This window comes from Cervus canadensis, chromosome 4 (genome assembly GCF_019320065.1).
Source record: "Cervus canadensis isolate Bull #8, Minnesota chromosome 4, ASM1932006v1, whole genome shotgun sequence".
NCBI lineage: Eukaryota > Metazoa > Chordata > Mammalia > Artiodactyla > Cervidae > Cervus > Cervus canadensis.
Genome location: NC_057389.1, coordinates 52,874,991 through 52,947,079, shown reverse-complemented (window position 1 = coordinate 52,947,079; position 72,089 = coordinate 52,874,991).

Genomic DNA, 72,089 nt, shown 5'->3' with positions numbered 1-72,089 from the left:
GTGTTTAAAGACCCAGACTTAGAAAGAGCAAAAGAATGAGAGAATTATGCCACTTTTTAGGATATATACTAATAGAATTATTGGACTAATGTTATGCGTCAGTGTTGACATAAATGTCCCTGATTATTTTTGTACTTAAGTAACTTCATTTAGGACTCAAGGTCTTAGATTACAGAATCCTGCCAAACTGACTTTAATGCTAGTCACTTATCCAGGGTTGCGGACGATGTCTTATGTATTAACTTGTTTAAAATTGCAGCCAGCAAATTTGAATTGTTTCAAAAGGACATCAGGATACTATTACTAAAATAATAGTAATTGATGATGGAGAAAAAGGCAACAAATATCTATTAGACCAAACATATTCTCAGCATATCCTTAAATTAGCCAGTGTATCTATAAGGAATACTAGGGTCACCATATAATTTGTTTACTCCAATTATCTTACAATTATCTTCCTCCAATTACTTACAGTTACTTTATTATATATTATATGTTTCATATATATACTTATGTTCATGGTCCAAGGTGGTCTACCAGCTTGGTTTTGGTCTGTGTTAGACATGATCCTTAGTTCTAATGTGTGGCTCTTTGGTGTCTCAGCTAGATGGCTAGGCTATTAACAAGATTTATTCAGTCAGGTTGGTTTGGAAATACAGTATCTTCTAACACTGTTTAACTCTTTTATCTCCATCCTGCCCTTAACCCTGTAACAGTACTTCCTGATAAGCTTCAAAAGTCTGACCCTATGTTTATGCAGCCCAATCTCAGCCAAATGATCTACTGGAGACTCAAACTTCTAGATTCTTGCCTCTGTGTAATTTTCTTCTAAGTGCCCCATGCTACAGTTTCCAGACATGTCAGATGTCTGCCCTCTCAGCTCAATGGGAATGCCATGGTGTGCTTATAATTCACCAACCTCTGTAACGTTTGGGAAATAGTCCCTGAACATAAAGCTGGAAAAAATGTAGAAATTACTGATGAGTTTCTCTTCTTTCAGGGGTTAACATCATGTATTTTTGCTGTTCAGTCTGAAAACAGTTACCTTAAATATTTTGACCAGTATATGTATATTTGTGTGTGTGTGCATGTGTGTTTATTTATTTAAGGCATAGTTGATTTACAGTACTATCTTAGTTTCTGGGGTACAATGTTGTTATTCAAAACTTTTATAGATTACAGTCCATTTAGAGTTACTATAAAATACTGGTTATATTCATTGTGCTGTACCAATTATCCTTGTTGCTTGTATTTTATACACAGTAGTTTGTACCTTTTAAACACCTATTTGCCCACCTCACGTCCCTCTCTCCACTGGCAGCTAGTAGTTTTCTGTGTCTGAGTCTGCTGCTTTTTTTCATTAGTTGTATTTGTTTAGAAGTACCCAGAGTGGCTTTTTTTTTTTTTCATTTATTTTTATTAGTTGGAGGCTAATTACTTTACAGTATTGTAGTGGGTTTTGTCATACATTGACATGAATCAGCCATGGTTTTACATGTATTCCCCATCCCGATCCCCCCTCCCACCTCCCTCTCTACCCGCTCCCTCTGGGTCTTCGGGAGAAGGCGAGGGTGGGATGTTTCGAGAGAACAGCAGCGAAACATGTATATTATCTATGGTGAAACAGATCACCAGCCCAGTTGTATTTGTTTAGATTCCACATGTAAGTGATATCATATAGTGTTTGTCTTGTTCCGTCTGACTTATTTCACTAAGTATAATAGTATAATACTCTCCATGTCTATTTATGTTGTTGCAAGTGGCAAAATTTCATTTTTTTTGATTGGGTAGTATTCCATTGTATTATTCATCTGTTGATGAACACGTATTTTGCTTCCATATCTTGGTTATTGTAAATAATACTGTTATGAACATTGGAGCATGTGTATTTTTTGAATTAGTGTTTTCATTTTCTTTGGACATATACCCCCATGAGTGAAATTTTTGGATTATATGGTAGGTCTGTTTTTGGTTTTTAGAGGAACCTCCATACTGTTTTCCATAGAGGCTGTACCAATTTACATCCCCACCAAGTGTATAAGGGTTCTCTTTTTTCCACTTCCTCATCAACATTCATTATTTGTAGTCTGTTTGATGATGGCTGCTCTGATAGGTGTGAGGTAATATCTCATTGTATTTTGAATTGCATTTCTCTGATGATTAGTGATGCTGAATATCTTTTAATGTGCTCATTGCCCATCTATATGTCTTCTTTGGAAAAGTGTCTGTTTATCTTCTGTCCATTTGTATTAGAGCTGTTTGTTTTTCTGATACTGATTTATATGGGCTATTTATACATTTTGGATATTAACTCCTAATCAGTTATCATTTGCAAATATTTTCTCTCATTCAATAGGTTGTCTTTTCATTTTTTAGGTGGTTTCCCTTGCTGTGCAAAACCTTTTAAGTTTAATTAGGTTCCATCTGTTTCATTTTGTTTTTGTTTCTTGTGCCTTAGAAAGAAATTATTACTATGATTTATATCAAAGATTGTTCTACCTATGCTTTCTTCTAGAGGTTTTATGACTTTCAGTCTTATATTTAGGTCTTTAATTTTAGTTAATTTTTGTATATGGTGTGAGCAAATGTTCTAATTTCATTCTTTTACACATGGCTGTCCAGTTTTCCTAACAACAGTTATTGATGAAGCTATCTTTTCTCCATTGGATATTGTAGCCTCTTTTGTGGTATATTAAATGGTTGTTGTTAAGTGTGTGCTTGTTTCTGGACTCAATTCTGTTCCATTGATCTATGTGTCTGTTTTTGTGTCAGGACCATTCTGTTTTTATTAACTGTATTTTTGTAGTATAGTCTGAAGTCAGGGAGAATGATATCTCCTTCTATGTTCTTACTCAAGATTATTTTGGCTAAAAAAAAAAAATATTATTTTGGCTATTGAGGATCTTTTGTGTTTCCATGCAAAGTTTAAAATTATTTGTTCTGGTTCTGTGAAAAAAGCCGCTAATATTTTGATAGCGATTGTTTTAGATATTTATAGCAAAGGGACTGATCTAATACCAGTTACTACATCATGGCCGTAGCAGAAGTCATGAAAATACTATTTAATGAAACTGTAAGTTCTGAAACAAAAATACAGTATGTATGTTTTTATAAAAATTTAGGAACATCTTTTTAAAAACACACTTTTGGAGCCCATATATAGATAAAATCACATGAAAAAGCAAAAGGTGAAAAATATAGGATTTAGACATTATTAAGAATTAGCTCAGATAGAAAAGGCAGGGCTTCAGTCTTCCTGCAGTAGGAGTTATAAGTAGATGTAAGTTATTGCCAATATTCTACCTTTTGTATTAAATAGTAGTTTCATAGGTGCTTACTATTGCTAAAGTAGAGAGCTGTGGATAGCTAAATAAATGAATAAATTAAAAATGGCCTTATGCTTATGAGTGATGAGATCGAATCATGAAAAAAGCAGTATGAGTTCTATAATTCTTTCCTCATGAGGCCAGATTTCTTTAATTACCTATAAACTAGACCATAAAGATCCTTTAATTCTTTTTGCCAACAAATTTAAAAAATAATGTGAAAAATCAGTACTTGGAAATTTTGAGAAGCTAAGGGCCTTTTCAAGGGACCCTGAGGTATAAACTGTTATATTCTTCCATAAATTGAGCCCCTCAAAATTCAACTTTATATGATTTGAAATATTTTTATCTTTGATCAGCATTCAGGGATTTAATTTATAACTGTTTAGGACAGGGATACTATTTATAAAAGCTCTTAATTAGAAAGAATCTATTTCCCGATAATTTAAAGTTGATACATAATTTGTGATATATTTATATAGTGAAATACTTAGAACAGTTTAAAAAATGAACTACTCCTAAATGAAACAACAGAGGTAAATCCTACCAACAGAGTATTTAGCAAAGAAGTCAAACACAAAGAACATATGTTATATGATTATATTTATTGTCAAACTAATCTATGATACTAAAAGTAGAGATAATAGTTAATTTTAAGGGAGTTGGTGGGTGATGGATGGGAAGGAGGATGACAGAAGCTTTTGGATCCTTGTAACATTTCTGTTTTGGTTTGAATGGTGGTTGAATTGATGGTTCTTTTTGTGATAATTCAAGAGCCTATTAAGATAATTCATAGCCTATTAAGCCTATGTCTATTGTACTTTTATATATACATTATATTTTTAAGACCACACTTATTTGTTTTAGTATTAAGTAGTGTTCAGAAATTAAGCATAGTGTTTTCTTAGCTGGTAAAAAAAACAATCCTTAAATTGTCACAAAATTGTGAGCAGTGGGATTCTTTCCCTTAGGATAGACAAAAATTGTTACATTTTACTGCTAAACCCTGTGTATGTGACCTGCTCATTATATTTTAGTGAAGACTGCCTTTTTAAAAAAATCCAAGATGATTTGACAATGACACTGAATTTCAAATATGCTTCTCTAGTGGGCATTCAGTAACAGGCTACCTGTGTTTCCTAACATCAACATTCAGTTCAGTTCAGTCGCTCAGTCATGTCTGACTCTTTGCGACCCCATGAATCGCAGCACGCCAGGCCTCCCTGTCCATCACCAACTCCCGGGGTTTACTCAAACTCATGTCCATAGAGATTGTGATGCCATCCAGCCATCTCATCCTCTGAGATCCCCTTCTCCTCTTTCCACCAATCCCTCCCAGCATCAGGGTCTTTTTCAATGAGTCAACTCTTCGCATGAGGTGCCTTAAGTATCGGAGTTTCAGCTTCAGATGAACCTTCCAATGAACACTCAGGACTGATCTCCTTTAGGATGGACTGGTTGGATCTCCTTGCAGTCCAAGGGACTCTCAAGAGTCTTCTCCAACACCACAGTTCAAAAGCATCAATTCTTCAAAACTCAGCTTTCTTTATAGTCCAACTCTCACATCCATACATGACCTCTGGAAAAACCATAGCATTGACCAGACAGACCTTTGCTGGCAAAGTAATGTCTCTGCTTTTTAACATGCTATCTAGGTTGGTCATAACTTTCCTTCCAAGGAGTAAGCGTCTTTTAATTTCATGGCTGCAATCAACACTGGCAGTGATTTTGGAGCCCCCCAAAATAAAGTCTGACACTGTTTCCACTGTTTCCCCATCTATTTCCCATAAAGTGATGGGACCAGATGCCGTGATCTTAGTTTCCTGAATGTTGAGCTTTAAGCCAACTTTTTCACTCTCCTCTTTCACTTTCATCAAGAGGCTTTTTAGTTCCTCTTCACTTTTTGCCATAGGGGTGGTGTCATCTGCATATCTGAGGTTGTTGATATTTCTCGTGGCAATCTTGATTCCAGTTTGTGCTTCTTCCAGCCCAGTGCTTCTCATGATGACTGTGCATATAAGTTAAATAAGCAGGGTGAAAATATACAGCCTTGACATACTCCTTTTCCTATTTGGAACCAGTCTATTGTTCTATGTCCAATTCTAACTGTTGCTTCCTGACCTGCATATAGGTTTCTCGAGAGGTAGGTCAGGTGGTCTGGTATTCCCATCTCTTTCAGAATTTTCCACAGTTTATTGTGATCCACACAGTCCAAGGCTTTGGCATAGTCAATAAAGCAGAAATAGATGCTTCTCTGGAACTCTCTTGCTTTTTTGATGATCCAGTGGATGTTGGCAATTTGATCTCTGGTTCATCTGCCTTTTCTAAAATCAAATTGAACATCTGGAAGTTCACGGTTCACTTATTGCTGAAGCCTGGCTTGCAGAATTTTGAGCATTACTTTACTAGCATGTGAGATGAGTGCAACTGTGCAGTAGTTTGAGCATTCTTTGGGATTGGAGTGAAAACTGAACTTTTCCAGTCCTGTGGCCACTGCTGAGTTTTCCAAATTTGCTGGCATACTGAGTGCAGCACCTTCACAGCATCATCTTTCAAGATTTGAAATAGCTCAACTGGAATTCCATCACTTCCACTAGCTTTGTTCCTAGTGATGCTTTCTAAGGCCCACTTGACTTCACATTCAAGGATGTCTGGCTCTAGGTGCGTGATCACACCATCATGATTATCTGGGTCATGAAGATCTTCTTTGTACAGTTCTGTGTTCTTGCCACCTCTTCTTAATATCTTCTGCTTCTGCGAGGTCCCTACCATTTCTGTCCTTTCTCGTGCCCCTCTTTGCATGAAGAGTTCCCTTGGTATCTCTAATTTTCTTGAAGAGATCTCTAGTCTTGCCCATTCTGTTGTTTTCCTCTATTTCTTTGAACTGATCGCTGAGGAAGGCTTTTTTATCTCTCCTTGCTATTCTTTGGAACTCTGCATTCAAATGGGAATATCTTTCCTTTTCTCCTTTGCTTTTTGCTTCTCTTCTTTTCAAAGCTATTTGTAAGGCCTCCTCAGACAACCATTTTGCCTTTTTGCATTTCTTTTCCTTGGGGATGGTCTTGATCCCTGTCTCCTGTACAGTGTCACAGACCTCTGTCCATAGTTCATCAGGCACTCTGTCTATCAGATCTAGTCCCTTAAATCTATTTCTCACTTCTACTGTTATAGTCATAAGGGATTTGATTTAGGTCATACCTGAATGGTCTAGTGGTTTTCCCTACTTTCTTCAGTTTCAGTCTGAATTTGGCAATAAGGAGTTCATGATCTGAGCCACAGTCAGCTCCTGGTCTTGTTTTTGCTGACTTCTCCATCTTTGGCTGCAAAAAATATAATCAATCTGATTTCTGTGTTGACCATCTGGTGATGTCCTTGTGTAGAATCTTTCCTTGTGTTGTTTCAAGAGGGTGTTTGCTACGAACAGTGCATTCTCTTGGCAAAACTCTATTAGCCTTTGCCCTGCTTCATTCTGTACTCCAAGGCCAAATTTGCCTGTTACTCCAGGTGTTTCTTGACTTCCTACTTTTGCATTCCAGTCCTCTATAATGAAAAGGACATCTTTTTTGGGTGTTAGTTCTAGAAGGTCTTGTAGGTCTTCATAGAACTGTTCAACTTTAGCTTCTTCTGCATTATTGGTTGGGGCATTGGCTTGGATTACTGTGATATTAAATGGTTTGCCTTGGAAACGAACAGAGATCATTCTGTCATTTTTGAGATTGCATCCAAGTACTCCATTTCGGACTCTTTTGTTGACCATCATGGCTACTCCATTTCTTCTAAGGGATTCCTGCCCCCAGTAGTAGATATAATGGTCATCTGAGTTAAATTCACCCATTCCGGTCCATTTTAGTTCGCTGATTCCTAAAATGTCGACATTCACTCTTGCCATCTCCTGTTTGACCACTTCCAATTTGCCTTGATTCATGGACCTAACATGCCAGGTTCCTATGCAATATTGCTCTTTACAGCATCAGACCTTGCTTATATCACCAGTTCCATCCACAACTGGGTATTGTTTTTGCTTTTGCTCCATTCCTTCATTCTTTCTGGAGTTATTTCTTCACTGATCTCCAGTAGCATATCGGGCACCTACCCACCTGGGGAGTTCCTCTTTCAGTATCCTATCATTTTGCCTTTTCATACTGTTCATGGGGTTCTCAAGGCAAGAATACTGAAGTGGTTTGCCATTCCCTTCTCCATTGGACCACATTCTGTCAGACCTCTCCACCACGACCCGTCCGTCTTAGGTGGCCCCACATGGCATGGCTTAGTTTCATTGAGTTAGACACGACTGTGGTCCTGTGATCAGATTGGCTAGTTTTCTGTGACTATGGTTTTAGTGTGTCTGCCCTCTGATGCCCTCTCACAACACCTACCCTCTTACTTGGGTTTCTCTTACTTTGGATGTGGAATATCTCTTCAAGGCTGCTCCAGCAAAGCATAGCCGCTCCTTACCTTGGACGAGGGCTATGTCCTCACTGCCGCCCCTCCTGACCTTGAATGTGGAGTAGCTCCCCTCGGCCCTCCTGCGCCAGTACAGCCACCGCTCCTTGGATGTGGGGTTGCTCCTCTGGGCTGCCACCCCTGACCTCCGCATGGGGTAGCTCGTCTCAACCACCGCCCCTGACCTCGGGCGTGGGGTAGCTCCTCTTGGCCACCATCCCTGACCTTGGATGTGGGGTAGCTCCTTTAATAAGCAGCAATAGTAATACTACCAATTTCAAAAAAAGTTAAGATATAAACATACCTCTTATTTTCTTTCTATTCCCTTGTTATAGTATATTTACATTATTTTCTGGCAATCAGATGGTAAAATTCATGCAATGTCCTGCCATTCAAGGATCAACTCACTGCGACTACCTTTAAATAAGTGTAGTAAGCACTGCCCTGTGACAAATATCAAAGGCCTTACCTGCTAGGAAGAATGTTCCAAGGATCCTTGATATACTTTATGAGTTGGTGATTTGCTTTCTGCGTCTGAGCTCTCTTTCTTTTGAGTTAACTTGTCTTGAATAAAATAAACGAGCACAAACTTTTCTCATGCTCCAAAGTAATTTGTCACACAAGAGAAACTTCAATTTGACAAATTTTCAGCCATCACTCAAAGTGTCCACTTTTTCTGGAGATGACATTCCATTATACTTATGCACAAAAATCATATTATCATGTAGAGAATTGAAGTCAAATTGTGACTTTCATTAATGATTTGGCCTCCTTGGCCTCTAATAGAAAAGAAAGCCAGGTTTTACTATGTGGTTTGGTGTCTTATTGAATAAAGTTAAGTGTTCTTAAGACAGACTTAAGGCAAGATGCACTTATTGATAAATATATGACCTTGAAATAGTAAAAATTAAAGCTGTTATGTTTACTATGTTTTACAAATTACACTACTCTGAAATTAATCAGCAAAATAGGCACACTACAAGTATTATGTGACTAAGGTATTTAATATGTGCATTAAAGCTCATGTAACTGTGGAAGTGTCTGAGAGAGTGAGGATCTGAAAGACTACCTCAGGAATATTGAGCATATGTTCACTACACAGCCTGAAACCCTAGATTTGGGAAATGAAGTGACCAATCATGAATCCATCTATACAGCACCATGACCATGAAGGGGTTGATCCAAACCTTTGAGAACTAAAACGATTAAGCCATTTAGAGACCAATGTTGCAGACATGAAAGTGAAGTGAAAGTGAAAGTCACTCAGTTGTGTTCGACTCTTTGTGACCCCATGGACTGTACAGTCCATGGAATTCTCCAGGCCAGAATACTGGAGTGGGTAGCCTTTCCTTCTCCAGAGGATCTTCCCAACCCAGGAATCGAACCCAGGTATCCCACATTGCAGGCAGATTCTTTACCAGCACAAGGGAAACCCAAGAATACTGGAGCAGGTAGCCTATCCCTTCTCTAGCGGACCTTCCCAACCCAGGAATTGAACTGGGGTCTCCTGCATTGCAGGTGGATTCTTTACCAACTGAGGTACCAGGGAACACCTATTGCAGACATAGTAAGGGAAAAAGGTTGCTACTAATTCATACTGGTTAATAAGGATGTGCATGTCTGCTCAGTCCTGTCTGACTCTTAGTGACCCCATGGACCATAGCATGCCAATCTTCTCTCGTGAGAGGAGGCTACTCTCTAGTTGCAGTGCAAGGGTTTTTCACTGTGGTGGCTTGTCTTGTTGTGGATCACAGGTTCTAGGCACGTGAGCATCAGTAGTTCTGGTGCGGGGGCTCAGTAGTTGTGGTTCTTGAGCTTAGTTGCCCCGCAGCAGGTGGGATCTGGACCAGGATTCCTGAACCAGGAATCAAATGACTATCTCTTGCATTGCAAGGTGGATTCTTAGCCACTAAGCCACCAGGGAAGCTGTATTTCTTTATTAATTGGAATTGGCTCTTGCAAAATTTTGAGGCTGGCAAGTTCAAAATCTCCAGTGTGGTGGCCCAGCATTCTGGAAACTGAGGAAAGCTGATGAGACAGTGAGATCTGAATGGATTCTGCTGGAGAATTTCCTCTTGATTGGGAAGACTGGTCTTTTGGTTTTACCGAGCCCTTCAACTAATTGCATAAGGCCCACCTACATTATGGAGGTCAATCTTCTTTACTCAGAGTTCACTGATCTAAATGTTAGTCTCATCTAAAAGTGCTCTCCAAGTTGACTCATGAAATTAACCATCACAGGTGTGTCCACTACTCCTAAAATTTTTTCATGAGACTAATGCCCTTTTATTGTTTCTTTACAAATGAGGATGTACAGATTTGATGGAAATCACCTATGAGTAAAAAGTGGAACCAATATTTGAATCCAGAAATTCTGACTCCAGAGTCTGTTATCTACTATACTACTTTGGTAGAAAATAGTGACCACTAAGGTAACCCTTCTTGCTTGTTTTAAAGGGATAGATCTTTAGACAGTAACAAAGTAAAAAAGGTAATAGATAAAACAGAAATTTAGAATAATAGTTAAAGATAGATTTGTAACAACAAATTCCTGCTGATTTTTCTGAAGGAATGTCAAAGTGATTGAGATTTATTGAGACTCTTTTCTATGCCAGGTATGGAGGCTTTTGTGAAGACTTTTTATCTACATGTCCAAATTTTAATCTTCTTGAACACCTAGCACGATAGCAACTGTTATTCTTCATTTAGGTGGACTCAGTGGTAGAGAATTCGCCTGGTGGTACAGGGGATGTGGATTCGATATCTGGGTTGGAGAAGGAAATGGCAATCCACTCCAGTATTCTTGCCTGGGACATTCCTTGGATGGAGGAGCCTAGTGGACTAAAGTCCATGGGGTTGCAGAAGAGTGAGGCACGACTTAGTGACTAAATGACCATGTGAGGAAAAAGATTGAGAAGGTGACTTGTGAAGTCATGTAGTTGCAAAGTGGACAAGCCAGAACTCAAAGCTAAGTTGCCCTCTCCCCAAAGCTTTAGAGCAGCAGACCCCGGTCTTCTTGGCACCAGGGACAAGTTTCGTGGAAGACATCATTCAAAGATATTGAATGATATCATTAGTATTTACCATGTCTTTATCTGAAATATTTTCTATTTTCTCTATAATTTTTTCACTCATCATATGTCTACTTCCAAATATTATGAGTACACTTTTGTTGTTAAAATTTGGTTTCAAATATTTACTTGAAAAGTAATTGTCTTGAAAGTGGCTAGGTATTAGACTTAAGCATCTAAAAGCTTCTGTTTATTTCTTCTCAGTTTTTTGACTAAGATTAAGTGTAAATCTAACAATATCAGAAGATATTAAGAAGAGGTGGCAAGAATACACAGAGGAACTGTATAAAAAAAAAAGATCTTCATGACCCAGATAATCATGATGGTGTGGTCACTCAACTAGAGCCAGACATCCTGAAATGTGAAGTGAAGTGGGCCTTAGGAAGCATCACTATGAACAAAGCTAGTGGAGGTGATGGAATTCCAGTTGAGCTATTTCAAATCCTAAAAGATGATGCTATGAAAGTGCTGCACCCAATATGCCAGCAAATTTGGAAAAGTCAGCAGTGGCCACAGGACTGGAAAAGGTCAGTTTTCATTCCAGTCCCTAAGAAAGGCAATGCAAAGAATGCTCAGACTACTGCACAATTACACTCATCTCACACACTAGTAAAGTAATGCTCAAAATTCTCCAAGCCAGGCTTCAAAAGTATGCAAGCCATGAACTTCCAGATATTCAAGCTGGTTTAGGTAAGGCAGAGGAACCACAGATCAAATTGCCAACATCCGCTGGATCATGGAAAAAAGCAAGAGAGTTCCAGAAAAACATCTATTTCTGCTTTATTGACTATGCCAAAGCCTTTGAGTGTGCAGATCACAGTAAACTGTGCTAAGGTCTGAAAGAAATGGGAATACCAGACCACCTTACTTGCCTCTGGAGAGAAACCTTTGCCTGTCAGGAAGCAACAGTTGGAATTGGTGATGGTAGGGAGGCCTGGCGTGCTGCAGTCAATGGAGTCGCAAAGAGTCAGACATGACTGAGTGATTGGACTGAACTGAACTGAAGGTTTATATAACAATGTATCCTCCTTCCTGAAAAGCATCTGGCTAATCCTTTTATTTTAAAATGTAAATTATCAGAATGGGTTAGTAAGATCTTTACAAGCTTGAGACATTCTTTTGATTTATTGTAATAACTACTTAAAAAAGTATATAACTCCCTTGCTTAGACTAGCAAAGGGGGCACTCTCTGTCCCCCTTCTGATGTCTATGTCAGAAGCTTTCTCTATGCCCTTTTATACTTTAATAAAACTCTGCTATACAAAAGCTCTTGAGTGATCAGGCCGGGTCTCTGGTCCCGAAGCTAAATCTCCTTCGGAGATCACGAATCTGACACCATTCACCGTAAGCTATCACTTTCTTCTTTTCTGCTCTTCCCTGTGGTTTCATGATTTTCTTTCATTTTATATATGGGTTACTTTTTCTTTGTGTGTGTGTGTACCTATTTTAAGTTTTAATTTGTAGTTACAATGAGATGTGTATGGGAAAGTGTGTATCAGTTGTTTTAAGCTTATCGTCACTTAAGTTCAAACACTTTATAAATCACTACATTTTTATAGCCCCCCTTCCAATATTTTAAGTTTTTGACATCCTATTTTACATCATTTTATTTTGTGTATCCCTTAACTATTTATTGTGGCTACAGTTGCTTTTACTACTTTTATATTTTAATCTCTATACTTTCCCATTGCCTTTCATTTACATTTACCTTTACTAGTAAGATACATACATACATAGACACACATACCTTTGAACTCTGGTGCTGGAGAAGACTCTTGAGAGTCCCTTGGACAGCAAGGAGATCAAATCAGTCTATCCTAAAGGAAATAAATCCTGAATATTCATTGGAAGTACTGATGCTGACCTGAAACTCCAATTCTTTGGCAACTTGATGTAAAGGGCTGACTCATTAGAAAACACCCTGATGGTGGGAAAGATTGAAGGCAGAAGTAGAAGGCAATGACAGAGGATAAGATGGTTGGATGGCATCACCGACTCGATGGACATGAGTTTGAGCAAGCTCTGGGAGATGGTGAAAGAGAACAAAGTCTGGTGTGCTGCACTCCACTGGGTCACAAAAAGTCAGACACGACTGAGCAACTCAGCAACAAATACATACACATACACTTCTGCTTGAAGAAGACCCTTTTACATTTCCTGTAAGGATGATTTATTTAGTGGTGAGAACTCCTTCAGGTTTTGCTTCTCTGGGAAACTCTCTCTCCTTCAGAACCTTATTCATTTAGAGTATTCTTGGTTGTAACTGTTTTTTCTCCAGCAGCGAGAATATATCATTCTACTCCCATCCTGGTCTACATCATTTCTGTGGCCAGTCTTATGCGGGACAGACCTTATATGTGACTCTTCATTTTTCTCTTGATATCTTTAAAATTATGTATATCTTTAACTTCTGCCATTTTTAATTATGATTTATCTTCTTGTGAATCTCTTTGGGTTCATCTTGTTTGGAACTCTTCTATGCTTTCTGCATTTGAATATTTGTTTCTTTTTCCAGGTTAGGGACAACTATTATTTCTTCAAATAAGTTATTGCCCCTTCACTCTTTCCTCTTTGGACCCCCATAATGCAAATGTTAGTATTCTTGATGTTGTCTTAGAGGTCCCTTAGACTATCCTAATGTTTTAAATTCTTTTTTCCTACTGGGTGAATTCCATTATTCCCCTTCCAGATGACTGATCTGTTCTTCCCTATTATTTAATCTGCTCTTGTTTCCCTCTAGTGTATTTTCCTTTCAGTTATTGTTTTCTTCAGCTATTAACTGGTTCTTTCTTATATTTTCTAAACCCTTCATTGAAGTTCTCACTATGTTTTTCCATGCTTCTCTAGAGTTTGTTGAACATTTTAATGATCATTGTTTTGAGTACGTCTAGTACATTACTAGGTCTGTTTCATTAGGTTCTTTTTCCTGTGGGGTTTTATCTTATTCTTTCATTTGGAACAAAATATATCGCTTTCTCATTTGTTTGACTTTCTGTGTTTATTTCTTTTTTTAAATTAATTTTTAATTGGGGTATAATTGCTTTACAGTGTTGGTTTTTGCTGTACAACCTGCTATATGTGGATCAGCTATACACACACACACACACACAAATATACATATATCCCCTCCCTCTTAAGCCTCCCATCCCTCTAGGTCATCACAGAGCACTGAGCTGAGCTCCCTGTGCTATAAAGCAGGTCCCCCTTGGCTCTCTGTTTTATACATTGTAGTGTGTATATGTCAGTGCTACTGCCTCAATTCATCCTACCCTTCCCCACCCCCCCACCACACACCATGTTTATTTCTATGGGTTAGCCACAAGAGCTACCTCTCTCAGATTTAAATGGGTGACCTTATGCAGGAGCATATCCTGTGTAGAATCCTTATATTGACTGGCTTTGGTTTGCTACCTGGACCTAGAGTGGGCAGAGGTTGGGCTAGGGGGATATCCTAGAGCATGCTTTGTCAGAGCCACAAAAACAATAAAACTTTTGAATTCATGAATTAAAGTATTATCACTGGAATGGGTCACATAAACACTCAATTTTAATGTGTGATTTTATTATATTACTGTTGATGTACCAAGTCACATTATTTTGTAAACAAGTCAAGTGAGATTCTTTCTGGATTCAGTTTCATCATTATAATCTTTCATGGTTTCATGATTAATGTTTCAGAAGTAAGGTCCCATACAAGGTTCCCATGTATCAGTGGGAACCAATTTGCTGGACCCTACATACCCTAGTCCTGGCTTCCAAAACTGACTTTGGAGCTTACTGCTATAGATACATTCCCAAGACACAGGACTATTACAATGTTCACTATTGCTTGAATGTGCTGCTACAAATGAAAGCATTGTCTTTGTTTCAAATAGAATGACCATGAATTTCATTCCGTTATTTTGAATTAAAATCTTAACCTTTAATGAGTATTGATGGCACTTCACCATTAACTTAGTTTATATTTCAGAACTTCTTAATTTTTCTGTGTGAATACAGTGGACAGGTGTGAAGGCCCAACCTGACATCCATTGCCAGTTCAGTTCAGTCCAGTCGCTCAGTCATGTATGACTCTCTGTGACCCCATGGGGTGCAGCACTCCAGAATTCCCTGTCCATCACCAATTCCCGGAGCTTGCTCAAACTCTTGTCCATAAAGTCAGTGATGCCATCCAACCATCTCATCCTCTGTCTTCCCCTTCTCCTCCTGCCTTCAATTTTTGCCGGCATCAGGGTCTTTTCCAATGAGTCAGCCCTTTGCATCAGGTGACCAAAGTATTGAGCTTCAACTTCAGCATCAGTCCTTCCAATGAATATTCAGGATTGATTTCTTTTAGGATTGACTGATTTGATCTTATTACTGTGCAAGGGACTCTCAAGAGTCTGCTCCAACACCACAGTTCAGAAGCATCAATTCTTTGGTGCTCAGCTATCTTTATAGTCCAGCTCACACATCCACACATGACTACTGGAAAAACCATAGCTTTGACTATATGAACCTTTGTCGGCAAAGTAATGTCTCTGCTTTTTAATATGCTATCTAAGTTTGTCATAGTTTTTCTTCCAAGGGGCAAACGTCTTTTAATTTCATGGCTGTAATCACCATCTGCAGTGATTTTGGAGCCCTAGAAAATTCTCAAACCCATTTCTTTTAACCATCTCTAACACAGAAGCTCAAAGAATTAAAAAGGCACCCTCCCAGCCTAACGTGGAGGCCATGCACCATAGTTTCATCAAGGAAACAAGTGCATGCCTTATGAGAATGCTGGGATGGCTTTTGAAAAAAAAAAATGACTTTTTTTTTTTTTTCCGAGCTAAAAGTACCTTATAATCTTCTAAAAGCAGTGTCAAATTATATTTGATAATTGCATCATTAAATTGAATGTTCTCAAAGAAACAGACTCAGAGTTTTAGAGTTAACCAATTGTTTTTAACAGAATATGTCCTTAAAAAGAAAAAAAAAAAGCAATGAATGATTTAGGTACAAAATTGCATTATGTAATCATACCTAATTTTTTTTTCACTATTTTCATTTTAATGTATTTTGTTCAGGGCTCTTTAAATACATATTTTAACATATTTATGTCCATTCTCTGTATACAATTTTTATCTTTTTTTTTCCAGTGACTATTATATAACAAGCACCTCCTGTCATATACAGACTGTAAACATTGCATTTTACAACTCCATAATGTTCGGTGCTAGAATTATAGCATGGATTATTTAACCAAACATTTAGATTAGAAAAAAAACTTATCACACTATTACTTATGCTCTTTTGACAATAATCTTGTTGTATAAACTCACACCCTCATGGCCCCCAGCCCACCACCACCATTTTGAACCCCTAAAAAATTCACTTTTCTGATAAAAGGGGTAGTCATTGCTTATACTACTTCTCTGGTCCCTTTCTCTTTCTTTCTGAATTGAATGTTAACTGTGAATCTTGGATGTCTGGCAACTATTCTGAGGCAATGAAAATAAAAAAGCATTATGGTTAGCATAGTTGAGGAAAAAGAAACAGTTTTGTCTTTTGTGGGTATTATTGGACCACAGAACCAAGGCCCAGCCCTGCACATATCCAGGCCTCTAATTACATGAGGAAGAACTTTATCACTATTTGCCTACATCGCTTAAAGTTGGATCCCTATCACTCATTATATGCTTTAAGTAATGGTAATAATATTATTAATGACAACAGGAGAACACTAGTAAGAATAAACTTGTGCATATAATACCTGTTTACTACATGACAGCTAGGTTCTAAGTACTTTAGGCTTATTCATGTATTTAATCATCTTAACCTTATTGAGCAGTTATTAGTGTTACCATGATGCTCATTTTACATTTGAGAAAAGAAAAGTTAAATATGAAAGGTCACATGGTTATCATTTGACAACAGAATATGCTTACTTTAAGCAAAGGTGCCAGGATATAAGACAAATACATAGATTGAGGACTTTTCATTTATTGTAAGAGGTTCACTCACTTTCCCAATATAAATGAGACCATGGCAAAAATACGGCAGACGAACCAAGCACATGGGCTGAAAAGTCAGATAGATCTTGGTCTAAATATAAAAGTTATTTTACTTATAAGATATCTGATCTTGATTAAAACAGTAAAAATCTCTTAGCCTTAGCTTATACATAGGCTTAATGTATACCTTCTTATTTATTTATTTATTTTATTTTTTTTTTTTTTTAATTTTTTTATTAGTTGGAGGCTAATTACTTCACAACATTTCAGTGGGTTTTGTCATACATTGATATGAATCAGCCATAGATTTACACTTATTCCCCATCCCGATCCCCCCTCCCACCTCCCTCTTCACCCGACTCCTCTGGGTCTTCCCAGTGCACCAGGCCCGAGCACTTGTCTCATGCATCCCACCTGGGCTGGTGATCTGTTTCACCATAGATAGTATACATGCTGTTCTTTTGAAACATCCCACCCTCACATTCTCCCACAGAGTTCAAAAGTCTGTTCTGTATTTCTGTGTCTCTTTTTCTGTTTTGCATATAGGGTTATCATTACCATCTTTCTAAATTCCATATATATGTGTTAGTATGCTGTAATGTTCTTTATCTTTCTGGCTTACTTCACTCTGTATAAGGGGCTCCAGTTTCATCCATCTCATTAGGACTGATTCAAATGAATTCTTTTTAATGGCTGAGTAATATTCCATGGTGTATATGTACCACAGCTTCCTTATCCATTCATCTGCTGATGGGCATCTAGGTTGCTTCCATGTCCTGGCTATTATAAACAGTGCTGCGATGAACATTGGGGTGCACGTGTCTCTTTCAGATCTGGTTTCCTCAGTGTGTATGCCCAGAAGTGGGATTGCTGGGTCATATGGCAGTTCTATTTCCAGTTTTTTAAGAAATCTCCACACTGTTTTCCATAGCGGCTGTACTAGTTTGCATTCCCACCAACAGTGTAAGAGGGTTCCCTTTTCTCCACACCCTCTCCAGCATTTATTGCTTGTAGACTTTTGGATAGCAGCCATCCTGACTGGCGTGTAATGGTACCTCATTGTGGTTTTGATTTGCATTTCTCTGATAATGAGTGATGTTGAGCATCTTTTCATGTGTTTGTTAGCCATCTGTATGTCTTCTTTGGAGAAATGTCTGTTTAGATCTTTGGCCCATTTTTTGATTGGGTCATTTATTTTTCTGGAATTGAGCTTCAGGAGTTGCTTGTATATTTTTGAGATTAATCCTTTGTCTGTTTCTTCATTTGCTATTATTTTCTCCCAATCTGAGGGCTGTCTTTTCACCTTACTTATAGTTTCCTTTGTAGTGCAAAAGCTTTTAAGTTTCATTAGATCCCATTTGTTTAGTTTTGCTTTTATTTCCAATATTCTGGGAGGTGGGTCATAGAGGATCTTGCTGTGATTTATGTCGGAGAGTGTTTTGCCTATGTTCTCCTCTAGGAGTTTTATAGTTTCTGGTCTTACATTTAGATCTTTAATCCATTTTGAGTTTATTTTTGTGTATGGTGTTAGAAAGTGTTCTAGTTTCATTCTTTTACAAGTGGTTGACCAGTTTTCCCAGCACCAGAAAGCCTTTGACAAAATTCAACACTCATTTATGATTAAAACTCTCCAAAAAGCAGGAATAGAAGGAACATACCTCAACATTATAAAAGCCATATATGACAAACCCACAGCAAGCATCACCCTCAATGGTGAAAAATTGAAAGCATTCCCCCTGAAATCAGGAACAAGACAAGGGTGCCCACTGTCACCACTACTGTTCAACATAGTGTTGGAAGTTTTGGCCACAGCAATCAGAGCAGAAAAAGAAGTAAAAGGAATCCAGATAGGAAAAGAAGAAGTGAAACTCTCACTGTTTGCAGATGACATGATCCTCTACATAGAAAACCCTAAAGACTCTACCAGAAAATTACTAGAGCTAATCAATGAATATAGTAAAGTTGCAGGATATAAAATTAACACACAGAAATCCCTTGCATTCCTATATACTAACAATGAAAAAACAGAAAGAGAAATTAAGGAAACAATACCATTCACCATTGCAACAAAAAGAATAAAATACTTAGGAGTATATCTACCTAAAGAAACAAAAGACCTATACATAGAAAACTATAAAACACTGATGAAAGAAATCAAAGAGGACACAAACAGATGGAGAAACATACCGTGTTCATGGATTGGAAGAATCAATATTGTCAAAATGGCTATTCTACCCAAAGCAATCTATAGATTCAATGCAATCCCTATCAAGCTACCAACGGTATTTTTCACAGAACTAGACCAAAGAATTTCACAATTTGTATGGAAATACAAAAAACCTCGAATAGCCAAAGTAATCTTGAGAAAGAAGAATGGAACTGGAGGAATCAACCTGCCTGACTTCAGACTCTACTACAAAGCCACAGTCATCAAGACAGTATGGTACTGGCACAAAGACAGAAATATAGATCAATGGAACAGAATAGAAAGCCCAGAGATAAATCCACGAACCTATGGACACCTTATCTTTGACAAAGGAGGCAAGGATATACAATGGAAAAAAGACTACCTTCTTATTTAGAATAGAGAAAATATAAAACTATCTTGTAGCATTTACCAGTGTATTCAATTCCTTTTGCTAATGTGGAAAATTGCAATCACACGGCTAATAAGCAGTGTAGCCAGGGTTTGTATCCAAGTATGTCTGATTCCAAAGTTCATGTTGTTCATCACTATGCCTTTCTGTCCCCAGGAGGCATGAGCAATATAAGTAGTAACCGAAGTTCCTATTCCCTGAGGAAAGTCTACAAACGGACACTAATATGGAAACAGTATTTCTAACACTGTAATCAGTCAATGCAAGATTAAGGTGGTGCCAATTTGATATTTCATGTGTCCTCTGATCTCATGTTTTGCCACAAGGATATTGTAAATTTGTGTGTCGTGTGTGTGTTTGTGTGCATTCCTGTCACTGTATGTGTGTGTGTGTGAGAGAGAGAGAGAGAACAAGAGAATGCTTTTTGTCTTCTGCTGTTGCTTCTCATCATATGCTGCTCTATGATTTTCCTAGATCACAAAAATCACGTTTGTCATAGATGACTGGGTGCTACATCTTCAGAACAATAGCATGAAGGGGTACAGGCAGGCTGGTGTGGGGAGGAGGGCGATAAAATCCTTCTCTCCCATTTGGTCCCTTCCTCTTTGAGTTCTGGAGTCAAGACTGGTTGTGTCCTTGAAGAAAACAAAAGAATTAAGCCCTTAATATTAAAACTTTCACTAGGGACATATGCTATCCTTTCCAGAAACTGTGGAATGAGTATTGTTCAAGTGATTTAAATTCCCTAAAAGATCACTCTGCTGTGTTATTTCAAGACTGATGAGCTGAATATGAATAGTATGACAGTGAAAAGAAAAAAAAAATCTTTTGAAGTCTTGTTTCTGGATTTCAGTCCCAACTCCTTCTGCTATAGAGTGACAATTGTCATCTGTATCTTACTATGGTATCCTAACTCAGGTGACGATATTTTCATTATTTTGACTGTACGATTCAGTCACAAAATAGCAGCTTCTAGCTGCAAAATTTAACAATTACTTTAAAAATCTCTTGGCAATTTGGAACATTTTAGACAAATAGAAATGAACATTATGCCCAGGCAAAATATTAATAGGAGACTGTGGAACAATCAGTCTTTGCACAGCAATTTGAGAGCATATGGTCATACATTCAAACAAAAGGCCACGTTTAAGGTTGAAACAGCTCTTGTGCAGTGGGCCAGGTAGGAACTTATGGCATCGATTACATGAAATGCAGCTCCTGGTTTCTTTCGTGGCTCCCTGTTTCACAGGTACACATTGGATAGATAATGAGGAAAACTGGATGTGTGCTAGAGATTTACAAGGCAAACTGTCCATCTCTTGGTTATTTATTTACTTCTTTGTCAACCCCTTTTTATGATCTGATCATATAAGACATAACATATAGTGATTTAATGGTAACCCGAGGTATGAGAGTTCAAAACAACCTTGTTTTCATTACCCCATTTCACTAACTGCTAAACGAAGAAATGCAATGATTTGGAGACATTACAGCCTCTAGTATTGAAAATAATAGTTGTTTCTGTGTAAACCTTTTAAAATTATTGTTAAAGAAACCGTGCACATGTGTGCTCAGTCATTTCCAACTCTTTGCAACCCCATGAACTGTAGCCTGCCAGTGTCCTCAATCCATGGGGTTCTCCAGGCAAGAATACAGGAGTGGGTTGCCATTTCATTTTCCAGGGAATCTTCCCAAACCAGGGATCAAACCCGCATCTCTTGCATCTCTTGCATTGGCGGGTGGGTTCTTCACCAGCTGAGCCACCAGGGAAGCCTTCAAGAAACTACATCATGTTATAAAAACACATCCCATAATTTAATCATAAATCAAGACTTAGAGAGTCCACTAGCAAAGATAAAATAGAATAACTACCTCTGTGCCAAGAACTGTCAAAATTAATTAAAAAAATGCAGACCTTAATTATAATAACCTAATAGCTTAATTAGCTAGAAATGTTTTTTCTGTTATCGTTTTTTGGTTGTTGGAAACTGTCCAAAACATACTAGTTTATTTTCAGCTTTATTAGGTAGAATATTCTAAAAATAATTTTATTGTTCTTGGATAAGTGGACTTGCATAGGCTTATATTAACTATTCATACTAGCTCATTTAATTATTTACATATCTAAAAAGTATTTATCAGAAGTTGAACTGTTTTTTCAGACGTTATAATAGAATCAAAGGCTGAAATAATGAATGAGTTTGTACAGTTGTTGCTTTCATGTAGCTTACAATTCTTGTGAGTAATGCATAATATGCAAAAGTGTTTTTTACTGGGAGGCTTCCCTGGTGGCTCAGTGGTAAAAAAAAAAAAAAAAAAAAAAAACACTTGCAGGAGATGCAGGAGACATGGGTTCAATTCCTGGGTCAGGAAACCCCCTGGAGAAGGAAATGGCAACCCACTCCAGTATTCTTGCCTGGGAAATCCCATAGACAGAGGATTCTGGTGGGCTGCAGTCCCTGGGGTTGCAAAACAGTCGGACACAACTGAGAGATTAAATAACAGTATTAATGGGATTGTAGGATGCCATGAGACCTTGTGGGAGAGCCATCAGATCCAAATTTGGAAAGTCAGGGAAGGCTTTCTGAGAGGTATTTGACATAGAATGAGAATTATGAATTATTATGCATAGCAAAAAGATGTGAAAGAATGTTTTTGACAAAGAGAACGATAAGAATCTCAGGAGGTAAAATGAAAAGAGAAAGTATCATAGTTTCCAAGTATTTTTCTTTATTTTATTTAGTTTTTTATTGGAATATAATTGCTTTACAATGTTGTGTTAGTTTCTGCTTTACAATGAAGTGAATCAGGTGTAAGTATATATACACATATCCCCTCTCTCTTGGACCTCCCTCTCACCTCCTCATCCCACTGCCTGCATCCCCCCCAACCAGGTCACTACAGAGGACTGAGCTGAACCTTTGGTGCTATATAGCAGATTCCCACTAGCTATCTTTTTTAGGGTAGTGTATATATGTTAATTCTAGTCTCCCAGTTTGTCCCACCCTCCCCTTCATTCCACCTGTCTGGATGTTCATTCTCTATGTTTTTGTCTATAATTCTGCCCTGGAAATAGGCCCAAGTATTGAAATGCATTTAGTTGTAAATGGATCACTGATTTTCAGGTGAGCATGAGAATCAAAGAAACTAGAGAGGTAGCAGGAGGCCAGAGTATGTGGGTCTTTAAAAACCATGTAAAAAGTTTAGATATTATCCTAAGATAAATCCTTTGAAGGATTTTATAGAGAAGAGTGACATGATTAACTTTCTGTTTATCTTTCCTGCTGGGGGTATACAGGGATGAGGTTTTGGGAGGAGATATAGGCATATCACAGAATATACTCAAGGACGTTGATTATTTAACTTACAATTTGATTTCTACTTTTTTATGCTTCTTCTCCCTTTATTCACAGTCTAAAGATAGCATTTCATATTATTATAAGAGGGAGGTGGGAGGGAGGTTCAAGAAGGAGGGGACATATGTATACCTATGGCTGATACATATTGATGTATGGCAAAAATGTCGGTCATGCAGTCATGTCCAACTCTTTGTGACCTCATGGACTATAGCCCAGCAGGCTCCTCTGTCCTTGGGATTTCCCAGGCAAGAATACTGGAGTGGGTTTTCATGCCCTTCCTTCTCCAGGAGATCTTCCTGACCCAGGGATTGAACTCAGGTCTCCCATATTCCTGGCAGATTTTTTATTATCTGAGCCACCAGGGAAGCTCCATATTGCAGAAACAACATTATATTGTAAAATAATTATCCTTCCATTAAAAATAAATAAACTAAAAGAAAGATAAATAAGGCTTATTTCTTGTCATCTTTTTTTTCCCCATTTATTTGTATTCGTTGGAGGCTAATTACTTTACAATATCTTGTCATCTTAAAATGAAAAACTAAGGCCAAGTTAGAGGAAGAAAAATTTCACCTCAATCATGATAAATAATGATCTCATGTTATAACTGTTTGAGGATGTAATATATGATCTCAAGAAGTAAGTCTCCATCCCTGGCAATATATTTACAGAGATAAAGGGCAACTGATAAAAGGATATTGAAGAAGAGATTATTGTGTTTCCAGGTGGTTGGACTAAATGACCCCTAGACTTTATTTTAGTTCATAGCTTATTTTAGGGTTCTATTTGCTTGAATTCTAATTAACCAAGGTTCTAATGTAATTTTAGTTTGCTGTAGTGTCTTTAATTTTTGAATCATTCTTAGTCTTCCTTACTAGGCATACAGGGAAGCTTTCCCCTCCCCACCCCCAAATGTTAAGACTCTCTGGAGTGCTTATTGCAGGATATGCAGTGAAATGACTTAGGAAATGAATCATTTGTTTGCTGCCTTGAATTTTTATAGATCTTGATGCCTGACACTGGATTATTTTCTTGGTTGCAGGTAGTTACATCTTTCAAAATTGCTGCTCCATTTTGAAAACATCTTGAAGGAGTAAAATGAGCAACATTACTCAAAGATACAATCCAAAATGTAATATTTCCAAAGGCCTTATTATACACATTTGGACACAGTAGTGCTTATCCAATTAACCACATTTGCAGCCAAGACACACTCCTCTTTTCTTTTCTCACTCCTCCAAATGCATTCACATATGAATAAATGAACAAATGTACTGGAGATTCATGGTTGATGTAACAGACAGTTTTAGAAGATTCTTTCAAGTGCTAAAAAGGAATATATAGGGGAAAAAAGTTTAGCAGTCTCTGAATTGTCACTGGTATTTAGCACTTTGGTCTTGTTTTAACTCTGTACCTTTCAGTACTTTCAAATTCACCAGGTGAACTTAAGGTGCTACTTGCTATACATGAGACTCAAGGTAAAGTGAGTGAGAGTAACTTCACTTCTATCTGTATCATGCTACATAATTTTATTTTAAAAGTTTTTTTTTAATCCTTACGATTTTTTTTAGCATAATTTGCTATAATTTTACTTTGTTTTAGACTTTAGAATAATAAACACAGAGGTTATGAACAAACTTGAATATTTTAGGATAAGACTTTTAGATTCAGCTAACAGTTACTTCCTTCTGAGGTGACTGATTGTTATGTCAAATCTTGGGGGTGAGTTAATATTTATTATGCTCAAAAGACCAAATAACTTAATTATATTTTATTCTAAAGGGAGTTTTTTATTTTGAAGTAATCTGTGTAGAAAATACGTTCTGTTTTGTTTGTTAGTAAATGTTTGGGAGGATGACAGTATGAGACAAATTATAATGAAAAATGTAGAAACAGTCACTGCAGAGATAACCCCCATAGTTTACTGCTATTCATACTAGTAGTGAATCCAGTAAAGCGAATTGGACTTCCTCAGTTCCTTGGAATTAATTATGTGGATATTTCTCACCTATGCCTTGAATAGATTAAAAAATAAGTTAGATAAAAGCTTATGAATAAAAAGTGAATTTCGGTTCAATCCAGTCACTCAATCATGTCTGACTCTTTGCAACTCCATGGACTGTAATGTGCAAGGCTTCCCTGTCCATTACCAACTGCTGAAGCTTGCTCAAATTCATGTCCATGGAGTTGGTGATGCCATTCAACCATCTCATCCTGTGTCATACTCTACTTTTTTAGTAAAAAAGTGAATTCACTAGTACTCTTTTATTCTTTCTACCCTATCTCTTATTCCAAAAGAGAAAGAGGGAATCATATAAACACAGTGTGATGATAATTTTCTACTGTGAATGGTCCAGCTGAGATGATAGTAAGTGTGCAGAAAGAGATTTTTCCTGTCTGTTTAAGAAGATATACTAGCAAGCACCCTCTTAAACCCAGTGGTGAAAGGAAAAATTACATTGACTTGTGGATGGGAAATTTTTTTCATCATATCTAACAAAATCTTATTGTTCTCAGGCTTTTATATATCCTTGCACATGCCAGGAGACAGTGGAATTTGTATTCGGAAGCTAAGATCTAGGGGTTGGCTCATAGCAATAATCTCCCTTGATGATAATTGACTCAGGGATGGGCATTCATACCAATGAGTTGTAAGGAGAGGATCTAGGAGGTTCACATTAAGGTCATTCATGTTTTTTTTTTTTTTTCTGGGAGACCACTCAGGAACAGCTTCTCCTTTGTATTGGTCTGGATAGGTTGGATTATATGTGGATTAGAGTAGCAATGGTTTGTGTTCTTTTTATATTAATTTCCATCACAAGTGGGATGGGAGTCCTCCTTTGTCCCACCCTCTTCCATGGACCAGAATAGAACTCATCACTGTAGCAGAGGATATTTTGACCTTTAAAGCCCACACCCAGTAGTGACTTATACATAACTTTCAATCACATTTCACTGGCAAAAGTGAGCCACATGACCAAATCTAACATGGGTGCAGGGGCATGCAAATCAACAGGTGCCAGGGAAGCAACCAGAGATATCTGTTGGTAAATACTAATGAATATCACATTTTTTTCTTTGAGTATCATTCTTTGTCTTGCTCATGGGCAAAGTAGGACACCATGACACTGAAGAAGGGATAGCCAAAAGACTGGCAGGAGAAGTGGTCCAGAGATCAGAGATTAAGTTAGTTTGTAAGTCTATCCTATCTTTAAATTTCATGCCCCTTTTTTGGTAGCATATATCAATACTTTTGGAGAAGGAAATGGCAACTCAATCCAGTGTTCTTGCCTGAGAAATCCCATGGACAGAGGAGTCTGGAGGGCTGCAGTCCCTGGGGTCCCAAGAGTAGGACACAACTTAGTGACTAAACGATCAATACTTTATTCTTCTTTATTCTCTTTTTATTCTTTTAATATTTATTGCATGAATATATCACATTATACATTCTTTATCCATTCTTTTTATTGTTACTTTTGGAATATAATTGCTTTACAGTGTTGTGTGAGTTTCTGCCGTATAACAGCGTGAATCACCTGTATGTATACCTATGAACCCTCCCTCTTAAGCCTCCATCCCATCCCTCATCCCACACTAGGTCACCGCAGAGCACTGAGCTGAGCTCCCTGTGCGCACATAAGCTTCCTGCTAGCTATCCATGTTACTCACGGTGGTGTATATATGTCAGTGCCACTCTCCCAATTTGCCCACCCTCCCCTTCCCCCGTTGTGTCCACAGTCTGTTCTCTATGTCTGCATCTTTATTTCTGCCCTGCAAATAGGTTCATCTGTAACATTTTTCTAGATTCCATATAAATGGATTTACATATGATACTTATTTTTATCTTTCTGATTTACTTGACTCTGTATGCTTTTTGATCCAACCAATATACACAGGTTTTAAGCCAGTCTTAGTTAATTTTTCTCTTAATTTTCAGCCAGCATTCCCTAACTGTGTTTATTATCAAATGCTTTTTGAGTCCATATCATCATCCAGGACCCATTCTAAAGAAAGGAGACCCAGCAACTTATTTTTCAGGCCACAGCCTCCCTTTGGGATATTGCATTCCTGTGAGATTTATATTGGAAACTCTGTGTAGTAAAATGTAAACTGAAGCTCTGCATACAGGAAGTGTACTATTCTCTATGCTTCAGTAGAGCAGTTTCTCCCTTTATATCATATCTAAAATCCTTACAAATAAGCGAAGGTGAACTTGCTATATCTCACTGTAAAAACTGCACAGAAAGGCAGATGCTTGCTATTTATTTCCTGGCTCTGGGCTCTGACATGATTGGCAATTGGACACTGGAGACCTGGCCATCTCATCAAATTCTACTATTTTTGAAATGTCACAGAACAGCAACAAAGTTTTAGTGGAAAGCTTGTGCAATAGTGTAAGTTCTATCTAGGGTGCATTTTTGATCCATTCTGAATTATGTCTTACACCTAAAGGCCAAATAAAACCAAAATTAGAGGTTATTGTTTTCTTTATTTTTTTAAGGACATAAGAAATTCAGTACTGTGAGTTTTAGAGACAGGAAAGAGAAAGTGAGTCAGAAGTGGACCTTTAAGGTGGAGAACCGATGAAAGCTTTACATGTTAACAGTCTCTATTGATTCCGACTTTCCTTCATCTGCTTTATGAGTACCATCCTATCATTGTGCCCTAGAGATATCAGAATGCTCAGAAAAAAAATTAGCAATCTGTCTACACAAAAAAACTGACTAGCCCTGGACTTCCAACACTGCCTCAAGAACTATGTTGAGAAGAATTCTGATTCCACATTTCATGGGAAGTAGTGCCATGTCTGATTAGTAGCATCTCTGTGGGGTCAGAAAGGAGGATTAATTACACAGAATTTTCCATTATTTGTTATCCTTGATCAATATATTTGCTTACAGGTTAGTGAAAAATTTGAATTTCATCTTTTGGCAGAAGAGAGAAAACGTATTAGTTATGCAGATTTCAGGGTCCATACTAAAAAAATAAATATACATACCATTTAGGAATGCGATGTCAATTGGGCCTTAGGAAGCATCACTGTGAACAAAGCTAGTGGAAGTGATGGAATTCCAGTTGAACTATTTCAAATCCTAATAGATGATGCTGTTAAAGTGCTGCACTCAACATGCTAGCAAATTTGGGAAGCTCAGCAGTTGCCACAGGACTGGAAAAGATCAGTTTTCATTCCAATCCCAAAGAAGGGTAATGCCAAAGAATGTTCAAACTACCACACAATCGTACTCATCTCACACTAGCAAAGTAATGCTCAAAATTCTCCAAGCCAGGTTTCCACAGTATGTGAGCCATGAACTTCCAGATGTTCAAGCTGGATTTGGAAAAGGCAGAGGAACCAGAGATTGAATTGCCAACATCTGCTGGATCATCAAAAAAGCAAGAGATTTCCAGAAAAACATCTATTTCTGTTTTATTGACTATGCCAAAGTCTTTGACAGTGTGGATAACAACAAACTGTGGGAAATTTTTCAAGAGATGGGAATACCAGACCACCTTACTTGTCTCCTGAGAAATCTGCAGATCAAGAGGCAACAGTTAGAACTGGACATGGAACAACAGACTGGTTCCATATTGGGGAAGGAGTATGTCAAGGTTGTATACTGTCACTCTGCTTATTTAACTTATGTGCAGAGTATATCATGCAAAATGCCAGGCTGGATGAAGCACAAGCTGGAATCAAGATTGCCGGGAGAAATATCAATCACCTCAGATATGCAGATGACACCACTTTATGGTAGAAAGTGAAGAAGAACTAAAGAACCTCTTGATGAAAGTGAAAGAGGAGAGTAAAAAGTTGGCTTAAAACTCAACATTCAGAAAACTAAGATCATAGAATCCGGTCCCATCACTTCATGACAAATAGATGGGGAAATAATGGAAACAGTGAGAGGCTTTATTTTCTTGGGCTCCAAGATGGTGACTGCAGACATAGAATTAAAAGATGCTAGCTCCTTGGAAGAAAAGCTATGACCAATGTAGGTAGCATATTAAAAAACAGAGACATTACTTTGCTGACAAAGGTCCATGTAGTCAAAGCTATGGCTTTTCAAGTAGTCATGTATGGATGTGAGAGCTGGACTATAAAGAAAGCTGAGCACCAAAGAATTGATGCTTTTGAACTGTGGTATTGGGGAAGACTCTTGAGAGTCCTTTCAACAGCAAGAAGATCAAATCAGTCAATCTAAGGAAATCAATCCTGAATATTCATTGGAAGGACCAATGCTGGAGCTGAAACTTCAGTACTTTGGCCACCTGATGCAAAGAACTGACTCATTGGAAAAGACCCTGATTCTGGGAAAGATTGAAGGCAGGAAGAGAAGGGGATGACAGAGGATGAGATGGTTGGATGGCATCACTGACTCGATGGATATGAGTTTGAGCAAGCTCCAGGAGTTGGTGATGACAGCCTAGCGTGCTATAGTCCATGCAGTCGCAAAGAGTAGGCCATGACTGAGGGACCTTTTAGGAGAAGCCCAATTTTTCTTGGTAGTTAATAAGAGGAAATCTTTTCTGAAAATTATTATAAGATAGACAGTTGTATGGAGTGTCATATCTGACATTCTAAAAGAGGATACAATGACACAGTTTCTATTTAATTCTATTATATTTATTTTGGGGGCTTCCCAGGTGGCTCAGTGGTAAAGAATCTGCCTGCCAATGCAGGAGACACAGATTTGATCCCTGGGTTGGGAAGATCCCCTGGAGGAGGTGATGGCAACCCATTCTAGTATTCTTGCCTGGAGAATTCTATGGACAGAGGTGCCTGGTGGGCTACAGTCCATGGGGTTGCAAAGAGTCAGACACGACTAAGCAACTGAGCATACACGTACGCATATTACTTTTATTTCTTACACAGACTCTAAGTAAAGATTAAGGGGGGATTATATGGCACAATTCATTGAAAATAACAGTTGATATGACAGTATGATGATGTAGCCTAGGTATACTGTTAGCTATCTATATAAGTAGATTCAAGAATGTTCTGGAGGGATTGACACACTGAATGTACTCTAAGCGCCTTCCATGAAGATTCTTTCTCCCAGATAATCTTTTGATTTATAAGCTTAGTATTTTGATACTACAAGCTTCATATTATATTTAGTGATAAGAGGACAAGTACCTAAAATTTAAATATTCTATGTGGTTGGGTAGTTATGGGAAATCTGTAGGTACAATACAATTATAAGCATAGGAAATAATATATATGTAATAAAATTATAATAATATCTAGAATCTATTTTACATACAAATATCAGAGATCTGATTTTTCTCTTCACTTGCCACTGAGGCACACACCCAGAATTAATGCTAGTGTTAAATGAGGAAGTTTTTTAACATTGTCATCGGATGCAAGCAATTCACCAGGATCCAAAATGAGTCAATTTATATCCGATCAATAGGCTTCTAATCAGATAGTCTAGCAAAGATTCTAGAAACTCTAGAATATTATTTATTTCAAATAAACTCAATGGTGGAAAATTATTTATATATATATATAAATATTTATATATTTGATATATATATATATAAATATTTATATATTTGAACTCAATCAAAATCTGAGCAGTTGATGGAAATTTGATTAGAGTGAAGGCAGGTGACTACCCCTGATATGTGAAGATAATATTGGCATTGGTAGCCACTGGTCTGAACTCTATCCCTTTATCTCTCTGTGCCATCTTCAGAAACAAAATTCTGATTTCCCCCATTTTGTGTTTTTGGTTTTGCTTGTTTTATTTATTCTTTTAATTTGGCTGTGTTGCGTCTTAGTTGTGGCATGCAGGATCTTTAGTTGCAGAATGCAGACTCTTAGTTGTGGCATGTGGGTTCTAATTCCTTGATCAGGGGCCTAACATGTGCCCCCTGCATTTGGAACATGAAGTCTTAGGTCCTGGACCACCATCAAAGTTGGATTTTCTCCACTTTGGACAAACCCACAGCAATAGTTTTAATATTCTTATAGTTGACTTGAATCTCCACTTGAGTGTTGTGATGGACATTGATGCTTGCCTCTTTAGTATTCATATCCTCTTTCCTCTTCTTAGCAGTGCTCCAAATTTCTTAGTTAAGTTCATGAATGGAATTGATCTCACTCCTAATTTCTGTATCTTCACCCCAGTTTTCTTAAGTCATTAAAAATATGTTATCTGCTTGGCCACAGCCTTAGATTCATGCATAGTCACAAGACCCAGCATAGGTCAGTAAGAGTGAGTGAGACTCAACTAAAGGTTTTCAGTTAAGTTTTTAGTTAAGTTTAGTTAAGCAACAGCAGGTTGATTTTTCCCCAGGTGAAAGTAGACCGGGAAGTACAGTGCTGCTGACATAGTGCTACCCCTTTTGAGATCATGTAGAAAGAGCCTTATGAGTAAGGAGCTGATTCTGAGAAAGCATTGCTTAGAAATCACATGAAAAGATGCTCAACATCACTCAATATTAGAGAAATGCAAATCAAAACTGCAATGAGCTATCTCATGCCAGTCAGAATGGCTGCCATCAAAAGGTCTACAAACAATACATGCTGAAGAGGGTGAGGAGAAAAGGGAACCCTCTTACACTGCTTGTGGGAATGCAAACTGGTACAGTCACAGTGCAGAACAGTATGGAGACTCCTTAAAAAACTGGAAATAGAACAGCCATACAACCTAGCAATCCCATTGCTGGGCATACACACCAAGGAAACCAGAATTGGAAGAGGCACATGCACCCCAACGTTCACTGCAACACTGTTCAATAGATAGGACATGGAAGCAACCTAGATATACATTGGCAAATGAATGGATAAGGAAGCTCTGGTACATATACACAATGGAATATTACTCAGCTATAAAAAGAACACATTTGAGTCAGTTCTAATGAGGTAGATGAAACTGGAGCCTCTTATACAGAGTGAAGTAAGTCAGAAAGATAAACACCAATACAGTATATTAATGCATATGTATGGAGTTTATAAAGATGGTAATGACAATCCTATATGCAAGGCAGCAAGAGAGACACAGATGTAAAGAACAGACTTTTGGACTCTGTTGGACAAGGCGAGGGTGGGATGATTTGAGAGAATAGTGTTGAAACATGTATATTACCATACGTAAAATAAATAACTGGTGCAAATTTGATGTATGAAGGAGGGCACTCAAAGCCGGTGCTCTGGGACAACCCAGTGGACTGGGGTGGGGAGGGGGATGGGAAGGGGGTTCAGGATGGGGGGACATATGTGCACCCATGGCTGACTCATATCGATGTATGGCAGAAACCACCACAACATTATAAAGTAACTATCCTCCAATTAAAATAAATCAATTAATTTTTAAAATCCTTTAAAAAAAGGTAATAACAACAACAGCAAAAAGAAATGGTGGCAAGTTTGGTTGGGTTAGGGAAAAGAAAGAGGGGGAGTTAACCTGTGAAAGTAGGAAGTGTTGTCAAGAAAAGGAGATGAAAAGAAGAAAATGGATCTGAGTTCACATAATCACATAATGAGTCCTTGGTAAATTCACAATGAAGCTCTTCTAACCCCTAAAGCCATCAATAATTTATACCATGTAGGTGTGTGTATGTTGTTGGTGTCTACTCTGGAAACTTCAAGCTCAGGCTTACTTAATGGAAGTCTGTGGGTTTTATTTTAAACTTTCAGGTTTTGTGTTTTTTGGGGGAAAAAAAAAGGTCAGTATAGGAGATAGAGCTTTAGTAAAGTTTATACTTTAATATGAAATTGAAATAACTATTTCTTTATTTTGAACTATACCTTCACCATGTTGCAATCTGTTGCCTTTTTTTCTAGTTTTTCCAGCAAATCATTTGAAGTCTTATTAATATTCATTGGTATCTCAGAAATAGAACTTCAGGGTGTTTGAAGAGTCAACTGTATTAAATTGTTCCCAAAATTTTCCACTAAGTAAAGTGATAAAAATGAAGCTTTTAAAGGTCTCATTCTCTTTTCTTCTGTGACCCCTTTAGAGACAAGATACTCATAAAGGATAAAATGGAACTGTGTGCATGAATATAAAAATTAGTCCAGTTTGCAATGAACTGTAAGGGCCTAGGAAAGGAAGTTGGGAATGAGATGCAAGGAAATAGCCACCCCGGGCAGTATCCCTTGGAACTTTGCTATCATTGAGGCCTCATCTGCATATCAACAAGAAATTATATAGATTAATTTAACTTATTAAATGTATTCCTATTTCAGTTTTACAAAGTTTTGCTTACACAGCCAAAACAAAGCTTGTCAAAAAAATAAATATAGGCCATAGCCTGATGGAGTTCATTATTTGTACATTGTGTACCCCAGCCAGCTGTACATAATGGGGCACATCTGGAATGTGGGATCTAAAAGAGTCGCTAGTGGTAAATTATACAGATGGATCAGTAGTTTCATCTATGAAGAGGCAGTAATACAAATAAAATTAATCTTGGGATTTTTAAAAGGCAATATCTGGCTATTCTCAGAAACAATCATTCTGGAGACAGATGAAGCAGGGCTTGAATCCTGACTCCTGTATTTTTCATTTGTGTGACCTCTCCAGTCTTCCACCATCTGTAAACTGGAAATAAAAATTGTACTTCCCATGTAGGTTTGTAGTGAGGATTCGAGACAATTCATTTGAAGTGTTCATCTGTGTCAGACACTGAACTAAGAAGTGGAAGCATATCTTGGTGACTATGAGCTCGTAGGGTAACAGTCATTCTTAGCACAAAACAAAAACCAGGGATGCAGGGAAGCTGTGGGAGCTGCTGGGTATGTCTGTGACCTTGATGGTGGTGATGGTGACACAGGTGTTTACTGGCGGCCAGGCCCATCAAACTGTGTAAGTTAAACGTGTGTATGCAGTTCTTTGTATATTCGTTATACTGCAATAAACATGTTTTAAAATGACATAAAGAAAGTAAAAATAAAACAGCTTTGAAGGGAAAGCTGCTGTTAGGAAAAATTTCATTTATTTACTAATATGCATAGTGAAAGTGAAAGTCACCCAGTCGTGTCCGACTCTTTGCAATCCCATGGACTATATACAGTCCATGGAATTCTCCAGGCCAAAATAATGGACTGGGTAGACTTTCCCTTCTCCAGGGGATCTTCCCAGCCCAGGGATCGAACCCAGGTCTTCTGCATTGCAGGAGGATTCTTTACCAGCTGAGCCACAGGGGAAACTGACTAATATGTATAAATATATATTTATTGATTAAGACCATCGGCTCTTGGGTAATTGGGTAATTCTCCCTAGATTTGAATCTCAGTTCTTCCATTGAATTCTCATATTATAAAATGTATCATACATAGAAATGTATAAAATACATTATAAATGTATCAGTTCATTTCAGTTATATGTAAATAAATACTAATCAGATGAGCAATTGTGATTGTCAACAAATTTAAGGATTAGAGCATAATAGTAAATAATCTCTTTCAGTGTCCCTCTTTAATTTTATAGCTTCCTTTTCGCCTTCACAGGTATAGCTTGAAATTTGAACATTGTCTTGCCTTCCTGCATAGTTTTCTTTCTGATATATATTAATTATATGCATATGTCTCCGGTGGTATGGGCAAGAGTTTCTCTGAAGTATACCTAGTGATAGAATTACTGAGTCATATTTACTACTATGCCAAAACTATTGCCTAAATGATTGTTAATAAATGACTTCCCCACTTGCAATGTATGTGAATTTTAATTTATCTGGCTTTACCAGCACCTGATATTATTTTATTTGATTTTGGGAGGGTGGAATGGGTATATGGCATGGGGGAGAGGAATTAGATGAGTGTGAAATAATACCTCACTGCATTTTCTGTAGTTTTATGAAAGTATAATTGACAATTTAAAACTATACATATTAAAGTACATCACTTGGTAATTTGATATACATATACATATGAAATAATCATCACAAATAAGGTAATTATTAAATCCATCATCTCACTTAGATTTTTTTTTCATTTTTTCCTTTTATTCATTTTTAACATTGTATTTATTTTTTAATTTTAATTTTTATTGAAGTATAATTGATCTACAATACTGCTTTAGTTTTATGTGTACAGTAAAATGATTCAGTTATATATACATATCTATCTTTTTAAAAATTCTTTTCCCTTATAGGTTACTATAAAATATTAAGTATAGTTCCCTGTGCTGTACAGTAGGTCCTTATTGGTTATCTATTTTATATATAGTGGTGTACATGTGTTAATCCCAACTTTCTAATTTATCCCTCTCCTCTTTCCCCTTTGGTAACCGCAAGTTTGTTTTCTATGTCTGTTTGTCTACTTATATTTTGTATATGAGTTCATTTGTATCATTTTTATAGATTCCATATATAAGTGATATCATATGATATTTGTCTTTCTTGGGTTTATTTCACTTAGTATAATAATATCTAAGTCCATCTATCCTTTATTGATTCTTTTTTTCCTTTCTTCCTAACACTTAAGATCTACCCTCTTGCCAAATTTACCAGTGCAGTATTGCTTTATTCATTATGTATAACTGAAACATCTCCCTTGACCAATATCTCCTCATATTCTCCTGCCCCCAGTGTCTAACATCCACCATTCTACTCTCTGCTTCTATTAATGTGATGATTTTGGATTCCACATATAAGTGAGATTATGCAGTATTTATCTTTCTGTGTCTGACTTATTTCACTTAGTATAATGTCAGGTTCAGCCATGTTCAAACAGATGGCAAGAATTCACCCTTATTCTTGGCTGAATATATATATATATATTACATTTTCTTTATCCACTCATTGCTAACAAACATTTGTTTCCGTATCTCAACTAATGTGAATACTGCTTAAATGAACATAGGAGTGATACTATTTCTTCAAGATTCTGATTTTATTTTCTTCAGATAAATACCCAGCTGGGGGATTGCCGGATTGTAAAACAATCTTTGGCAATCGCATTCTGAATGAAGCTAGTCTCATCTGACTATGGAAGCTGAGGAGGGTCTATTGTCCTTTGTCCTGAGTTGTGATTGTCTTACTGGGTATTGTCCCCAAACTTACACATTTTTTTTCTCCCTCTGATTATCTTCAACACTGTAGGGTCTGCTGGATATTATGGATCAAGCAGTAAAACTGTATCACTACTGCCTGGGCTGTTGCTCTTTTCTTTCCTACTTTGGGTCTCATTCCTAGTTGAAAGTCATCCACATTGTCTGATATATTAATATGAGCCCAGAAAGCATCCTGGGGTGCAGGTGGATTAAACTACCCACATAATCTGAAGAGGCCCACCAGGCAAGTGTTTTCCTCATGGCAAGAGATGAGAGATGCAGTGATTTATTTTTTACTTAGGAGAGAATGCCCCTTCACCATCACGACCCCTTGAATTCTAAATGTTATAGACGTGAGTGGGCTCTACACCAGAATAGAGTCTGTCCTTAACACTCGAGATGACACATGTTTTACCAAGGGCTTCTGCATAATGAGTTCTCTCCTCATGTGTGTCTCTGTGGGAGTATCTTTTCTCTGTGTCTATTCTCTCCTTATAAGATCAGGCACATTGGATTAAGGACCTACCCTACCTGACTTAAGTCACCTCATGTTAATTTATTCTATTGATATGAATGAGCTAGGTTCTGTAATAGCTTCTCCTATGTCAGTCCTACATTCTAGAAGAATGGTCCCCAACCTTTCTGGCATCAGGGAAGGTTTCATTGAAGACAGTTTTTCCAGAGATTGGGATGAAATGGTTTCCGCATGATTCAAGCATGTTAACATTTATTGTGCACTTTATTTCTGTTATTGTTACATCAGCTCCACCTCAGATCATCAGGCATTAGATCCCAGAGGTTGGGGATCCCTGCTCTAGAGGAGAACCACCGTTAAAATTTTTAGCAATGTTTATTCTCCTCTCATCAACACATTTGTTATGGCTTTGGTAACTGGTATGTCTTCTGGGTCTTGTGAAGCATAATCATTTGGTGGGTCTCCTGATTATACATAGCACAACTATTTCAGCATGTCCATTTAATTAATCCCTTAATCCATTCTTCCACCACCTGCCACATAGTGATTCTAGCTGTTTAATTTTAGTCAGTTTAGTTTCCTTGCACCTGAGAGCATTGTAGTATGTGTTCATACACCAGGGTGTTAAATTCCTCCCCAGTTTTACTTCCATTGTTCTTGATCGAACATTTTCATGCTTACCTTGCCATGGCTAAGTCTCATAGCTCCTTTGATTATTTCATTCCTCTTTTTTCAGTCTCAGCACATCCTCAACTGTGTTCTTCTAGGACTTAACCTATTAATAGGTCTGCTGACCTGGAGGGAAAGTGGGAAGGGGGATGCTGAAGGGGGAGGTGCTGGAGGTGCTGGAGGGAGATACACATTGCCTTGCATGTGTGAGAGAAAGAGTCCTGCGATACCTTCAAGTACTTATAGGAAAGGTGCTGGCCATTTCTGAAGACTCAGACATTTCATTAGATTCTGAATAATCGGCATCTTCAGACCTAGCAATTAAATGTCCTGTCTCTTTATATTGCTAGTTACAATCACATCTACTTCCCTCTCATGCCTTTGCTCCCATTTCTAACCATAGGCAGCCACAAATCTAACCTTCTGTGGGAGAAATTTTCTCATTTCAAGAATGTTATATAACGTAGTCATGCAGTATAAATATTTTAGAGTTGAGCTTTTCACACAATACAATTCCCTGGAGACTTGTTCTGTGCATCTGTAATTTTTTCCTTTATATTGCTGATTAGCATGCCATCATATGATTTTATCATAGTTTGATCAAACAGTTCACCCACTGAAGAATATCTAAGTTGTTTCCAGTTTCTTTTTTTTCATTATGAATAAAGTCATTTAAAATATCAGTGTACAAATTTTTATATGAAATATACAGGTATTATTGTGGAATAAATACCTCAGATTGCAATTGCTAGATCTTATGGTAAGTACTTATTAAATTTTATAAGAACATAGCAAACTGTATTCCACAGTGACATACCATTTTATGTTCCTATCAACAATGTATAATCAAGCCAGTGTCTCAGTATCCAACATTTGATGGCTTTTTATGTTAGCCATTTGACAAATAACTCACTATAGATTTAATTGGCAAGTTTACTAGTAACTGATGATGTTGAACCATATTTAATGTGCTTGGTGGTGAGTGGTTTAGTTGCTAAGTTGTGTCCAAGTCTTGTGACTCCATGGACTGTAGCCTACTGGGCTCCTCTGTCCATAGGATTTCCTAGGCAAGAATACTAGAATGGGTTACTGTTTTCTTTTCCAGAGCACCTTCTTGACCTCGGGATTGAATCTGCATCTTGAATCCATGTCCCCTGCATTGCAGGTGGACTTTTTACAGTTGAACCACCAGGGAAGCCCAGATAATTTTGTTATTCGTTGTTATATTTATTCCCTGTGCTCTGCGTGTGTCTGCTCAGTCCTGTCCAATTTTGGGGGTCATTTCCTATGACTGTAGCCTGCCAGGATCCTCTGTCCATGGCATTTTTTAGGTTGCCGTTTCCTACACCAGAGGATATTCCCCACCCAGGGATTGGACCTATGTCTTTTGAGTCTCCTGCATTGGCAGGCATATTCTTTACCATTGCACCCCCTGGGAGACCCTTAATGGGCTTACATTCTATTTAATGTGCTCATATTGCTATCTATGGGCTTCCCTGATGTATATATCCTCTTCAGTGTAATGTCTTTACATGTCTTTTTCTACTTTCTAATTGGAATGTTTGATTGTTTTAAACTGATTTTTTAATTAACAAACTTTATTTTTAGAGCATTTTTTGGCTCACAGTAAATTTGAATGGAGAGTACAAAGGGTCCCCATATTTCCCTTTCCCCCTGCCCCCAGCCTCATACAACCTGACCAAATACCAACATTTTGCACCACAGTGCTGTATTTGGTATGACTGATGAACCTACATTGACACATAAATGTAACCCAAGAAACACAGTTTATGTTAAGATTTACTCTTGGTAGTATTCTTTTGTCATGCTTACTCGCCATCTCTTTATCTTCTCTGGTAAGATGTCTTTTAATAGATTTTTAGTCAGTTAATTTTCTTACCATTGAGTTTGAGAGTTCTTTGTATAGTCCTTTATCAGATATGCTTGTTGAAATAGTTTCTCCCTAACTGTGGTTTACAGTCTCATTATCTTAACATTGTATTTTGCAGGACAGTTTTTAATTTTAACCATGTCCAGCTTATCAATTATTCCTTTTGTGAATCATACACACTTGTAATATTGTATATCAGAAAGATTCAATGTCATATAGACTTTCTCCTCTGTCATCTGCTAGGAGTTTTATGGTGCTTCATTTCACATGTAGGTCTGTGATTCATTTTCAGAAAACTTTTTGTGATAAGTATAAGGTCTGTGTCTTACTTCTGTTGTTATTCTTTCTGCATGTGGATGTCCAATTATTCTAGGACCGTTTGTTGAATAGATGATCTTTGCTCCATTTTATTTGACTTTGTTCCTTTGTCAGATATCATTTGATATTATGGGGATATATTTCTAGGGGAATATGAGTGGTTTCTCTTTTCCGTTCTGTTGATCTAGTTGTCTGTTCTTTCATCAACGTCATATGTCTTGATTATTATAGCTTAATAGTAAGCCTTGAAGTTGAGCATGTCAGACCTCCAGCTTTGATCTTATCTTTCAACATTGAGTTGGTTATTTTGGGTCTTACATCTCTCCATATAAATATTAGAATCTGTTTGTCAATATCCACAAAATAACTTACCAGAATTTTTGTTGGGACCACATTGAATTTATAAATTAAGTTGGAAAGACATAACATCTTGACAATACTGAGCCTTCTCATCCTCAAACTCTTATCTAAATTTATTTAGCTCTTTTTTCCTATGTTTCACCCGAGGTTTGTTTTTCCTCAAATAGACCTTGTACCTATTTTGTTAGATTTGTATCTGAGTATTTTCACTTTTTTTTGGAGCTAATGTAAATGGCATTGTGTTTTTATTTCCAATTCCACTTGTTCATTACTAGAGTATATTATAGAAAAAGAACTGACTTCATACATTAACCTGCAACCTTTACTGTAATCACTTACTAATTTCATGTTATTTTTAATTCTTTATTTATCCACATAAATAATCATGTCATCTGTGAGCAAAGATAGTTTTATTTCTACCTTCTTGATCTATATGCCTTGTATTTCTTTTTTTGTATTATTGCATTAGTATAATGTTGGGAAAGAGTGGAGAGAGTGGATACCTTCATCTTCTTCCTGATCTTAATGAGAGTGCTTCAAGCTTCTCAACATTAAATATAATTTTAGCTAAGGTTTGTTTGTTTTTTATCAAATTGAGGAATATCCACTCTATTTCTAACCTGCTCAGCATTCCTATCAGCAATGGATAATGTTGGATATTGTCAGATACTTTTTCTGTATTTATTAATATGATTATATAATCACTCTTATTTAGCCTGATAATGGGATGGGATGAATTACTTTAATTGATTTTTGAGTGTTGAATCATCCTCACATACCTAGGATTATCCCTCTTGCTTGTGGTGTGTAATTTATTTTATACATTGTTGGATATGACTTGCAATTTTTTTCTAGAATTTTATATATATGCTTGTAAGGGATGTTGATCTTTAGTTTTCTGGCAATGTCTTGGTCTGATATTGGGATATTGGTAGCCTTATGGAAAGAAGCAGGAAGTGTTTCCTCTGCTTCTGTCCTCTGAAAAATTTTATAGAGAATTTCTATAATTTCTTCTATTAGTATTTTGTAGAATTCACCAGTGAACTGATCTGTGCCTGATTCTTTCTGTTTTGGAAAGTGTGTGTGTATATATATGTGTGCGTGTGTATGTGTGTGTGTGTGTGTTTGGGTATGTGTATGTGTGCTCATTCGTGGCTGACTCCTTGACCCTGTGGAGTGTAGCTCTCAAGGTTCTCCGTCCATGGAATTTTCCCAGCAAGAATACTGGAGTGGTTTGTCGCTTCCTACTCCAGGGGATCTTCTCGAACCAGAGATAGAACCTGCATCTCTTGCATATACTGTATTGCATATCCTAATGGATTGTTTACCACTGCACCTCTCTATATGTAATTTCTTTTTTAGCACTCTATATTCAATTGTTAATAGATACTTAGATTCTTCTGTGTCTTGGCTTATGTAAATAATGCTGCTGTGAATATTGTAGCACATATATAATTTCTAATTGTTATTTTCATTTTCTTCAGATACATACCCAGGAATGGAATTGCTGGATCATATGGTAGTAATATTTTTAATCTTTTTAATTGGAGGATAATTGCTTTACAATGTTGTGGTAGGCAGCACTATTTATATTTTGAGGAAATTCTATGCTGTTTTCCGTAGTGGTTGTACCAGTTTACATTACCAACCGCAGTGTACTAAGGTTTCTCTTTCTCCACATCCTTGTCAGCATTTATTATTTTCTGTCTTTTGGTAACAGCCATTTGCCTGGTGTGAAGTGACATCTCATTGTGATTTAGATTTGAATCTACTTGATAATTAATGATGTTGACCATCATTTCATGTGCCTGTTGTCCATCTGTATGTCTTCTTTGGACATTTTTTTTTCTAAACTTTAACCTTTTTATTTTGTATTGGGGTATAGTCAGTTACACTGTTGTAGTTTCAGGTAACAGTGAAGGGGTTCAGCCATACATATACATGTTATCTATTCTCTCCCAAACCCCTCTAGCATCCAGGTTGGCACATAACATTGAATAGAGTTCCATGAGCTATATAATAGGTGCTTGTTGGTTATCCATTTTGAATATAGCAGTGTGTACATGACCTTCCTAGACTCCCTAACTATCCCTTTCCCCGCCAGCCACAAACTTCAAAAACGAACTTATGGAAAAATGTTTATTCAGGTTTTTTGACCATTTTGAGTAGTTTTTTTTTTAATCTTTATCTTCATGAGATGTTTGTATATTCGGGTAATTAATCTCTTTCTGGTCACATTGCTTTCAAGTTTTTCACCATTGAATATGCTGTTAACTGTTTTTTTGTGTGTTAATGTCTTATATTATGTTGAGATATGTTCACTATATACCAACTTTTTGAGAGAGATTTTATATGAACAGATGTTGAATTTTGTCAGATGTTTTTCCATGTCTATTGTGATGATCATGTGATTTTATCCATTGTTGTGTTAATGTGATATATCATATTAATTGATTTGTGGATATTGAACCATCCTTGTATTCCAGGAATAAATCCAACTTGATCATGGTGTGTATGATTCTTTTTAGAAGTGGTAGATTCAGTGTGTTATTATTTTGTTGAGCATTTTTTATTTATATTCATCAGAGATATTGATCTGAAATTTTCTCTTCTGTTTCATGTCTTTGTCTGGTTTTGGCATTAGTGTAATAGTTCCTTCATAAAATTAATTAATGAATAAAAGTGTTCCCTCCTCTTCAGTTTTTTTTTGGAATAATTTTAAAAGGATAGGTATTAACTTTTCTTTATAATTGACCTGTGTTTGGTGGTATTCTCCTGTGAAGTTGTTCAGTCTTGGACTTCTGTTTGTTGGGAGTTTTGTTGATTACCAATTCAGTACTAGTAATTGGTCTGTTCAGATATCTTTTTCTTCCTGATTTAATCTTGAATGATTATATATTTCTAGAAATTTTCCATTTCTTTAGTTTGCTAAGTTTCTTGACATATAACTATTTGTAATTTTCTTTTATTTTTTAAAACTTTCTCTGATCTCAGTTATACTTCTTTCTCTTTCATTTTTTTGTTTTGTTTATTTGAATACTTTATTTTTTTTCTTCATGAACCTATACTCCCTTCTCTCTTCTCTATCTGAGACCCCTTTAATGCAAATGTTAGTATGTGTGATGTTATCTTAGAACTCCCTAAACTAATCTTATTTTTTAAAATATATTTTTGATGTTCTGATTGGGCAATTTCCATTATTATATCTTTGAGATCATTTACGCATTTTCCTATATCACCTGACCTGCTGTTAATTCTGTCTAGTGTATTTCTAATTTCAACTGTTGTATTCTTCAGCTCTGACTAGTTCTTTTTTATATTTTTCTAGTTCTTAACTAAAATTCTTACTGTGTTCATCTATCCTTTTTCCAACTTCAGTTAGCATTCTTTTTTTTTTTTTTTTCCAGTGGGTTTTGTCATACATTGATATGAATCAGCCATGGATTTACATGTATTCCCAATCCCGATCCCCCCTCCCACCTCCCTCTCCACCCGATTCCTCTGGGTCTTCCAGTGCACCAGGCCGGAGCACTTGTCTCATGCATCCCACCTGGGCTGGTGATCTGTTTCACCATAGATAGTATACATGCTGTTCTTTTGAAATATCCCACCCTCACATTCTCCCACAGAGTTCAAAAGTCTGTTCTGTATTTCTGTGTCTCTTTTTCTGTTTTGCATATAGGGTTATCGTTACCATCTTTCTAAATTCCATATATATGTGTTAGTATGCTGTAATGTTCTTTATCTTTCTGGCTTACTTCACTCTGTATAAGGGGCTCCAGTTTCATCCATCTCATTAGGACTGGTTCAAATGAATTCTTTTTAATGGCTGAGTAATATTCCATGGTGTATATGTACCACAGCTTCCTTATCCATTCATCTGCTGATGGGCATCTAGGTTGCTTCCATGTCCTGGCTATTATAAACAGTGCTGCGATGAACATTGGGGTGCACGTGTCTCTTTCAGATCTGGTTTCCTCAGTGTGTATGCCCAGAAGTGGGATTGCTGGGTCATATGGCAGTTCTATTTCCAGTTTTTTAAGAAATCTCCACACTGTTTTCCATAGTGGCTGTACTAGTTTGCATTCCCACCAACAGTGTAAGAGGGTTCCCTTTTCTCCACACCCTCTCCAGCATTTATTGCTTGTAGACTTTTGGATAGCAGCCATCCTGACTGGCGTGTAATGGTACCTCATTGTGGTTTTGATTTGCATTTCTCTGATAATGAGTGATGTTGAGCATCTTTTCATGTGTTTGTTAGCCATCTGTATGTCTTCTTTGGAGAAATGTCTGTTTAGTTCTTTGGCCCATTTTTTGATTGGGTCATTTATTTTTCTGGAATTGAGCTGCAGGAGTTGCTTGTATATTTTTGAGATTAATCCTTTGTCTGTTTCTTCATTTGCTATTATTTTCTCCCAATCTGAGGGCTGTCTTTTCACCTTACTTATAGTTTCCTTTGTAGTGCAAAAGCTTTTAAGTTTCATTAGGTCCCATTTGTTTAGTTTTGCTTTTATTTCCAATATTCTGGGAGGTGGGTCATAGAGGATCTTGCTGTGATTTATGTCGGAGAGTGTTTTGCCTATGTTCTCCTCTAGGAGTTTTATAGTTTCTGGTCTTACATTTAGATCTTTAATCCATTTTGAGTTTATTTTTGTGTATGGTGTTAGAAAGTGTTCTAGTTTCATTCTTTTACAAGTGGTTGACCAGTTTTCCCAGCACCACTTGTTAAAGAGGTTGTCTTTTTTCCATTGTATATCCTTGCCTCCTTTGTCAAAGATAAGGTGTCCATAGGTTCGTGGATTTATCTCTGGGCTTTCTATTCTGTTCCATTGATCTATATTTCTGTCTTTGTGCCAGTACCATACTGTCTTGATGACTGTGGCTTTGTAGTAGAGTCTGAAGTCAGGCAGGTTGATTCCTCCAGTTCCATTCTTCTTTCTCAAGATTATTTTGGCTATTCGAGGTTTTTTGTATTTCCATACAAATTGTGAAATTCTTTGGTCTAGTTCTGTGAAAAATACCGTTGGTAGCTTGATAGGGATTGCATTGAATCTATAGACTGCTTTGGGTAGAATAGCCATTTTGACAATATTGATTCTTCCAATCCATGAACACGGTATGTTTCTCCATCTGTTTGTGTCCTAGTTAGCATTCTTATTACTATTGCTTTGAACTCTTTGTCAGGTAAATTACATATTTGTATCATTGGGGTTCAGATTTTTTCCCTTGTTCTTTTATTTGGAACATGTTCCTCTGTCTTCTCATTTTGTTTCATTTTCTCTGTCTCTATGAAGCTGGGTATAACAGTTACCTTACTCAGGCTTGAAGACATGTTCTTTTGTGGGACCATCCATCTGTGGTCTGACTAGAGCAAGATCTAGGGTAAGCATGCGCCACATCCTCCCCCAAGTGTGCTGGCAGTCACTGCCTTCGTGGGAGGTAGAGCTGGAGTTGGAGGGGCTAGAGCCAGAGCTAGGTGAAGTCTGGGCTATTGCCTATGCTCAGCTGACTTTACAGGATTTTTTCAGGAGTGAGGTTGGGGCCATAGGAGCTGAAACAGAAGCACCAAGGGAGTTGGGTTTCTCCTAGGTTTGATGGCAGTCTCTACCTTGGGGACTTAGGGACTGGGGCCTGAGGGCTTGGGGCTGTATTTCTGTGCTGATTTCATTTTTACCCCTGAGGTCCATGCCTTGGCTAGCAGCTGGGTTGAGTCCAGAGAGATTCGTGCACACTATTGACTTGATTTTGTTCCCTCCCAAGTGTGTGCAGGTATGCATTCCTGCAGTGATGGTCCTGCCCTGAAGCTAGTATTGCTTCTTCCTGAGTGTGTACACTGACAATGTACACACTGGTTTTGACTGCCTCCACCCTGGTCAGAGACAAGGCTGGCATTGCAGCAGGCTCTGTTCCCTCTGCGTGTGCTTGCTATTGTTGGCAATGGCAGCCTCCGCCTTAATGGGGAACAGTGCAGGAGCAAGAGAGGCTGAAGCAGGATCCCACTGAGGACTTGGGGGTGGGTTGAAGTGGTCCTTGCAAGCTGGGCAGAGGCTAAGGCAGTTTTCAGTCTGCTGCCTCTGAACTTACATTGGGAGTAAACAAGTTTCTGCTGGGAAAGCTCTTCAAGAGCATGGTTTGGTTTTCTCACAACCCTCCTGTAGGCTACACTGGTTCAAACCAGTTAAGGGATTGTCTTCCTGGTGTCAGACCCCAGGGCCAAAGTGACTAATAAGTGACTTGGACCCTGTGCTCCCTAGGAAGGACCTCCACATCTGTAATATACCCCTCCTCCTCTGTGTTTTCCAGGTGTGTGGGTCCCCAACATATTACTTCTTCCTCTCAGACTCCATGTGGGGATTTCCTGACAGGTTTGGTTGTAGAACAGCCCTGCTAGTCCCCAGGTGAATTTCAGCAGAACTGTGCTATAGATAGTTGTAGTTTTGATATGTTCATGGGAGAAGGTGAGTCTAGAGCCTTCTTTCTCTGTCATTTTGATCTCCATCCTGTTGAGTATCTTTGAACTGTGTCTTAGGGCCTATATTTTTGTTGTTGTTGAAAGGTAGACATGATGTACTGGGTAAAGACAAAAACAAAAACCATGTAATAAATAGGCCTTTAGGGATAGAGTGATAATGTTGAGGGGGAAACATCCTATGATCCTATGATTACATCTTAGTCCTTTGGTGAGTCTGGGACCTTGGCCTGTGAACTTCACCAGTGCTTCTGTGTGTGTGTGTGTGTGTGTTTTGTTTTGTTTTGTTTTTTCCTTTCTTGGGTGGAACCAGATAGCTAGAGGAAGCTGGTTGGGTAATTCTTTTTCAGATCCTAATTTCCCAAGTACGTCTCCCACACAGATTAGGATCTGACGGGAATTGTCGACTCATTGGAAAAGACTCTGATGCTGGGAAAGATTGAGGGCAGGAGGAGAAGGGGGTGACAGAGGATGAGATAGTTGGATGGCATCACCAATTCAATGGACATGAGTTTGAGCAAATTCTGGGAAATATTCAAGGACAGGGAAATTTGGTGTGCTGCAGTTCATGGGGTTGCAGAGTTGGACACAACTTAGTGACTGAACAACAGGCTCTGGTGAAATAGTTTTTCCTTAGGGAATATTTTTTTGGGGGATAGATTGCTCTCATATATTGCAAAAGGCTTTTTTTTCCTCCCTCTGCTGGAAGGAGAAGGGGATTTTTCTCCAATCACTGAGAACTTGGTAGAGGTCCCTGAGGAAAAAACTCACAACAGTGTGACTAGGTCCCCCTAAAATTTTTAATCTCTCAGACTTGTCTACATTGAGCCTGTAGCAATCCATTGATTATAACTCAAGTTTTCCTACCCAGGCACTGTTTCTTGCAGAAGTTTCTGCTTGCGGTTTTTGTTCTCTGGTAATTTGTGATTCTCTGTCTCTTTTTGTCTCCAACTTCTAGGGCAGCACTTTGCCCTGTGACCTTACTTTTCCAATGCATCTAAAAAGCTTGTTGATTTTCCAGTTTGTTTAACATTTTACTTCTGCTCATTTGTTCTTTGTTCATTATTATTTCTCTTCTGCTTGGCTTGTTATCTTGCAGACTGTAGGCACTTTTTAAATATATGTTGAATGAGTATGTGAAAGAAAGAATACATTAATACATAAAAGAATAGCTACATATGACTCTTGATTTACTTTGCTGCTCTGATCCTGGAGGACACAAATTGATTTCATGCTGGGGCAGCAGACACTTTGTCTGGACTACTTACTTTGGATACCCTCTCCCCACTACACCCTGTCCCCCTCTCCCTGGGCCTCATACAGTTCACAGTGATGCAACTCCAGGAGTTAGGATATGAGAGGTAGGATAGAAATCTTTGTTCCTCCTCCTCCATAATCCTTCTTTTTTCTCCTTTCATTTATTATAAAGGAGTGAGAGTTGATCATTTCCAGCAAGGGAAGAACTTGTGTGTCTTGGAGATGCTCTTGTTACCGAATCCAAGCTCAGTCTGCTCATCACATGACAGACCGATAATTGGGAGACAAGGTGTCGAAACAAGGCAATCAGGGCATTCAAGAAGATGGTGGACTGGTGTCCTGGAGTATCATCTTGTCTGGATATGGATGCTAGAATCTTTTATAGAACAGATAGGGGGAGGAGGTGAGGCCATTAAACAAAAAGGTGTAAGTCTTGTGGAATATCTCCTGGCCTGGCCAGTATTGGGGAGGGGATGTGTTAATATTTTTTTCTTTTCTGCATCCATTCACAGGTGGTCAGTGTCAGAATGTCTCCCTGTGAGCTGAACAAAGGCATTTTAGTTTAATACTCAGGTACATGGGGCAGGGTTCCCCTAGGCAGGCCTTTTCCTATGCTTAGAGCTATAGACAGCATCCTTTCAGTAATTATAATAACAAGAGCAACAGAGAACAAAGGTTAAAGTAAAAGAAACAGATGCAACATGGAGTCAGATTCTGTTCTTCCCTGTTACATGCTGAAGAGTGGGAGGTCTCAGTGTTAATGAGATTTTGAGCCTTAGACACAAGGTGAGGTAGGAAGATTAAAATAAGACTTTGGAGGAAATGGCAAAGGGAATTAAAAAAAAAATGAGGTTGAAAGGAAGACCAAGGTGTGGAGGGTCCTCTTTGTGTTATCTAATGTGACATATGATCCCACACTGACATATGATCCAGTGGAAAGTGTCACCTTTAGGCATCACTCAGGAGACACAGAATGTTATTTAATCAAGGATAAGTAAAACCAGGCTTTCTCTTAGGAAATTAAAAAAAAAAAAAGCTCTTTTCACATCCTTTTAGACATCATAGACGATAATGACAGGTTTCCAAAGGCCTAGGCATTCCTATCTTTTTGGGGGATCTCTGACTATTGAAGGGATAACACACACATTGAGAAGAGGCAACCTGCTGCTCCATTGCTAACAACCCCTGGGATTTGGTAAGCATAAAGCTATAGGATGCTTTTGACCATGCCTCTTGTTTGAGATCCTTTGGGAAAGCAAAACATGTTTTGTTTCTTTGACAATTAAAACATTAAAAATAAAAAGTTGTTCAAATGCTGGCATGTCCAACTGCAGTGCCTGTAAGTAAAGAACAGATTCTTCCCTCTCACTTGTGTCCACCAGAAGCAGATAAAGTAGAAAATAATCAAAACAGAGATAAGCTACATTGTCAGGGTAGCATTTTAAATAACATTGTAATATTGAAGTTTTATTTTTTCTTTGTTCTGTTCCTAAGAACATTTGCTAGGTTATTTATATAGGCAAACTTGAGATAAACATTCAACAATGCTGAGTGCAAACACACACTTTATTGTATACAGACTTGTCGTATGTGAGGATTTATTTCAGTTCAGTTCAGTTCAGTCGCTCAGTCGTGTCCGACTCTTTGTGACCCCATGAATTGCAGCAGCCAGGCCTCCCTGTCCATCACCAACTCCCGGAGTTTACTCAAACTCATGTCCATCGAGTTGGTGATGCCATCCAGCCATCTCATCCTCTGTCATCCCCTTCTCCTCCTGCCCCAATCCCTCCCAGCATCAGGTGAGTCAACTCTTCGCATGAGGTGGCCAAAGTATTGGAGTTTCAGCTTCAGAATCAGTCCTTCCAATGAACACCCAGGACTGATCTCCTTTAGGATGGACTGGTTGGATCTCCTTGAAGTCCAAGGGACTCTCAAGAGTCTTCTCCAACATCACAGTTCAAAAGCATTAATTTTTCAGCACTTAGCTTTCTTCACAGTCCAGCTCTCACATCCATATATGACCACTGGAAAAACCATAGAGATGGACCTTTGTTGGCAAAGTAATATCTCTGGTTTTTAATATGCTGTCTAGGTTGGTCATAACTTTCCTTCCAAGCAGTAAGTGTCTTTTAATTTCATGGCTGCAATCACCATCTGCAGTGATTTTTGGAGCCCAAAAAAATAAAGTCTGACACTGTTTCCACTGTTTCCCCATCTATTTCCCATGAAGTGATGGGACGAGATGAAGATTTAATGTCCCTGCTTTTTCTTCCTCCTGTTTGATAGCTTGCAGAAGGTATGGACAGAGGAGATACAGTAGGGTGTAGCAGCATCTAGAGCCACTCCATTAGGGTTAGACTGGTACCAAAAGTCCTCTTGTCTGTTTCTTTCCACTAGGTACCCTTGAGTCTAATTTCCCAGTTGTGATCTGGTTTCAACCCAACTTGACAACCCATGTCCCGAATACTCCTGGAACATGTAGCTTTTGTTGTTGTTTAGTCACTAAGTCATGTCCGACTCCTTGTGACCCCATGGACTGTAGTCCACCAGGCTCCTCTGTCTATGGGCTTCTCTAGGCAAGAATACTAGAGTGGGTTGCCATTTCCTTCTCCAGGAATATGTAGCTTAGGGCATGTATTTTAGTTTGAGCTGACTGTGCTCCACTTTGATTGACTCACTCTGCTTATACTACTCAATTGGAAACTCCCGAGCCTCACACTTTCAAAGGCACAGGACTCCCTTTTGTTTGCTATTAAGCATCTTGATGAATGGATTGTTGTGTAATGTAAAAACACCATTTATTTTGCAATCAAACAAATGTGGAGAAAACTAGTAACCTCTGCAGTGTCAGTTTCCTCATTTGCAAATGGAAAGGCTAATAAGAATTGTACTTTTGAGCAGTTAGGAAGATTGAACTTAAGTATCTGTTATACTGTCAGGCATATTAGTAGTTGTCTAGAATGGCTTTTAGAAGTAAATAAATTCAAATAGAAACCCAAATATTTTGGGTGTTGGGGGAAGCATAACTGAACCATGTAAAGCCAATGTTTTAAAGGACATAATTGGTTAATGAGATGTTTATATCTGAATCAGAATTTTAGGATGAAGTGTAATGTATCCAAACTTTCATAACAGATTAAACATAACGCTTATTGCTGGTACTTTAATTCTGTGCCAGATACTTACAATACTGTTTATGTCAACGTAGGTCTAGCATAATTTTAGAACTATGCATGAAACTTTTTTTTTTCAATTTTGGAGACTGCAAGAGATTTTCTTGGCCATTGAAATGGAATGGGTTAGTCTGATCAATAATTTGGCAAAATAATGATACAAGAAAAGGGCACATTGAGTTGACTTTTTTTTTTTAGACTGGTATTTTTCTCTGAATGAACAGTCATAGCAGTCACTGTGTTTTGTTTTGTTGTTATTGTTTTTGCTTTGTCCTTTCTTTTCCACTTTTTTCCTCAAGAGGCCACCTTTCTCTCAGGATGTGTTCTGACACTCTGTGCACTGTCTGTTCACATCTCTCTCTGATACTAATAGAATTGGAATATTGACTTTCCTCTAGTGTGCTGGCAGAGGGATGTTCTGACCATTTTCAGCTTGAGAAATCCATTTTGGAGGCACTCTTCATAGTCAGCTCAGTCTTCTGAGTCTGAAAAAACATACTATACCCTACTCACGCTTTTGGGAAAAACAATCACCTTAAAGGCAGCCCAGTGCTATATTTTCTAATTGACAGGAAATGGACCCACCAGGTTACATGGCTATTGATATTATATCCCAAAGAAGACATCTTTCTAAACATAGGTGTCTGTTTGAGGTGCTTCCTGGAGGAATTTGCTCTTGGATGTGTTTCTAGATTGAAAGTTGGTTTTCAGTCTGTTTGAGAATTTGGGCAAGTTCTTTCTCTTTTACTTTTTACCTGCACTAGGTCCATCATCAGAGTCTTAATCATAGCTGATCTGTGAATATAACTACCTTGTTTCTAAGCAATCTCATGAATAAAAACAGCAACAGTGTTTGCCTGTGATTGTGGGGGCGAAATTTGATAAGGAAACAGATGGTACTTTGTCACTTCCAGGAATTTTCAATAAACAAGCTGATATTGAAAGTGGTTTGCAAAAAAAAAAAAAATCAAATAATACTAGTAGTAGTATACATTTTTTTCAAATTGATTACACACTTTGAGTGCTGAATTCCATCAGACTCAAAGCTTATAAACCTCAGAATTTCACACTTCTGAATTCAGACTTCAAGGCATCCAGGGTTGATTATAAATATCAGCCTTCCATTGAGTTGATAGACCACCTCCCTTAAGTCAGAGGCCTGAACACCCTATTAATTCCACAACAGGTGGCAAACCTCCTACTACACAGTGAGTCAAGAGTGAGGCATATTTTAAGCAAATATTGTGGAGGTTGTCTCCCCTCACAAGAGATGTATTTTAGGGAACAGCGATATTTTCAAATGTGAGTATGTTAAATGTAAGTATTTTAAATTTTTAGAAATATGCATTAAATAAATACACAAGTATCATCATAGAAGCATATAACATACATTAAACCAATGCATGCAGAACTCTTTCTTATGGTATATTTTTAAATTATATTTTTATGCACACTATTATCTTATAATATTCTATATAATCTATATACACTTGATTCTAGAGGTTGAATACAGTCAACTATATACATACACACATGCACACACACACACACATACACACACACACACACACACACACACATACACACTATAGTTCAGTTCAGTTGCTGAGTCGGGTCTGACACATTGCTAGCCCATGGACTGCAGCACACCAGGCCTCTCTGTCCATCATCAATTCCTGGAGTTTACCAAAACTCATGCCCATTGTGGAGAAGGCAATGGCAACCCACTCCAGTACTCTTGCCTGGGAAATCCCATGGACAGAGGAGTCTGGTTGGCTACAGTCCATGGGGTTGCGAAGAGTTGGACACAACTGAGTGAATTCACTTTCACTTTTCACTTTCATGCATTGGAGAAGGAAATGGCAACCCACTCCGGTATTCTTGCCTGGAAAATCCCAGGGACAGAGGAGCCTGGTGGGCTGCCATCTACGGGGTCACATAGGGTCGGAAACGACTGATGCGACTTAGCAGCAGCAGCAGCATGTCCATTGAGTCAGTGATGCCATCCAACCATCTCATCCTCTGTCGTCCCCTTCTCCTCCAGCCTTCAATCTTTCCCAGCATCAGGGTCTTTTCCAATGAGTCAGCTTTTCACATCAGGTGGCCAAAGTATTGGAGTTTCAGCTACAACATCAGACCTTCCAGTGAAAACCCAGGACTGATCTCCTTTAGGATGGACTGGTTGGATCTCCTTGCAGTCCAAGGGACTCTCAAGAGTCTTCTCCAACATCACAGTTCAAAGCATCAATTCTTCGGTGCTCAGCTTTCTTTACAGTCCAGCTCTCACATCCATACATGACTACTGGAAAAACCATAGCCTTGACCAGATGACCTTTGTTGGCAAAGTAATGTCTGCATTTTAATATGCTATCTAGGTTGGTCATAATTTTCCTTCCAAGGAGCAAGGGTCTTTTAATTTCATGGCTGCAATCACCATCTGCAGTGATTTTGGAGCCCCCCAAAATAAAGTCAGCCACTGTTTCCCCTTCTATTTGCCATGAAGTGATGGGGCCGGATACCATGATCTTAGTTTTCTGAATGTTGAGCTTTAAGCCAACTTTTTCAGTCTCCTCTTTCACTTTCATCAAGAGGCTCTTTAGTTCTTCTTCACTTTCTGCCATAAGGGTGGTCTCATCTGCATACCTGAGGTTATTGATATTTCTCCCAGCAATCTTGATTCCAGCTTGTGCTTCATCCAGTCCAGCATTTCTCATGATGTACTCTGCATATAAGTTAAATAAGCAGGGTGACAATATACAGCTTTGACATACTCCTTTTCCTATTTGGAACCAATTTGTTGTTCCATGTCCAGTTCTAACTGTTGCTTCCTGACCTGCATATAGACTTCTCAAGAGGCAGATCAGGTGGTCTGGTATTCCCATCTCTTTCAGAAATTTCCACAGTTTATTGTGATCCACACAGTCAAAGGCTTTGGCATAGTCCATAAAGCAGAAATAGATGTTTTTCTGGAACTCTCTTGCTTTTTCGATGATCCAGCGGATGTTGGCAGTTTGATCTCTGGTTTCTCTTCCTTTTCTAAATCCAGCTTGAACATCTGGAAGTTCACGGTTCACGTACTGTTGAAGCCTGGCTTAAAGAATTTTGAGCGTTACTCTGCTAGTGTGTGAGATAAGTGCAATTGTGTGGTAGTTTGAGCTTTCTTTGGCATTACCTTTCTTAGGGATTGGAATGAAAACTGACCTTTTCCAGTCCCGTGGCCACTCTTGAGTTTACCAAATTTGCTGGCATATTGAGTGCAGCACTTTCACAGCATCATCTTTTAGGATTTGAAATAGCTCAGCTGGAATTCCATCACCTCCACTAGCTTTGTTCATAGTGATGCTTTCTAAGGCCCACTTGACTTCACATTCCAGGATGTCTGGCTCTAGGTGAGTGATCACACCATCGTGATTAAACATACCACATACATACATATATACATGGAGAATTTTTAGAAATTTACACAAATAAATTTATCCACAGTGACTTTGCCTGTGCACTGTTTATAGCCCAAACACTTACTTTAATGTTTCTTTGAAGAAGAGAGGTGAAACTTTCTTATTTGTCAACTTGAAGAAAAATATATCTTCCTTATTATAGTAAAAATTCTAAATAAAATGGTTATAAATTTAACAGAGAAACATTAAGTAAACAATACACTACATGGAGTTAGGTATTATTCCAGCAGTGCAGTTTACCTTAATATTGTTTTTTTCATATTCTTTTCCATTATGATTTATTACAAGATATTGAATATAGTTTTCTTTGCTATACAGTAGGTCCTTGTTGTTTTATCTCTTTTACTTATAGTAGTATGTATCTGCTAATACCAAACTCCTAATCTATCCCTTCCCAATCTCATCCCCCTTGGCAACCACAGGTTTGTTCTCTCTGTGAGTCTGTTTCTGTTTTAAATAAGTTCATTTGTGTCATATTTTGTCTCATATTTTAGATTCCACATTTAAACAATATCATAATGGATTTGTCTTTCTCTTTCTGCCTTAACTCATTTAGTATAATCTCTAGCTCTGTCTGTGTTGCTGGCAGTAGCATTATTTCATTCTTTTTATGACTAATATTCCATAGCATACATACACCACATCTCTTTTATCCATTCTTGTGCTGATAGACACTTAGGTTGCTTCCATGTCTTGGCTGTTGTACTTCTTCCATGTCAACTGTTACTGCTGTGAACATAAGAGTGCTGGTACCTCTTTGAATGGTGGTTTTGTCTCTGTATATACCCAGTACTGGGTTGCTAGATCCTATGGCAACTCTTATTTTTAGTTTTTTGAGGACCCTCATACTGTTCTCCATAGTGGTTGTACCTGTTTATTTTCCCACCAACAGTGTTGAAGGGTTCTCTCTTCTCTACACCCTCTCTGGTATTTATTTGTAGACTTTTTAGTGATGGCCCTTCTGACCAGTATGAGATGGTACCTCACTGTAGTTTTGCTTTGCATTTCTCTGATAATTATTGAGGTTGGGCATCTTTTCACTTGGCTATTGGCCAACTCCAAATACCACTTTACATTCCTGTCAGCTGCAAATGCTTGTCCTCACATTGTTCTCACTTTCAGACCCTGTTTTCCCATGTTCCTTGTTTTTCTTCTGCCTTATAAACAACTGACATTTTTTACTCATAATTCTGGAAGCTGGAAATCCAAGATCAAGGTGCCAACTTGATTGAATGAGGGCCCTCCTCCTCGAGATTCTTAGCTGGTGCCTTTATGCTGTGACCTCATGTGGTAGAAGGAGTCCCCTGTTCCCCTTTTCTCACCTCAGACTCCTGCCTCTCGCTTGAGTCTCTGCTTCTTCATCCTCTTCCTCCCTGCTTATTCATCCTCTTCCTCCCTCATTCTCTTCCTCTGAGTCTCTGCTTCTTCATTCTCTTCTCTTCTCCTTCATTCTCATTCTCTCCATTCTACTTCAGCTATTTGAATTTTATCCTCTGTCCGTCATCTCACACATAGATGTTACTTGCATTAGTTGCTTTTGGTGTTTTGTTCTTATTGTTTCTATGCTTTTCAGCCTCTTTTCTCTTTCTCTTCTCCTTCTATTCCAGTCTGGGATAAGTAGCAAGAGTCTAAAATATCCTCAAGGAAGCAACTGTCTTCTTGATCTTAAAGGCTTTGCCTCTGTCCACGGGGCCGGGGTATGTGAGCTCCACCATGCAGGCTTCTGTTCTCTTCTGATCTTCTGCCTTATGTGGGCATCCCTGTGCCTCCTGTGGGTTGCAAATCTTTCGTGGAAGATTTTCTTGGCCCTATTAGGCTGGTCAGCTTTCTCGTTATTCATCCCCAATATCATTTTGGTTCCTAAGACAAAGGGTTATTTGTTTTACTGTGCATTTATACCTTAGAAATTGTTGTGCAGTTACGACCTCATTGTTTGAATAGCCTTCTTCTTAAGAGAGGAAGGAGATAAAAAGGTCCAAACACTTCTGAGCCAGCCCCTCAAGTACTTGCGGGTTTTCCCTGAGAAAAGAACAATGGAAATGAACACTATTCCAGGGACATGGCCAGGGGTGTCATTTCAGATCAGTTAGAAGTCCATGGTCTTGGATGTCACCAAATCAGAAACTGCTCCAAGATGTAAATGGTCTAGTAGAGGAAAAAAAGACACCTGCTCTTCTTCTAGATCATATCTTCAGACTTGAGGGGGAAAGGTCTACATAGTAACCCCCTACTAGAGCAATACCTGTTAGGGTTCTCTGTGCATTTGCTGTGTGCCAGGCTCAGAGCTGAGGGAGCTGACATTTCCCCTTTCCCTTTTCATTTTCACAGTGACCTTCTTGGATGCATTTTGGGTGCGACACTGGGCCCTACGTCAGCCGCTATGTAGAGGCTGGTTCTGAGCAGGCTTCAGTGAGCTTTGTGTAGGTGCAGAGCTTCTCATTGGCCTACAGTCTCCTACCTGTCTCCTCCCGCCTTGAGGCTTCTCTGATACCTGGGCTTGGGATGCAAAGCTCAACTCAGAAAAGCAGAAGTCAATGCTCCGTTTACCACCCTTGATCAATAGGGACAAGAGTCAAAGAAAATACTTCCCCATATGTCTCAATTTGAATTTCCATAAAAGTGGACCCTGAGACAGAGCTTGAGTACAATGTAGAATATTTGGGAAGTGATCACAAGAAACAAAAGTGAATGTAAATTACTTAGGCCTTCTAAATTTCCTAATCCTCATTATCACTTGGTTTATGGGTGTAAGGATTTCATGGAACCAATGCATGCAAATTGCTCAGGGCAAAACCTGACATGTGGTAAGAATTTCCGCAAACTGAGCTTTTATAACAGATTATCACTGATGTTATTCTGTCATTCATTAATCCTTCCAACAACCCTTTATTACATCCTTTCTAAGTGTCAGACTCTATGCCAGTTACTGGGGAAATTAAGCAAGTCACCTGCCATCAAGAACTATGGAGTTGAGACTTAGAGATAAATAGGCAAATAAATAAAGCCAAAGTGTCACCAAGATTGGTGCTCCCACCCTGCTATACTTGGCCAGCCTGGCTTTCCCTGGGGATATATATTTAAGGGATGTTTGCAGACTGACCAGGAAATCAAGAGAAGATGCCTCAGAGAATAGATGCTTCAGAAGGTAGTGTCATCCGAGACACTGAGATCTGGGATTTTTACCCAAGAATTGGAGGTCATGGAGAGAGGGATTCCTCTCCCTGGACATAAGGTGTGAAGTGTGTGAGATGTTCTCATCAGACACCACATTTACTGCATCCCCAGTGGAAAGCCAGGGTTTGGGTATGAAGAATGGAAAAGGATGGTTCTGTGAACAGATACAAGTAGAGAGGAGTTTCCCATGTGCCTGCTATACAGAGGATCTCAAATAAGGATCACAGAGAAGGGAGCCATGGGAGATTATGTTAGGAGAAAGAAAGCACTGCCAAGAATTAACATGAGAATATCAGGTTGTAAAGACTGCTGACAGTACTTATAATTTAGAAAGTGACCAGGGCTGACAATGATGTGACATGTTGTAAGATTAATTGCCTGTAAATTTTCACACAGAGCTCTCCGCTTAGGCTTCTTGAGTCTTATTTTCTAGTACTATTTCACGAATGCAATGTATTTTCCAAACTAAGAGAGTGAAACTCTTGAGGTCAAGGCCAAGTCTTTCAAACAAAAGAGCAAATTCTCTCAGCCGCTCAAGAGGCCAAGTAAATTTTGGTACAATTTACCCATGTGAGAACAAAGACAAGAATTTTATATTGTTAAAGGAGACACTCTGAAACTTAAAACAAAATTGAACTTACTGATTCATAGCCTCCTATTGGAACATTCACAAATACTCAGGCTCCCTGCACTGTCCTCAATTAAAATGACTTGTTTTCCACCGTGAACTCAACATTTAACTCATTTGAGAATAGTTTGGGGAACTGGTAATTTTGTCAAGTAAATTATTAGTTATTGTATGATATTACTATGTAATAATGTATAAGCCCTAAAGTCACTTCAAATTCAAAGAATTATTTCTTTCATAATTGTGCCTATAAAATTGAACAAATTGTACTTTTCTAATTTGTTAGCTCACTATTGTTTATTTTAAAACTTATAAATGGTGAAAAGTCAGAAAGAGTAAGTGTACAGTTTTTGGAATCCCAGCAAATCAGATACATGTAATTGTCAGAACCAATCAGAGTAATTGAGCCTTGGAATCATTGTCCAACTATTGCTAGAGATACCAGGCTTTGGCAACAATGGAAAACAAGAGGCAACTTTTCTAGCTCACAGAGGGAACTGTTGAAAAGCCTTGGAATGTAAGATATCACTCATTCTGATAAATATATCTCAGCTAATGCTCAATGGAAAAAATTAATTCCCAAAGCAAAATGATAGTCAGGTTTACTCATCCTACACAATATATAGGAAGTCATTCAGATGCTATTTTTGTATACCCACGTATCACATTTCCTTTTCTGGGATATGTCAGAAGTGTAAAGGTGTATTTAAATAAGTCACTTCTTGGGATAGTTGCCCCTAGGTGAATGGGAGATCCTGGTAGATGTAATTTAAAATATTTAAATATAGATAGTCACCTGTAAAATACATGATATATCCATTTGGGCATTATTTATTTAAAATTGTGGCTAAGTCCCAAAGACCCAGCCACTAGCTAAAGAAGACTTTAAATATATTGTTGGTAGTGGTGGTTGGGGTGAGGGAAGGCAGGGTTATATCTCCAGAGTCTGATATCCTTCAACATTGACTTTATAAATGTCAGTGTTTAGACATTTAACTTTACAATTTCATCAAAAAGTGATCAAGTTCTAGAGAAATATGACTGGGCTATGAGGGAAGCCCATTAACTAAACAGGAACAACTTAATGATTTATTAACTAAATAGTATGTTGGAAATTTTTTATCTAGCGAATTTGATATTGTTATTTATTTGAATGGTAGACCTTCTTCTGGTGTACTCTGGAAAGTAAATGAAGATTAGGAGGTGAGTTAGTATTTGTAAAAGTTAAAAGCAATGAAACCAAAACAAAACCAAAAATAAATTGCGTTTAATGAAATGAGCTGCAGTATCCATGACTTGGTGACTGAACAGCAACAACAGAAAGATAACTGGAAAATCACAAAATAGGTGGAGGTTAAACAGTACATTTCTAAATAACACATGTGTTAAAGACAGAAAATCTCAAGATAAATTAAAAAAAAATTTTGAACTTATGAAAATGAAAACACCACTTATCAAAATTTGTGAAATGCAGTGAAAGCAGTGCTTAGAAGAAAATTTATGGCATTGAATGCATATATTAGAAAAGAAGACAAATTGCAAATCAATCATCTAAATTTCCAATTTAGGAAACTAGAAAAAGAAGGGTAAATTAAATCCTAATAAATCAGAAGAAAGGAAATAATAAGAATTAAAGCATAAGTCAATGAAATAGAAAACAGTTTACCAATGGAGAAAATCAATGAAACCAAAAGCTTGTTCTGTAAACTTTAATCAGTAAAGGCAAATGCCTCTAGCCAGGCTACCTAGAGAAGAAAGAGAGAAAATACAAATTGCTAATATCCAGAATGAAAGATTAAGCATCCTACTGATTCCAGAAATATTAAAAAAATAATGAAGAGTACTATGAATAAATCTATGTCCACAAATTTGATACTTAAATGGACAAATTCCTTTAAAGACACAGTATGCCTAAACTCACACAAGAAAACATAAATGATCAGAATATGCCTATGTCTATTAAATAAATTGGGTCAATAATTAATAACCTTCCAAAACAGAAAGCATCAAGCCCTGATGGGTTCACTGGTGAATTCTATCAAACATTAAAGGAAGAAATTGTACCAGTTTTCTATAATCTTTTCCAGAATATAGAAGCAACAACAACAAAAAAAAACCACATCATAATTTATTCTGTGATGTGAGCATTATCCTAGTACCAAAATAAGGCAAAGACATTACAGGAAAAGAAAACTATAGGCCAACATCTCTCATGAACATAGACAAAAAATCCTCAACAAAATATTAGCAAATCAATCCAATGATGTATAAAAATAACTATAATAAACAAATAGAAATTATATATGCAAGTCTATTTCAACATTTGAAAATTAATGCAGTCCATCAAAAAATACTAAAAAAACAATCATGATTGTATCAATAGGTGCAGATAAAGCATTTGTCAAAATTCGATGTTCATTCATGATAAAATATCTCAGTAATTTAGGAATAGAGAAGAACTTCCTCAACTTGATAAGAAATATATACAGCTAATATCATATTCAGTAATGATATTAAATTTTCCCACTAAGGTCAAGTATAAGGGAAGGATTGCTCCTTCTCACTCTTTTTCCGCATTGTACTAGAAGCACTTGCTAATGCAGTAAGACAAGAAGAGGAAATCATAGTTATATGGATCAAGAGAGAAGACATAAATTATCATGTCTTTGTTGCATATGACATGATTGTCTATGTAGAGAATCCAAAAGAATGACAAAAAATTCCTGAAACTAATAAGCAGCTATAACAGGTGAAAGATACAATATTAATATACTAAAGTGTATTGCTTCCCCATATACCAATAATAAACAAGCAACATTCAAAATTAAAAGCATAATATCATTTACATAAGTATTCCAGGTGTGAATATGAATATGAAATTCTCAGGTGTAAGTCTAACAAAATATGTGCAAAATCTATATGATTTGCATGCATGCTCGGTCATGTCCAACTCTTTGTGACCCTATGGACTGGGACCCTCCAGGCTGCTCTGTCCATGGAATTTTCCAGGCAAACTACCAGAGTGGGTTGCCATTTCCTACTCTATGGAATCTTCCCGACCCAGGGATTGAACCTGAGTCTCTTGTGTCTCCTGCACTGGTGAGTGGATTCTTTACCAATGAGCCACCTGGGAAGCTATATAAAACTTTGATAAGTGAAATCAAAGGAGAACCAAATAAGTAGAGTGATGTTCCATGTTCATGGATAGGAACACTCAATATTTTCAAAATGCCTGTTCTTTCTAATTGAATCCATAAGTTAAACATAATCCTAGTCAAAAATCCCAGAAATAAACTGTTTCTAAAGTTTAAAAAAGTTGTTGTAAATCTAAAACTACTCAAAATATATATATATAAAAAGAGTGGGGAAGACTTTTGGTGTGTTATTCTTCCATATCTCTTGTGATAAAATAGTCTTGATAAATGTGTTAGTAATTAGTTATATTATCTCTCATCATAATTTTATTCAATTGCCAAGTTGGTTCCAATTCTTACAATCCCATGGGTTGCAGCATGCCAGGATTCTCTGTGCCTCACCAGCTCCCAGAGTTTGCCCAAGTTCATGTCATTTGAATCGGTGATACCATCTAACCATCTCATCCTCTGTTGACCTCTTCTTCTTCTACCTTCAGTCTTTCGCAACATCAAGGTCTTTTCCAATGATTCAGCTCTTTGCATCAGGTGACCAAAGTATTGGAGCTTCGCTTCAGCATCAGTCCTTCCAATGAGTATTCAGGATTTATTTCCATTAGGAGTGACTGATTTGATCTCTTTGCAGTCCAAGGGACTCTCAAGAGTCTTCTCCAGCATCACAGTTTGAAAGTAGCACTTCTTCAGCAGTCTGTCTTCTTTATGGTCCAGCTCTCACATCTGTACATGGCTACTGGAAAGACCATAGCCTTGAGTATATGGACCTTTGTTGGCAAAGTGATGTCTTTGCTTTTTAATACACTTGCCTAGGTTTGTCAAAGCTTTCCTGCCAAGAAGCAATCATCTTCTAATTTTGTGGCTGCTGTCACCATTTGCAATGATTTTGTCATAAGGTCCTACCCTATTCTCTCAGATGAAATGTAAAATTAGATACCTTTATCTCCAGTAACCAAGTGAGTTTGGCAAGTGATGAGATAAGCAAATTTTCATTTAAGAACTTCTTCAAGTCTTTGTCATGATAGACTTGTGTGAATCTCTAAGAGGGGAAATTTAAAACACAAGCACCTCAATTTATTATATTTTAAAGCCTGAGTCTTTCTATGCTTTTGCTCTCATTTTTGTTTTTTTCTTCCTTAAATTCTTATGAAATGTATAGAATTCTTTTGAATAGACACATAAAAAATTAAATCTAGATTCCTGAGAGTGATGAAACTTGGTTCTTAAAGTTATGCTTCCATGGTTCACTAAGCTTACTTTAAAAAAATTATTTATGTATGTATTTTTGGTTGTGCTGGGTCTTTGTCGTTTTGCGGGCTTTTCTTTAGTTGTGGCAGCTGGGGCTACTCTCTTGTTGCAGCACATGGGCTCTCCACCACAATGGCTTCTTTTGTTGTAGAGCATGAGTTCGAGACCCTTGAGCTTCAGTAGTTGTGGCACATGGGTTCAGTAGCTGCAGCTCCCGGTCTTGAGAGCACAGTCTCAATAGTTGTGACACATGTGTTTAGTTGCCCTGCGGCATGTGGGATCTTCCAAAATCAGGGATCAAAGTCACGTCTCCTGCATTAGCAGGCAGATTCTTTACCATTGAGCCACCAGGGAAGCCCTGAACTTCCTTTTTTTTTCACATCAATTTTAGATAGTTCTAATTACACACAGCAATATTGTTCTTTGATCACTTTCCAATGGAGGTGACATTTGAGCTTGCAATGAAGTTTTCTTGACTTGTGTATAACATCTTTAGGGTCTCTTTTGGAACCTCATATCAATGAATACCAGCTGGCACAACAGTCAAGGAGCCTTACACCTCCTTTCTTTTTAACTGAAATAACAATAAAATTAAAGGAGATTTAAAAAGAAATGTTCAGAGACTTTTTTACCCCTCATTCACTTTCCCCAGTGTAACATAGTACATAACTATATTATAATATCAAAACAAGGAAATTTACTTTGGTAAAATCCACACACTTTATTCGAATTTCACCTGTTTTACATGTATTTATTTGTGTGTATGTGTGTTTATGTGTAGAGATGTTTATACTTCTCTGGTGCCTAGCATGTTTTAAGAATTTGAACTTGGTAAGTTCTGATCAGATATTACTGGGACAAATGTATGAGGTTTCATTCTTTTTATGTGTAATTCCAGAAGTACTTGACAGACTCTATATCTTTAAACAACTTCCTTAGAATGCTTTATGATGCCTGATATGCCTTTAGTTAATAGATAACACAAAAATATAATAATAGTTTTTTATTTACTTACCAATTATTTATTAGCTAGTTTTTTAGGTACTGGGGAAATGATAGTGAACAAAACTAAATCTTTGCTCTCATGAATTTTCTGCTTCAGAGGAAATCAGAAAATAAAAGGCCAATTATAAAACCTACCAGGTGACAATAATTGCCATGAAGAGAACTAAAGTAGGATGAGTGGAGATGGAGACAAGTTCATACAGAGTGGTTAGAGAAGGACTTTCTGGTGGCATTTAGGAAATGTGGCTGAAAGGAAAATATGAAGAGCCTTATTAAATCATTCCTGGTCAAGGGAAGAGCACGTACAAAAACCTAAGGGTGGATGAACCTATAGATTGTTATACTGAGTGAAGCAAATCAGAGAGAAGTAAACACCATATGATACTACTTTTCTGTGGAATCTTAAAAAAAAATGGTACAAATAAACTTATTTACAAAACAGAAATAGAGTTACAGATGTAGAAAACAACCTTATGCTTATCAAGAGGGAAAGTGGGGGAGGGATAAACTGGGAATTTGAGATTAGCAGGTTCACACTACTATATATAGAGTAGATAAACAACAAGGTCCTACTGTATAACACATGGAACTCTACTCAATATTCTGTAATGATCTGTATGGGAAAATAATCTAAAAAGGGTGGATGTATGTGTAACTGACTCACTTTGCTATACAGCAGAAAGTAATGCAACATTCTAAATCAACTATACTCCAATGAAAATTAATTTAAAGTAGTCTAAGTCAGGAGTGCTTGTGGTATGTTCTCAGACATGAAGGACAGTGTGACTAGATTATAGAGAGGGGGACTATAGTGGGATTCGAGGGCCAGTAAGTGACAGGATCCGGTTGCATGGGGTTTTGTGAGACATAGGGACAAGTGGGATTTCATTCTGAGTGATCTAAGAAGGCATTGGGTGGATTTAAGAAAATACTTTATGTAATTTAATTCATGTATTAGAAATATCACAATGCTATCTCTATGGAGAATTGGTTAGAGAAGACAAGGGTTAAAACAGGAATCAATTAAAAGACATTTGATAACACTGCAAGGGAAAGTTGATGGAGTCTTGCCCAACAGTTTGTAACACTAAAGGTGGAGAGGACTCATCAAATTCTGTGTGTATTTCACAGAATCAACAGACTTGCTATCAAATGTATAATACATGGGAAGTGAGATAGAGAGGAATCAAGGGTGAATGCACAATTTTGGGGTCTGAACAATTTAAAAGGTGAAATTGCTGTTTACTGAGTTGAAAAGGACTTTAAGGATTGGTAAAATAGGGGGAAAATGTAGGGGAATCAATAGTTCACTTTTGATGGTGTTAAGGCTGGAATAGTTATTATGTGCCCTGCCAGGTGGTCATGCAAATGTGGAATTCAGGAGAGCAGTCTGGGCATCATCAGCACAGAGTTGACATTGAAGAACGTGGGACTAGATGAGAAGAGGCAGGGAGAGGGTCTAGATAAAGGGGAGAATGTCTACTGTGAACTATGCTGTGCACTAATTTCTTTGTTGCTCATTTAATCCTCGAATAACCCTGTATGGTAGGAACTATTCTTTGCTTCCATTATCTTTCCTTTCCTTTCCTTTCCTTCCCTTTCTCTCTCTCTCTCTCTCTCTCTCTCTCTCTCTCTCTCTCTCTTTTAATGGAGGCATTAATGCAGCAAAGTTTGGGAAAATTTACAATGTCATCCCATGGGCTATAATCAGAGGGTCCTGGCTTCCCAGAGTTTTCAGTCCAGCATTTCTCACAACTCTTTTGAAAAATGCATAGAGAGAAAGCTCTTACTGTACTTTAGGTATGCATTTTTAACATTTCCACTAACTCAACACCCTAGGGTTTTAATCACCAAAAAGCTAATATCAAAGGTGCAATAACTGTGGGCTTCTTTACATGTTGTGTGTGTGTGTGTGTGTGTGTGTGTTTACAATGGTAAATTTAATGATAAATTCAAAGATTTTTTGATTTAATACTGAAGATACCAGGAAGCCACTTATGAGTTTTAAAGAACTTGGGGGCTTAATTATGACTCTTTTTTTTTCTTTTTTAAAAAATTTATTTTTTTAATTGAAGCATAATTGCTTTACAGAATTTTGTTGTTTTCTGCTAAACCTCAACATGAATCAGCCATAGGTATACATATATGCCCTCCGTTTTGAACCTCCCTTCCATCTCCCTCCCCAACCCACCCCTCTAGGTTGGTACAGAGCCCCTGTTTGGGTTTCTTGAGACATACAGTAAATTCACCTTGGCTATCTATTTTACATACGGTAATGTAAGCTTCCATGTTACTCTCTCCATACATCTCACCCTCTTCTCCCCTCTCCCAATGCCCATAGGTCTGTTCTCTATGTTTTTCCATTGCTGCCCTGAAAATAAACTCTTCAGTACCATTTTCTAGATTCTGTATATATGCAGTAGTATACAGTGTTTATTTCTCTATTTCTGACTTACTTCACTCTGTATAATAGGCTCTAGGTTCATCCACCTCATTAGAACTGACTCGAATGTGTTCCTTTTTATGGCTGAGTAATATCCCTTTGTGTATATGTACCACAACTTCTTTATCCATTCATCTGTTGATGGACATCCAGGTAGCTTCCATGTTCTAGCTATTGTAAGTAGTGCAGCAGTGAACAGTGGGATACACATGTCTTTTTCAGTTTTGGTTTCTTCAGGGTATATGCCTAGGAGTGGGATTGCTGGGTCATATGGTGGTATTATTCCTACTTTTCTAAGGAATCTCCATACTGTCTTCCATAGTGGCTGTATCAGTTTACATTCCCACCAACAGTATGAGAGGGTTCCCTTTTCTCCACACCCTCTCCAGCATTTAGTGTTGGTAGACATTTTGATGAGGGCCATTCTGACTGGTATGAGGTGATACCTCTTTGTAGTTTTGATTTGCATTTCTCTAATAATGAGCGATGTTGAGCATCTTTTCATGTGTTTGTTAGCCATCTGTATGTCTTCTTTGGAGAAATGTCTGTTTATTTCTTTTTCCCACATTTTGATTTGGTTGTTTTTTTTTTTTTTTTTTTAATTTTTTTTTATTAGTTGGAGGCTAATTACTTCACAACATTTCAGTGGGTTTTGTCATACATTGATATGAATCAGCCATAGATTTACACTTATTCCCCATCCCAATCCCCCCTCCCACCTCCCTCTCCACCCGTTTCCTCTGGGTCTTCCCAGTGTACCAGGCCCGAGCATTTGTCTCATGCATCCCACCTGGGCTGGTGATCTGTTTCACCATAGATAGTATACATGCTGTTCTTTTGAAACATCCCACCCTCACCTTCTCCCACAGATCAAAGTCTGTTCTGTATTTCTGTGTCTCTTTTTCTGTTTTGCATATAGGGTTATCGTTACCATCTTTCTAAATTCCATATATATGTGTTAGTATGCTGTAATGTTCTTTATCTTTCTGGCTTACTTCACTCTGTATAAGGGGCTCCAGTTTCATCCATCTCATTAGGACTGGTTCAAATGAATTCTTTTTGACGGCTGAGTAATATTCCATGGTGTATATGTACCACAGCTTCCTTATCCATTCATCTGCTGATGGGCATCTAGGTTGCTTCCATGTCCTGGCTATTATAAACAGTGCTGCGATGAACATTGGGGTGCACGTGTCTCTTTCAGATCTGGTTTCCTCAGTGTGTATGCCCAGAAGTGGATTGCTGGGTCATATGGCAGTTCTATTTCCAGTTTTTTAAGAAATCTCCCACACTGTTTTCCATACGGCTGTTACTAATTTGCATTCCCACCAACAGTGTAAGACGTTCCCTTCTCCACACCCTCTCAGCATTTTGCTTGTAGGAACTTTTGGATAGCAGCCATCCTGACTGGCATGTAATGGTACTCATTGTGGTTTTGATTTGCATTTCTCTGATAATGAGTGATGTTGAGCATCTTTTCATGTGTTTGTTAGCCATCTGTATGTCTTCTTTGGAGAAATGTCTGTTTAGTTCTTTGGCCGACTTTTTGATTGGGTCTTATATTTTTCTGGAATTGAGCTTCAGGAGTTGCTTGTATATTTTTGAGATTAATCCTTTGTCTGTTGCTTCATTTGCTATTATTTTCTCCCAATCTGAGGGCTGTTTTCTCACCTTACTTATAGTTCCTTTGTTGTGCAAAAGCTTTTAAGTTTCATTAGGTCCCATTTGTTTATTTTTGCTTTTATTTCCAATATTCTGGGAGGTGGGTCATAGAGGATCCTGCTGTGATTTGTGTCAGAGAGTGTTTTGCCTATGTTCTCCTCTAGAGTTTTATAGTTTCTGGTCTTACATTTAGATCTTTAATCCATTTTGAGTTTATTTTTGTGTATGGTGTTAGAAAGTGTTCTAGTTTCATTCTTTTACAAGTGGTTGACCAGTTTTCCCGGCACCACTTGTTAAAGAGGTTGTCTTTTTTCCATTGTATATCCTTGCCTCTTTTTTCAAAGATAAGGTGTCCATAGGTTCGTGGATTTATCTCTGGGCTTTCTATTCTGTTCCACTGATCTATATTTCTGTCTTTGTGCCAGTACCATACTGTCTTGATGACTGTGGCTTTGTAGTAGAGTCTGAAGTCAGGCAGGTTGATTCCTCTAGTTATAAAGAACATTTTTCAAAGAATTAGGAAAATATGAAAATGGTCTGTACTTTGAAAGATGTTAATGAATTATGTTGATTTTCTGAGGGGTGATGGAGTCATAGTTATAAAGAGAATGTCCTTATTCTTGGAAGGTTTTATTCCAATCCCAAAGAAAGGCAAGGTCAAAGAATGCTCAAACTACCATATAGTTGCTCTCATTTGACATGCTAGCAAGTTAATGGTCAAAATCCTTCAAGCTAAGCTTCAACAGTACATGAACTGAGAACTTTCAGATGTACAAGATAGATTAGGAAAGGCAGAATAACCAGAGATCAAATTGCCAACATCTGTTAGATCATAGAAAAAACAAGAGAATTCCAGAAAAATGGCTGTTTCTGCTTTATTGACTACACTAAAGCCTTTGACTGTGTGGATCACAACAAGCTGTAGAAAATTCTTCAAGAGAAGGGAATACCAGACCACCTTACCTGCCTCCTGAGAAACATCTATGCAGGTCAAAAAGCAACAGTTAGTACTGGACACGGAACAACAGACTGGTTCCAAATTGGGAAAGGAGTACATCAAGGCTGTATATTGTTACCTTGATTATTTAATTTACACATTTAATTAATGTAAATTAATTTAATTTACATCGTGCAAAATGCCAGGCTGGATGAATCACAAGCTGGAATCATGATAGCCAGGAGAAATATCAGCAACCTCAGATATGCAGATGATACCATTCTAATGACAGAAAAGGAAGAGGAACTAAAGAGTCTCTTGATGAGGATGAGTCATTACCTTCTCTGGGGGATCTTACCAACCCAGGTATCGAACCTGGGTCTCCTGCATTGCAGGCAGATTCTTTACCATCTGAGCCACCAAGAAAGCCCAAAACCATGCCTTGAAAACAACAGTAACAACAAAGCTTTCCTTTATTCCCTGATACCTACGAAAATTATATTAAAACTGTATTTCCTAGATTTAAAAATTCTCCGTTGTTTTATTCTGAGTAAAAATTTCAGGTTTATTCTTTAGGGACATAGCTTATATCTGAGTAAAAATCTGGACCTGCCATTTTATGATCTGTACCCATATTGAAATTGTTTTTTGCTCATTAACACCTTCCTCCAAAACCGCTTCTTCAATGACATACTTCTTCCTTCTAAACCCTCTAGTTATCCCCTTTTGATTAATCCCCAGAATATTTCATTTGTATCAAACCTGCTTTTCTAATCTCTAAAATAGAAAGCTCAGGTCTTGCTTCAAGGGAACCTCAGGACAGATTCTTCCTTTGATGCCTTCTTATGTCTCTCGACTTACTTTCACCTACTCATTTCTGTTCAGAAGTGATAAGTTGCATTGCTTACTTGCAATTTCCTAATTTGATCTTTAGTTTTCAGAATTTCTTGTGTGATATTTCCAATGCCAACAAGGTATTACGCTGGAAAAAATGAATCTTCAGCTGAGCACATTCCTGGGCATCTGGTTCACATATACTTCTTAGGTCCAAAAGCTTTCTTAAACTTTTACCTCTCTTCCAGTCATTTTCTTCCTTTCACCATAATTACTCAATCTCTCTTTCTCTTTCTATATAACTTTTTCAAGTGTCAGTAGCTCAGTCATGTCTGACTCTTTTGCAACCCCATAGACTGTAGCCTGCCAGTCTCCTCTGTCCATGGGATTTCCCAGGCAGAATACTGGAGTGGGTTGCCAAATTCTTCTCCAGGGGATCTTCCTGACCCAGGGATCAAACCCGCATCTCCTGTGGCTTCTGCACTGGCAGGCAGGTTCTTTACATTGCGTCACCAGGGAAGCCCTATATATATATATATATATATATATATCAGTTCATATATAAGCCCTATGTATAATAAACTTCAGCTTATATATACATTGTAAGCTTATTATGAATTGGAAAATCTTCTACATTTCTATAGACTATGTAGTATGATTTGCATACATGTTTTTGTTCAGTAAATGTATACTGACCTGAATTGAACATGTGTTTTTATTTGTTTTAACTTTTTATTTTGTACTGGAGTATAGCCAGTTAATACTGTGATTTCAGGGGGACCGCAGAGGGACTCAGCCATACATACACATGGATCCCTTCTCCTCACACACTCCCCTCAATCCGCGTGCCGTACAGTAGGTCCTTGTTGGTTATTCCTTTTTTTTGAACATTTCATTTTGTGTTGTGGTATAGTTCATCAGCAATATTATGGTCATTTCAGGTGAACAGCCACGGGACCCAGCCATACATATGCATGAGTCCCTTCTCCCCCAGACTGCCCTCCTGTCCAAGCCACCTCAAAACACTGAGCAGAGTTCCAGCAGGTCCTTGTTGGTTATCCATTCTAAATATTAATATAGCAGTATTTACATGTCAATCCCAAATTTCCCTCGTCCTTCCCACCTGGTAACCATAATGAACAAGTGTTTTTAGTGTTCTGTGTAAAATAGTGTTATAAAAATTACAAAAGGAATTATGATTATTATTCTTTTTTCAAAATAAAGTAAAATATTTTCATTTGAAATCGCACTCAGTGAGTTACAGCTGAATTCTGTACCAATATGTTAAACTCTGTATCATGGAGGCATCAGAATGGCAGAAATTGTTAGGAAGGGAGAATGAGAGGTTTGCGGAAACTGGCTAGTAAATAAGAAATAATACTGTTTTTCATTAAATTAAACTAGCTTGAAACTGATATTTATTAAAATTTAAATTGATGAATGCTCCAAAGCGTACAAATAGAGCTGTAATTCCATCTTGCCATTCTAATGACAATGAAGAACTAAACTAAATGTTCTCTCTCATTTTTTATAATGCTATAACCTTTGGATGAAATTACAGTCTTACACTAAAGTGCATTTGAAGAAGAATATGCCTGCCCATATTAAATGTGCTATAGGGAAAAACAGTATTTGCTGTGAATATCTATATAATTATGTATGCCCTGCTAAGTACATATGTGTTATTATATTTCAATCCCTAATGCTGTGATTGTTTAAAATATAAAGGAAAAGAGAAAAAAAGAAAGGTTCTGTTTAATATTTAAAAAAAGAGAAAGAGATGTAGTTTTTTAGAAGGTTTTAAAACTGTGAAATATGTTATTTCTTTTGACAGCACAGTTTTTATTAACATTTTACACTTCCACTCAAAATAAACTATTTTTCTTCTTTATCTTCTGACCATATTTATAAATTTCATTGAACAAAATGTCAAAAAAGTAAAAAATCATACAGAAACCAAAATGCAAGTTATAAAGCTACAGAATAGAAAAAAAGCTGTCATCTATAAATGAAGGAGATGGACCAAAGAGGAAATCAGTAATTAAAATTATTATCACAATTTCATAATGTAAAGGACTTTTTTTAAAATGAAAATCTCTATTGTAGAAGTGAACAGAAATAAAATTACTTTATCTAAATGAGTTTGTTCATAAGAACAGGGTATCTAGAATTTTTTAAAAAATAACGGAAATTGTGCATGAAATAATGAACTCTTCCAAAAATGAATTACTATTTTATTTCGCAAATAAAATATTAGGATATATTTTATTAAGTGTGGGCTTTCCAGCTGGTGCAGTGGTAAAGAATTCACCTGCAATGCAGGAGGTACAAAAACGGGAGTTCAATCCCTGGGTCGGGAAGATCTCCTGGAGTAGGAAATGGTAACTCACTCCAGCAGTCTTGCCTAGAGAATTCCGTGGACAGAGGAGCCTTGTGGGCCATAGTGCATGGGGTCACAAAGAGCTGGACATGGCTAAATGACTGAGCTCTCGTTAACTGCAGGTTTTGCCATACATCAAATTATTTATTCTTGCTATTTTTCCTCAGGAGATTTTCTCTGATTAGCTTTACACATATTTATTTCACAAGAATAAATTCTTGAATTTTGTAGCATTTCTTTCCATAAGTAAAAAGCATTCTTTCAATAGTTGAAATTTTTTTACACTTTATGCAAATAATATACAATTCCCATTATGACTTAAGGTAAATGTTACTTGTTTTTTTTAATTTTTATTTTAAATAGTGATTTTTCATTTTTCTTCAAGTAACTGTCTCTTTATGCTGTAAAAACAATATTTGGCATTGTAAAGCGTTTGAAAAGACTATTTTTTCTAAATAACCTTATCTTTTCCTCCACTATTCCCTTCAACTGTAATGAGACCCTGTTTGTACATATACTTCTAAAACATATTGTATAAAATTTTCATTTTATCCTCCAAAAGACTAGGAAGCCAGACCTTCCAGCATCTAGATTTTAGACTTCTAGCCTCCAGAACTTTGAGAAAATACATTTCTGTTTTTTAAGCTACCCAGACTGTAATGTTTTGTTTTGGCAGCCCTAACAAACTGATACCACAGATAAAGGAGGAGGTAGTAGAAAGAGAATTCTAGAATGGGTCTGAATAGGTTTGGAGGTAAATCATGTCTGAGGACTAAAAAGT